The sequence below is a fragment of the Pelophylax lessonae genome (assembly GCF_965119305.1).
Source record: "Pelophylax lessonae genome assembly, contig: HAP1_SCAFFOLD_564, whole genome shotgun sequence".
Lineage (NCBI taxonomy): Eukaryota > Metazoa > Chordata > Amphibia > Anura > Ranidae > Pelophylax > Pelophylax lessonae.
Genome location: NW_028119781.1, coordinates 8052 through 80140, shown reverse-complemented (window position 1 = coordinate 80140; position 72089 = coordinate 8052). Strand labels below are relative to the sequence as shown.

The 72089-nt window shown below is 44.0% G+C and overlaps 3 protein-coding genes across 3 annotated transcripts; 2 read left to right on the top strand and 1 right to left on the bottom strand.

The window, feature by feature from the left end:
• Positions 1-14284: 14284 nt before the first annotated feature.
• Positions 14285-57955, top strand: LOC309543969 (uncharacterized protein; the record flags this gene model as incomplete). The annotated part of the gene is made up of 5 exons (XM_082276374.1): positions 14285-14389; positions 15280-15551; positions 57130-57357; positions 57437-57643; positions 57751-57955. Coding segments are annotated over 5 exons (1016 nt in total), but the record flags the coding sequence as incomplete, so codon positions are not given.
• LOC309543968 (uncharacterized protein) lies at positions 16888-19867 on the top strand (the record flags this gene model as incomplete). Its single annotated transcript, XM_082276373.1, has 3 exons — positions 16888-16912; positions 18798-19547; positions 19794-19867. The coding sequence occupies 3 exons, from the start codon at positions 16888-16890 to the stop codon at positions 19865-19867; spliced, it is 849 nt and encodes a 282-aa protein (XP_082132499.1).
• Positions 39529-54048, bottom strand: LOC309543967 (uncharacterized protein; the record flags this gene model as incomplete). The annotated part of the gene is made up of 6 exons (XM_082276372.1): positions 53947-54048; positions 52240-52349; positions 51480-51614; positions 51270-51393; positions 51056-51153; positions 39529-40470 (listed from the first exon to the last, which is right to left on the bottom strand). Exons 2-6 carry the CDS (start codon positions 52333-52335, stop codon positions 39529-39531), a joined length of 1395 nt encoding a protein of 464 aa, XP_082132498.1. The 5' UTR covers positions 52336-52349; positions 53947-54048.
• Positions 57956-72089: the final 14134 nt, after the last annotated feature.

Sequence of the window (72089 nt, the reverse complement as noted above, 5' to 3'; positions counted from 1 at the left end):
GCTCACTGACTGGCTGTCCTCACCATACACTGCTCACTAACTGGCTGTCCTCACTGCAGACTGCCCACGGACTGACCGTCCTCACCGCATGCTGCTTATCGACTGGCTGACTGTTCTCACCGTTCACTGAGGTTTCGCCTAGGGCATCAAAAATCCTTGCACCAGCCCTGTCGGTAGCTTCTACAGGAGGTGAGATCTCTTCCCTCTTTAGGGATGACTGAAATGTGAGCTTGTAAAGTCTCCTTGGGGATATATGTCCCAGAGCCCCATGTATTAAACATGTCACCCATCAACTGTCCAAGTGACAGCAAGACTGTTTTGTAATATTGGATGGTAAACCCATCCGGTCTTGGGGCCTTCCCCACTTTGGAACCACCTATGGCCTGTTTTAGTTCAGCCAAGGTGATGGGATCCTCTAGGGATTTACTGTCAGTGTTGGATAACCAGGGCACTCAGAAAGAGAGCAGGTATTACTCTGTATGGGTCTGTTGGGGGTTGGGGTTTGTAAGTTATAGAGCGAGGCATAGAAGGATTTAAATTCTTGTGTGATATGTCTAGGTAACGTGGCTCATATGACATTTTACGACAAATTTGCATGGCTGCCTTAGCTTTGTAAAGTAAAGGTTATTAACTTGCCTACGTAGAGTCATAAGTTCTACCTCTGAGGAAGGAGAGAAGAGTGGCAGAGCGTGTTTGTGATGGGACTCCAACGCATGTAAAGCTTGGAGTAAGGAGTCTAGTTTTGCTGTACGCTGTTTTTTGATCCAGGAGCCATGCTTTATGAGCACCCCACGAATCACAGCCTTGTGTGCCTCCCAAATGATTCCAGGGTCAGTATCTGCAATGGTGTTAGTCTGAAAGAAATGGTATAATTCTTTAGTAACATTTAGTCTCATCTTGAAGTAGGCTTTCATTTAGTCTCCACATCCGGGTTCTGGACCTTCAAAAGTCTGTTAGTGCATAAGAAAGTATAACAGGGGCATGGTCGGACCATGTAATGTAAAGTGCCACAACAAAAGAAACCCAGAAAAATGGGGCAAGCCAGCACTATAGGGTCAGGAATAGTGTCCCTTTATCTAGAAATATTAGGGATGCACCGAAATGAAAATTCTGGGCCAAAATCAAAACCGAAAATTCAGGATGCCCTTGGCCAAACACCGAAAATGACTTTTTTCCCCCCCAAATGATTTTAAAATAGTTTTTTCTATCATTTTATTAATATTAGAACACAGCTAGGTATTAACACACGTTAATGCACATACCTTTACTTATTTTGCAGACTATGCTAGTCCCCGGGTATGCTGGTTCAAAACTGCCGCAAATTACCATTTTACATTTCAGACATCTCAAGTCTCCCGGCAGGGCTGCAGTGTGTGTTAGAGCTCAGCTGTCACTGTGAGAATGGAGCCCCTACTTCTTCCGTAGGTCCGCCTCACAGGCGGAGTGATATCAAATGCACTGCGCCTGTGGGAGGGGGTGGGGGGGAGCCATACAGAGGAAGCATATGACTCTGCTCTCTACTGCAGGCGTGTGCTTCCTCTGTGTGGCTCCTCCTCTCACTGTGAGCCGGGTCTAGCATGCAGATCGGTAGCCCAAGAAAGATGGCATCCCCTTCCGCAAATGCGCATGCGCCAGTTTTAGGCATAAGAAGCTGAGCGCAGAAATGCTACAGCCGGGATGCTTCAGTCGGAACACCTTAGTGGAAATAATCCCTTACAGGGACCAGCATAGTCTGCAAAATAAGTAAAGGTATGTGCATTAGCGTGTGTTAATACCTCGCTGTGTTCTAATATTAATAAAATGATAGGAAAATCTGTTTTAAAATCATTTAGGGAAAAAAGTTTTGGTTTTCGGACAAAGGGCATCCTGAATTTTCAGTTTCTGCCCAGAATTTTAATTTCGGTGCATCTCTAATAAATATTGTGCATCAAACGCATAAACATGAAATATTCCTGACAATGGCCGTCAAATGCATAAACATGAAATATTCCTGACAATGGCCGTCAAATGCATAAACATGAAATATTCCTGACAATGGCCGTAGAATGCATAAACATGAAATATTCCTGACAATGGCCGTCAAATGCATAAACATGAAATATTCCTGACAATGGATATTAAAAGCATAAACCTTAAATGACTATGTGGACTGACACGCTGACAGAATTTTACAGCTGGACATAGCAAACTTACGGACATGTATTATACATGTTTGCCATGTTCAACTGTAAAGTTCTGTCAGCGGGTCAGTCCACATTGTCATTTTCAGGGGCGTGAGGATGGTACAAGAAAGGAAATGTGCAGTGGACTCACTGCTCCACTTACCTGCCACCTCTAAAACCGATGTCCCCAGGCCTGCTCCTTGTGTGCTGGCCGTGTCTAGCTCCTCTGCTGCCTCGCCTTACCGGTGACTCCACTGATGTTGTCCACACACTCTGGGCCTTCAATAGCATAAAGCATGAAACATTTGTGAAAAATTGGCCAAATAAAGACATAAACATGAAATATTCCTGACAATGGGCATCAGTCACAAATATTTCATGTTTATATATTTGAAGGCCCAGAGCATGCGGACAGGATTAGTGGAGTCACCTGTAAGGCGTGGCAGCAGTACGCAGCAATGGAACCAGACACAGCGAGCCAGCACACAAGGAGCAGGCCCGGGGACATCGGTTTTAGAGGTGGCACTAGTGGAGCAGTTCAGCTCAGCTGTAAAATAAATTCGGTCAGCATGTTAGCCCACATTGTCATTTTCAGGGGTGTGAGGGTGGTATGAGATGCAAATGTGCAGTGGACTCAATGTGAGTCCATTGCACATTTGCATCTCATACCACCTTCATACCCCTGAAAATGACAATGTGGGCTGACATGCTGAGTATGCTGACAGAATTTTACAGCATTGTTCAGCTGTAAAATTCTGTCAGCTCAGCATGTCAAGCACTGTCCACATTGGCAATTGTTGGGTCAGGGTGTGAGGGTGGTATAATGCATTACAAATGGGCAGTGAGTGGACTCACTGCTCCAGTGACACCTCCCACTGGCTGAGGCTGCCACCTCTATGATGCCGCCCGGCCTGCGGCTGCTGCTCCTCGTGTCCTGGGCTGGTTGCTGGCTCGGCTCCTCAGAGTCCTCCACTTGGACTCGGACCACTCCTCTGTATACTGGCGGTCTGGCGCTTGCTTGCTGCTTGGCTTGTTGCTGGCTCACTGGCTGGGCTGGCATATGCTTGCTGCTGCCAGACGCCAGTGTCCCGGTCCCGACCCCGACAGACTGCGCTTTCGGCCAGGCTGGGGCGGGCTGGTGCTTGGTGCGCACTGCGCAGATGTGCGCACGCACTCTCCCTATGCTGATGTCATGCTGGCGCCGCTCCACTGTGCACGCCCCCCTCCGCCTGCCCGCCCGCCGGCCTGTGTGAGTCTGTGTGTTGTGTTGTTGTAGAGGCGCGGCGCGGCGCGAGACGAAAAGAGAATCCATGACTGTGTTGTTGTGCACATAATTAATTGGGGGGGCACATGGGGGGGCACAGACTAATTTTGGGGGGGCATGGCCCCCCCTAGTGACACCACTGAATGGCACCTCTTGGAGCACAAAGAATTTTATTGTCGGTTTTTATTGTTCTATGCGCACAAGGCTACTCTTCTGCATTGGGGGAATACCGAAGCGCCATCGGTGGAGTATTGGAAGTCACCAGTGAACACGATGCTGCCGTTTTACAAAGCCACATACCTGAATAGAGGATGCGTTATATGGCAGGGTTGGACTGAGAGGCCATCTGCTCTTCTCGGAGGTGATTGTGGTCCACCACCGGTGAAGGTGATGGCCACCTTAGAGGGGTGAGTTGAGGTCCCCTGATACTTAGGGAGGTAACAAATTAAGTCTATGCCTAGCAGACAACAAGCAGTGGGGGAGGTTGGGGTATGGACCTGGGTGAGAGTCTGTGTGGGGGAGACACTGCGCGTTGACGTTCTCCTGGGAGGTTCTCCTTTTGCATTTTCCTATAAGTATTGTAGTACATGAGCATTGCACTGAGGTTGGGGGGATGGGGAGTTGTTTTGGTTGCCTTGTTTGTTTTTTTGTGATTAAAAATCAATAAAAATTAATTTACAAAAAAAAAGAAGCTGAGTCCTAGGAATGAATAAACAGGAGGGGACGGGATAAGGCGCAGGCCAAGGAGATGTTGGGGGAGTGGGTGGAGTCAGTGAGATGTTGGGGAGTGGGTGGAGTCAGTGAGATGTTGGGGGAGTGGGTGGAGTCAGTGGAGGTGGTGAATGGAAACATGCAGGAGTGACTATATATGAAGGTTACGATCACTGTGTCTATGACTGTACAAAGCGGAAATATTGTGTACCGAATGGAATGGACTTTTCTTTCTTTATAATAAAATTTTTTCTGATTTAAATAGAAAAAAAAAAAACACTCAGAAAAGATGAGTAGGAAAAATGTCAGTGGCCTCCACCTGTAAAACCATTCCTGTTTTGGAGGTTGTCTCATTGTTGCCCATCTAGTGCACCTGTTGGTAACAACCCCCTCTGCTACTTGACTGACCATATGAATATCCCAGGAGTTTCCCTAACTTGATGCTATACTCTGATTATAAAGTGTTGAGCAGTGTATATGAGTGTGGAAAACTCTTGGTAATTTTTCTTGTCTTCTGACAGACGGACTCTGTGGTGGGAATAGAAGGACATCGGAGGAAGATGTGACTACAGAAGATAATGACATGGCATCTTCTCCAGAAGTAAATCCCGTTCCTCATAATATACATGACAGACCTCACCATTGGAGGAGATCATTGGAATCTCCTGATACTTCACATAGTCCTCTAATATCTGACAGTGCCGACGGGTGCGGGAAACCATCTCATCTCAGGGAATCTTCTTTATACCATACAGGAGAGAATTCATTGTCATGTTCAGAGTGCGGGAAATGTTTTAGTCACAAAGGAAACCTTCTTAGGCACAAGATAATTCACACAGGGGTGCAACCTTTTTCATGTTCAGAGTGCGGGAAATGTTTCACTCACAAAGGAAACCTTCTTAGCCATCAGAGAATACACACGGGTGAGCGTCCCTATTCATGTTCAGAGTGCAGGAAATGTTTTAGTCGTAAAGGAACCTTTCTTAGGCACCAGAGAATACACACAGGTGAGCGTCCCTATTCATGTTCAGAGTGCGGGAAATGTTTCAATCATAAAGGAAGCCTTCTTAGCCATCAGAGAAAACACACAGGTGAGCGTCCCTATTCATGTTCAGAGTGCAGGAAATGTTTTATTCGTAAAGGACACCTTCTTAGGCATCAGAGAATACACACAGGTGAGCGTCCCTATTCATGTTCAGAGTGCGGGAAATGTTTTAATAATAAAGCAAACCTGCTTAGCCATCAGAGAATACACACAGGTGAGCGTCCCTATTCATGTTCACAGTGCGGGAAATGTTTTAATGAGAAAGGAAGCCTTCTTAGACATCAGAGAATACACACAGGTGAGCGTCCTTATTCATGTTCACAGTGCGGGAAATGTTTTAATAATAAAGGAAACCTTCTTAAGCATCAGAAAATACACACAGGTGATCCTCCCTATTCATGTTCAGAGTGTGGGAAATGTTTTGCACTTAAATGTTTACTTTTTAGACACCAGAAAGTTCATATAGGAGAACGTCTCTAATCTTGTGCAGAGTGAGGGAAATGTTTTACTAAGAAAGAACGCCTACTTACACACAGGTGAGCGCCCTTTTTACAAAGGTTTATTTCTTAGAAACCAGAAAGTTCATACAGGCGAGCGTCCTATTTCATGTTCAGAGTGCGGGAAATGTTTTACTCCTTATGTACGTTTGAAACGGCAAAGAATTCACACTTATATTAGAGGATCCGTTTTCATGTTCAGAGTGTGGGAAGTGTTTAAAAATAAAGGAAATATAATGAAACATCAGAGTACGCCCCCTGCTGCTACTACCGGAAATGGACGCTGGATTGTAACGGGTGGAACTGTTTAGTCCATAAACAAATGTGAAACCACCACAGTCCACTCGGGGTTGGTTTACACCCGCATAGCCCTCTGACCCGCTGTATGGTTGGCAGGCAGCTAGGAGCCCTTATGAACCTTTTTTATTGGTTGCTTCATGTTGTTGCTCATTTTTGATTTATTGAAGTAGCTGGCTTTTTATTGGTCCAACCAATGTATGATTATTAATACATTTGACACATTTGTTAATTCTATTATAAAAGATTTAAGCTTTATTTTATTCATATCATTACTGTGTGGTAATCGCTTATTCTGATCTTGTACAATATAAACCCCCTTCGTACAATATTCTGTGCCGAGTCTTCTTTTTTACCAATGATTAGATGATCGGTGATTGGAATGTGATCAGTTCATAGAGAGTCATCCATTGGGGTTTTATTAGTGAGATGGAGAGTGGAGAAGGCACCACATTGACAGCCATTGGAGGCCCTTTCTAAAGCCCTAAACTTTTTGGCAACCTGTCTATGACATTAGTCTTCCAAACTCTATCTCACTGAGCTAAGGCCAGAAGAGTTCCAGGAGTTCTTCTCTGTCCACAGTTCCCAAACCAAAAGGAGACATCCACCACATCTTCAATCTTAAGGCCCTAAATGTCCTCAGCTGGGCCCAGGAGTTCCCCATGCAATCCTCCAGGTCATAGCCTCTTTATCAGGGAGACTTTATGTTTTGACTGCCCCACATACATGTACTGCTGTGGGGCGGCCGTTCTGTGCAGAATCCCGTACCTGTACGTCATCTGCATTTCCAGGTCTGGGGCCAGAACAGTTCCAGGAGTTCTACTCTGATCACAGTTCCCAAACCAAAAGGGCGCATCCACCACATCTGGACACTGGACAAAGCAGGAGCCAATCAGCGAGTTCAGTGGACATGATGTCCACCGGCACCCTGCAATCATTCCTGAGAGAGGCAGAACAGTGGTCTGCCAGTGTAAACAAGGCAGAGCACGGTTCTGTTATTAGGGAAGATGGAGATCATGTCTTTCTGCTAATGAAGGAAGGAGATACTGGCGCACAGAGATTATATATAGTCCATCCAGCAATAAATATCTAAAAATACCAATGATCAGGGTAGAGGGTACAGAAAACGTCACTGGTCTTTGGTTATGGGGGTACAATAAAGGAATACACGGGGCTCTTTATAGACCAAGAGGAAAGCCCTGTAGAAGGAGCCAAATACTCTGAGCATGTAGCTTTGCTCCTCTTCTCGTCTGGTACCTCCCATCCTTCCGGTGATGTCACTTCCGCTGTGCCTTCCATGCTGGTTAGTGTGGCTTCTTGGGGCTCCTCCAGGCTCCCGAGCCAGCCATCTCTCTGCCCAGCAGCCGGAACAGATGACAGAAGTCCTGCCAGATGGTTCTAGGAGGATCCACATCCACAGACTGCCACCAGATGAGCACTTGTATATTTTACCTCTTTGGAGTGTTTTTAATCTTTTGATTTTAAAACCCTTTAACAGGATACTACACTTAGCTGGTGCTTCCTGTAGGGTTGCCACCCATCCAGGATTCACCTGGACAGCTCGGGTTTTGAATCATGTGTTTGGGTTTCAGGCCACCTGAAACCCGGACACAATATTTAGAATGGACTGTGGCTCCCTAAGTACCACGACCCCTGGGTGCATAGATGTGCACACCAGCCTCACCCCTATACACAGACAGGAGAGGAGAAAGGGCTTGATCTATTCCTCCGCCTCCCACCCCTACCTCTCTGTCTGCCCACCCACACTCCAATCCCTGGCATTCTGTGCCTCAGGAAAGGGATGTGTTGGCTGGAAGTTTGAAGCTCAGCAACTGGCAGATATATCGTGGATGAAAGGCTTTGATGCCTGAGTCTCCATCCTCGGGTGGTGAGCTCACTGTCCAATGTCTATGACTGAAGTCTCCACCCTCTCTCCCTTCTCTCTCTCGTGCCTCCAAGTGAGTGAGTACCCTAAGGTAAGGTTCAAGTGGTGCCATTTAGATTCTGATGTAAGGGGGGCTTTGGGAACCCTAATTAAAGGGGGAATTCTGGGAACTCTGAGGTAAGTGGGAGGTCCACAGCATTCCGCCTTAACCACTTGACGCCCGCCCACCCACCCACCATCAAATGACGGTGGAGCGGTGCGGCTCTCGTTCACATGATGGCTTACCAGAACAGCCTCTCTCGTGCGCATGTGGGGGCACGCAGTGCGGCAATTGTGGCCGCACCGTGCTGCTTGGACAGGGCACGACCCCGATCTTGGAAAAGAGCCAATGACTTGGCTCTTTACCCATGGGATCGACTGTGTCCAATCACAGCCGGTCACATGTAAATGAGGAAGTGTTGTTTATCGGCTCTCTTCGCCTTACACTGTCAGAGTGTGTGGCGAGGAGAGCCAATCAGTGGCTTCTCCTTGAAGGGGAGCCTAGGAGAGGTAATCCGGGCACTGATCATCAGTGCCCTGATTACAGTAAGGAAAAAAACAGTACCCATATCTCCCTCCAACCAATGCCCATCAGTGCCCACCATCAGTGGTACAGTGTAGCATGACTGCGCAATTGTCATTCAAAATGTGACAGCTCCGAAAGCTGAAAATTGGCCTGGGCAGGAAGGAGGTGAAAGTGCCCGGTATTGAAGTGGTTAAAAATAAAATTTTGCAGTGCGTGGCTAAAGTGTTCGGGTTTGGCTTGAAGAAAAGGTGACAACCCGAGCTTCCTGTGTGATTCTGCTAAGCAGGAACACAGATCTCTGCCTTCCCACAGTTAAAGCACCTCCCCACAGTAAGTAAGCACTCCCTAGGAACACATTTACCTATTTGATCACCCACTGATGATAACTCCTTCCCTGCCAGTCCCATTAGTACAGTGACAGTGCATATTTTTTATATCTTTTTCACTGTATTGGCATCACTGGTCCCCAAAAGAGTATCAGTTAGCTGTGCGATTTGTCCACCGCAATATCGCAGTACCACTATAAGTCACTGATCGCCGCCATTTCTAGAAAAAAAGATTTAAAAAACTAAAAATTCTATAAAAATATCCCATCGTTTGTAGAAGCGATAACTTTTGCACAAACCAATCAATAAACACTTATTGCGATTTTTCTTTTTAACCAAAAATTTTAGCAGAATACATATTGGTCTAAACTGATGAATAAATTGATTTTTTTTACATTTTTTATTGGATTTTTTATAGCAGAAAGTAAAAAATATTGTTTTTTTTATTTATCAAAATCATCCGTCTTTTTTTTGTTTATAGCACCAAAAATGAAAACCGCAGAGGTGATCAAATAACACCAAAATAAACCTCTATTTGTGGGGAAAAAAGGACATCAATTTTATTTGGGTACAGCGTTGCATGACCGTGCAATTCTCAGTTAATGTAACGTAGTGCCCCATCGTTGGTGTCAATGGGAGGGATTGTGCCCCATTGTTAGTCAGTTGGTTTCATTTTTGGTGCCAATGGGAGGAATTGTGCCCCATCACTGGTGTCATTGGGAGAAATTCTGCCCCATCATTGATGTCAGTGGGAGAAATCGTCCCCCAAGGGCCAGATAAAAGCAAGCAAAGGGAATCTGGCCCCTGGGCCGCAGTTTGGAGACCACTGTTCTAGACAGCTCCTTTTGCCCAGTTCCATTCCAGTCCCCAACAACACAACATCGTGTCATTGTGGGACAATTCGGTCCATTCTGTGGAAAGTCCAGGTCACCTGGCACTGAACATTAGGCTGTCCCTGACCTGCCCTTTTCCACCAAAAGGAGAGAACATACCCAACCTTTATTATAAATTAGAGTTAGGATTAAAATTAAAATTTGGAACGTGATGCATCCTTCCGTTTCTTCAACTCTTTTTCAAAATTCCGGAAGGCATTACGTTGAGCATGAGTATATGCCTCAAACATTAGTTTATCCATTTCCCAGATCCAGTCTCCGAGGGTAGGAGGACTGGGTGAAACCTAACGTGAGGCTATCAGCTTACTGGCTACAATGAGGGAAAAAAGTATTTGAACCCCTGCTGATTTTGTACGTTTGCCCACTAACAAAGAAATAATCAGTCTATAATTTTAAAGGTCGGTGTATTTTAACAGCGAGAGACTAAATAACAACAAAAATATCCAGAAAAATACATTTCAAAAAATTTCTGAATTGATTTGCATTTTAATGTGTTAAATAAATATTTGAGCCCCTATCAATCAACATTTCTGTCTTCCAGCTGTCTTCTATACAAGTAACAAGCTGAGATTAGGAGCACTCTCTTAGAGTGCTCCTAATCTCAGCTTGTTACCTGTATAAAAGACACCTGTCCACAGAAGCTATCAGATTCCAATCTCTCCACCATGGCCAAGATGAAAGAGCTGTCCAAGGATGTCAGGGACAAGACTGTAGCCTATACAAGGCTTAAATGGGCTAGAAGACCATTGCCAAGCAGCTTGGTTAGAGGATGATAACAGTTGGTGCGATTATTCGCAAAAAGAAGAAACACAAAATAACTGTAAATCTCCCTCGGGCTGGGGCTCCTTGCAGGTTCTCACCTTGTGGAGTTTAAATGATCATGAGAATGGTGAGGAATCTGCCCAGGACTACACAGGAGAATCTTGTCAATGTTCTCAAGGCAGCTGGGACCATAATCACCAAGAAAACAGTTGGTAACACACTACGCCGTGAAGGACTGGAATCCTGCAGAGCCCGCAAGGCCCCCCTGCTCAAGAAAGCACATGTACAGGCCCATTTGAAGTTTGCTAATGAACATCTAAATAAATCAGAAGAGAACTGGGTGAAAGTTTTGTGGTCAGAGAAGACCAAAATGGAACTCTTTGGCATCGACTCAACTCACCGTGTTGGAGGAGGAGGAATGCTGCCTATGCCCCCAATAACACCATCCACACTGTCAAACATAGAGGTGGAAACATTATGCTTTGGGAATGTTTTTCTGCAAAGAGGAGAGGACAGGACATCGCATCAAAGGGACGATGGACAGGGCCATATACCGTCAAATCTTGGGTGAGAACTTCCTTCTCTCAGCCAGGACATTATAAATGGGTCGTGGATGGGTATTCCAGCATGAGAATGACCCAAAACACAAGACCAAGGCAACAAAGGAGTGGCTCAAGAAGCACATTAAGGCCCTGTAGTGGCCTAGCCAGTCTCCAGACCTTAATCCCATAGAAAATTTCTGGAGCGAGCTGAAGGTTTGAGTTATCAAACGTCAGCCTCAAAACCTTAATGACTTGGAGAGGATCTGCAGAGGAGTGGGACAAAATCCCTCCTAAGATGTCTGCAAACCTGGTGGCCAACTACAAGAAACGTACCAAGTCATGCTTTGCGAAGGGGTCAAATACTTATTTCACTCATTAAAATGCAAATCAATTCATAACTTTTTTTATATGCGTTTTTTTCTTGATTTTTTTTGTTATTCTGTTTCTCACTGGTAAAATAAACCAACCATTAAAATTATAGACTGATCATTTCTTTGTCAGTGGGCAAACAAACAAAATCAGCAGGGGATCAAATAATTTTTTTCCTCGCTGCATAAAAAGTGATCTTGTAATAGCCGCCACCTGATCATGATCCATTGTGGAGAATCCCCAGAAGAAATAGAACGGGATCCAGAGTAGGGATGATCGAACTTTTCAAAAGTTCGGTTCGGCCAGAACATCCGAACTTCCCGAAAGTTCGGCCCGGATTTCAGAACCCCATTGAAATCAATGGGACCCGAACTTCGGTAATCAAAAAACACCATTTTGAAGCCCTAAAACCCAATAAATGCCCCTAAAAAGTGCCTAGGGTTCTGGGTCATACCCCAGGGACTATTAATCACACAAAAAAAGTTCTTAAAAATTGTAATTTTTGATAGAGAGTCAATTATTGAAAAAATTAAAAAAAAAAAGTATCTGGGGGGTCTAAAAAGTGTACCTGTGAAGTTTCAGCTCTGTAGCATGTCCAGAACCATAAAAAAAAGATAGTTTGTATTTTGTCACTTATAGAACAGGTTAGTGGCTTCTCTCTTTTCACACCTTGCCGGTTTAGAAGCAGACGTTTTTTTGGGCATTTTTTGGGGTCTTTTCAGGTAGGCAAAACATCTGAACTTGTGTATACGGGTATATATACACACATACTTATATGTATATATACACCTAGACATATATAGGTGTGATAGTAGCAGAAATATATGCTTGCGCTAATGAAATCATTTACACTAATATGGCTCCGCTCCTATAACACCTATATATGTCTAAGTGTAAAATACATATAAGTATGTGTGTATATATACCACTATACACAAGTTCAGATGTTTTGCCTGCCTCCAAAAACACCAAAAAAATGCCTGCAACAACATACCTGGGCGTTTTTTTTTTTTTTTTGACGACGTTAGCGTTTTTTTGGGCTCTTTGGAGGCAGGCAAAACATCTGAACTTGTGTATAGTGGTATATATACACACATCCTTATATGTATTTTACACTTAGGGCTCTTTCACACGGTCCGCCTCCGTAGGAGCGGAGAGGGAAGTGTCTCAGCCCCCGCTGCCCACTATGGGGGATCGGATGAGAGCGGACCGCCTGTCCGCTCTCATCAGATCCGATCCGATTACTGAACGGATGGAAAAATAGGGTTTCCATCCGTCCAGATTTCACGGACAGGATCGGATGCGGATGGCAGCGGGTGTCAGCGCAAGTGTAAAGGAGCACTCTAACTACACTAGATATCCCTTTCCTCACACTAATAAATGCTAAATGTAACTTTTGAAGCCAATTTAACAGAACTGCTTCCATTCTCTTCCATGTCCCTGTATTACAATGCTAGGAATTTGCCGTGGCTATCTTATATACTGGGGGGCATATTCACTAATGATTGGTCTAGGGACCCCCTAGTCACTCCAATCACATTCCTAGCATTCTCCTGCCCCCTCAATTGGCTTTTACTAATGGTTCTGGTCCAATCACGAACTTTTAAAGCCCATTTCCTGTCCCATTGCATTTTGGTCGGTTCTGGTTGCCGAATTCCAAACTTTTTGCGCAAAAAGTTCTAAATTCGGCCGAACCTCGAACAGCCAATGTTCGGGTCGAACCGATGGTCGACCTGAACAGTTCGATCATCCCTAATCCAGAGTCAGCACAATATCATATACAGAATTTTGCTTATCTAACACTTCCTGCCAATTCTTATATAATCAATGAGACTTTTTAAACCCTATGGACAATAAGGATGGATACTTGAATGTTCCTGTTTTTCTGTTCGGATTAAGATGGAAGGAGAACACCCTGAAGGCCAGTCCTTAAAAGTTACCTGTTAGAGCAAATAACCAAGACATCACTGAGAGTACGCAACTGTTTTGCTGCGAGGAACAAATAAGCCTACAATCACCAAAAGTACGCTAAGTACAAAAATCCCAATACAGTAATCCCCCGCTACATCGCGGTTCAGTTTTTGCGGTCCCGGTAATTCGCGTTTTTTTTTGTAATGTTATTTTACTATATAAATCATTAAAAATGAAAGATTTTTGTGTTTTTCATAGCTCTTGCTCTGTCTCTAAGTATCTTTTATGTGTTTAAATGAGTTTCTATTGTTTTAAAAGTGTGTTTAAAGACCTTAAAATGCTTCTACACGTACAGTGACAGTAAAAAAATCATGCCTACAATGCATTTTAATAGGGTTTTTCTATTTAGCGGAATTTCACTTTTCGCGGCTGGGTCCGGAACGTAACCCCCGCAATGGAGGGGGGTTTACTGTATGGTCAACAAGGTGGTGACCTGACTTCTCTCAGATGGAACGCACAGACAGGAAGTGATGAGGTATAGAAAGGAAGTGATGCAAGAAACAGACAGGAAGTGATGAGGTAAAGACAGGAAGTAATGTAGGATACTGACAGGAAGTGATGTAGGTCCACAGGGAAGTGATGTCAGATATAAATAGGAATTTCAGGGGCGAGTCGGGAGGAAGTAGAGAGGAGACGTACCTGGAAGTGGCAGCAGAGGAGGTAATAAGATCTTATTTTCTATATATAATCTTTAATTACATAAAGAAACTGTTCTCCTTCTGTTTTTATGCCGGGGGAACAGAAACAGAGGACACATAATACTGAGTATCAGATTGCAGCCCCCTGTGAAATTACATAAGTAGGATGAGCAGGTAAACTCCCTCCCTTATCTCTATTATTAAAACACATGTCTGACCGGAGAGGTGAGGAGGATTCTGGGAGGTCACATGACATCACTTCCTATCCCTAATAATAAAACACAGACCTGAGCAGAGAGGTGAGCAAGATTCTGTGAGGTCACATGACATCACTCTTATCTCTATTAATAAAAACAGACCTAACCGGAGAGGTGAGGAGGATTCTCAGAAGATTCTTAGAAGGATACAAGAATCTCTACAAGAACATCATGATGGAGAATCAGCCGCCCCTCACATCACCGGGTAAGAGGAGACTTTATTGTAAAGGAGAGAGCAGTACGGAGGCTCCACCTAGATCCCCCATCATCTGATAAACCCATAGAAACAATGTATTCAGTCAGTGTGTGTGTTTCCTACAGATGGATCCAGTAATGAGAACCCACCAGACAGATGTCCCCATCCTCTGTATTCCCGGGATTCCACACAGGTCAACATTAAAGAAGAGATAAAAATGGAAGATGATGAGGATTTTGTAATGGAGGAGGTAGAGTTGGCAAAAGGACACAGGAAGCAGTACCAGGAAACCATGGTGGAGTCATCCAGCTACAGAAACCCACCAGAGAGATGTCCCTGTCCTCTGTATTCCTGGGAGTCCACACAGGAAGATCACACCATCCCTCACCATCATCAGGTAGGTGAAGATGGATGTTGAGATCGTAAAACTGATCTGACTGTATGAAAATATATTCCACTTTTAGGTATAAGGTTATTTGTGCTCACATTTTAAAGCAACCATTCCCTGCTATTTTGTTTGTTAGAATGAAAATCTGATAGATATAAAAGATGAGGTTAAAGCGGAAGAAGCGATGAATGTGAGGGGTGATCAGCATTTCGGCAAAGGGGTTGGTATGATGGACAAAGTTAAAGAGGAGGAATCTTCTCCAGACATCAGCACAGGTGAGTGATGGCCACTAAATACAAAAACTGTTTGGGTATATGGATTGATGTTTGAGGATTTGTAGACCCATTTCTACAAAGACGTCATGATGGAGAATCAGCCACCCCTCACATCACCGGGTAAGAGGAGACTTTATTGTAAAGAAGAGAGCAGTATGGAGGGTCCACCTAGATCCCCCATCATCTGATAAACACATAGAAACAATGTATTTAGTCAGTGTGTGTGTTTCCTACAGATGGATCCAGTAATGGGAACCCACCAGAGAGATGTCCCCGTCCTCTGTATTCCCGAGATTCCACACAGGTCATTATTAAAGAAGAGATAAAAGAGGAAGATGATGAGGATTTTGTAGTGGAGGAGGCAGAGTTTCCAAAGGGACACAGGAAGCAGTACCAGGACACCATGGTGGAGTCATCCAGTTACAGAAATCCACCAGAGAGATGTCCCCGTCCTCTGTATTCCCGGGATTCCACACAGGAAGATCACACCATCCCTCACCATCATCAGGTAGATGAGAATGTAGGAAAGTGATCCCAAGTCCTAAGAGATATCATTCTTCTATTATTATTATTTTTTTGTATTTAATATTATTTCTGCCATTTTCTTGGTTTAGGATGAAGATCTGATAAATGTACAAATTGGGGTTATAAAGGAAAAGACGTATGTGAGGGGTGATCAGCATTTTACAGAGGAGGTTGGGATGATGGACGCAGTTAAAGAGGAAGAAACTTCTCCAGATATCAGCTCGGGTAATTATGCAAGAATGGTTTAAAGCTTACTTAGTGATGTTTGGTTGGGTGATATCATTGATCTGGTTAGTTGTCATAGTTTGGTGTTGTGATTGCACCCAGTTCCACCACAGATCTCTTTAAACTTGTAGCACAATTCCCAGCCGTTTTGCTGGATGTGGGTCCCCCTGGGTTACCGCTAGCAACAACAGCACATTTAAGCATGTTATCCAAGTGTGAGCACTGAGACAATGACCAGTCCAGTATCTTTGGGTTTTGTATTTATTTTGTAACTTGGATAGGAGAAGGGATGAGTGGGATACTCCGTTGGCTCAACTATGCAGAAATTGCTAGGGACAACTGAAAAATGCAGATTGGCACTGACTTAATGCTGGCTAAATGCTGGTCAACGCCGGTTGACGCTGTTTAACACTGGCCTGCTGCTTGTTAACGCTGAACTGACTTTTGACCGCTTTCCTCAATAATGAAGTCCTCTTTAAGCTCCCTTAAGCACTCCTTGCTGAGGTAGCTACTTGTATGAACTGCTGCAGTGCTGAACACTTCAGGGCCCGCACCGGTGCCCCCTTTCTCTCACTTATCTTCAGGGCTTAGACACTGGCACCCCCTTTCTAAGCCTTCTCTACTGGTTAGCTGGCTCCCGGATCCCTCTGACCTTCTGGAGTGGTTCCCCTCTCCTAGGCAGACCATTGGGCAGTTTTGAGCACTCACAACACTGTTTTTCCTGGAAACCTCTGCCCAGCAGCTCCACTCGGTCCACAGCACTCGGGATCCTTTCCTACAGCCCAGCTCAACCTCCGGTCCTCTAGGCCGACAGCCCAGGACACACTTGCTTCCTCTGACAGGAGGAGTGACAAGCCGTCAGCCTCCTCCTGGGACTCTGCTTCCCGCCAAAGATGCTCTGTCATGTGCTCCCCTCAGACTTATACCCCATCCCAGGGTGCATTGCGGCAGGTCCTGCCCACTGAGACAGATATAAGCCCTGGTGCGCTATTGGTCAGGTTTCCTCCACTGTCCAATAAGACCCCTCATTGAACACAGTGGGAGACTCCCCAAGCTCAATAGGCACACCTGGAAATGCATTATAGACTAGCTGAATGATCATATACTGGTATGGACTGGGTAATGTGTTAGGATCTATACTGGTATGGACTGGGTAATGTGTTAGGATCTATACTGGTATTGACTGGGTAATGTGTTAGGTAGGAAAGGATGCCACATCTTTTGATGGAAATGAAAATTATCACCCTACAGAGGGCTGAACTCAAAGACACCCCGAAAATCAAAGTAAAAAAAATGATGCAGCAGGCGAGTCCATTTTGGTGAAATGTCATTGCAGGACCTCAGAATGGTCCTCAGTAGTGTGTATGGCCCCCCCACGTGCTTGTATGCATGCCTGACAATGTCGGGGCATTCTCCTAATGAGACGACGGATGGTGTCCTGGGGTATTTCCTCCCAGATCTGGACCAGGACATCACTGAGCTCCTGAACAGACTGAGGTGCAACCTGGCGGCATCGGATGGACTGAAACATAATGTCTCAGAGGTGTTCTATTGGATTCAGGTCAGGCGAGCGTGGGGGCCATTCAGTGGTATAAATTCCTCCATCCTCCAGGAACTGGCTGCAAACTCTCACCACATGAGGCCGGGCATTGTCGTACACCAGGAGGAACCCAGGACACACTGCACCAGCATAGGGTCTGACAATGGGTCCAAGGATTTCATCCCAATACCTAATGCCAGTCAGGGTGCCATTGTCTATCCTGTAGAGGTCTGTGCGTCCCTCCATGAATATTCCTCCCCAGACCATCACTGACCCACCACCCAACCAGTCATGCAGAACGATGTTACAGGCAGCATAATGTTCTCCACGGCTTCTCCAGACCCTTTCACGTCTGTCACATGCTCAGGGTGAACCTGCTCTCATCTGTGAAAAGCACAGGGTGCCAGTGGTGGTCCTTCCAATTCTGGTGTTCAATGGCAAATGCCAATCGAGCTCCACAGTGCCGGGCAGTGAGCACAGGGACCACTAGAGGAGGTCGGGCCCTCAGGCCATCCTCATGAAGTCTGTTTCTGATTGTTTGGTCAGAGACATTCACACCAGTGGCCTGCTGGAGGTCATTTTGTAGGACTCTGGCAGTGCTCATCCTGTTCCTCCTTGCACAAAGGAGCAGATACCGGTCCTGCTGATGGGTTAAGGACCTTCTACGGCCCTGTCCAGCTCTCCTAGAGTAACTGCCTGTCTCCTGGAATCTCCTCCATGCTCCTGAGACTGTGCTGGGAGACACAGCAAACCTTCTGGCAATGGGAGGAATTGATGTGCCATCCTGGAGGAGTTGGACTGCCTGTCCAACCTCTATAGGGTCCAGGCATGGCCTCATGCTACCATTAGTGACACTGACCCCAGCCAAATGCAAAACTAGTGACAAACACTCAGAAAAGATGAGTAGGGAAAATGTCAGTGGCCTCCACCTGTAAAACCATTCCTGTTTTGGAGGTCGTCTCATTGTTGCCCATCTAGTGCACCTGTTGGTAACAACCCCCTCTGCTACTTGACTGACCAGATGAATATCCCAGGAGTTTCCCTGACTTGATGCTATACTCTGATTATAAAGTGTTGAGCAGTGTATATGAGTGTGGAAAACTCTTGGTAATTTTTCTTGTCTTCTGACAGACGGACTCTGTGGTGGGAATAGAAGGACATCGGAGGAAGATGTGACTACAGAAGATAATGACATGGCATCTTCTCCAGAAGTAAATCCCGTTCCTCATAATATACATGACAGACCTCACCATTGGAGGAGATCATTGGATACTTCACATAGTCCTCTAATATCTGACAGTGCCGACGGGTGCGGGAAACCATCTCAGCTCAGGGAATCTTCTTTATACCATACAGGAGAGAATTCATTCTCATGTTCAGAGTGCGGGAAATGTTTTAAACAAAAAAGAAGCCTTCTTAGCCATCAGAGAATACACACAGGTGACCTTCCCTATTCATGTTCAGAGTGCGGGAAATGTTTTAATCATAAAGGAAACTTTATTAGCCATCAGAAAATTCACACAGGTGAGCGTCCCTATTCATGTTCAGAGTGCGGGAAACGTTTCATACATAAAGGACACCTTCTTAGCCATCAGAGAATACACACAGGTGAACTTCCCTATTCATGTTCAGAGTGCGGGAAATGTTTCAATCGTAAAGAAAACCTTCTTAGTCATCAGAGAATACACACAGGTGAGCGTACATATTCATGTTCAGAGTGCGGGAAATGTTTCAATCATAAAGCAAACCTTCTTAGCCATCAGAGAATACACACAGCTGAGCTTTCCTATTCATGTTCAGAGTGTGGGAAATGTTTCAATCATAAAGTAAACCTTCTTAGCCATCAGAGAATACACACAGGGGAGCTTCCCTATTCATGTTCAGAGTGCGGGAAATGTTTTAATAATAAAGGAACTCTTCTCAGCCATCAGAGAATACACACAGGTGAGCGTCCCTTTTCATGTTCAGTGTGCGGGAAATGTTTTAATGATAAAGGAAACCTTCTTCGCCATCAGAGAATACACACAAGTGAGCGTCCGTATGCATGTTCAGAGTGCGGAAAATGTTTTAATAATAAAGGAACCCTTCTTAGCCATCAGAGAATACACACAGGTGAGCATCCGTATTCATGTTCAGAGTGCGGGAAATGTTTTAATAATAAAGGAACCTTTCTTAACCATCAGAGAATACACACAGATGAGCGTCCCTATTCATGTTCAGAGTGTGGAAAATGTTTTAAATGTAAAGGACACCTTCTTTGCCATCAGAGAATCCACACGGCTGAGCTTCCCTGTTAATGTTCAGAGTGTTGGAAATGTTTTGCGATCAAATGTTTATTTGTTAGACACCAGAAAGTTCATACAGGCGAGCGTCTCTAATCTTGTGCAGAGTGTGGGAAATGTTTAACTTAGAAAGAACACCTACTTACACACAGATGAGCGCTCTTTTTAATGTTACTAGTGTGGGAAATGTTTTCCAAACAAAGGTTTATTTCTGAGAAACAAGAAAGTTACTTAGTAGTTGAGGTTGAATAAAGACAATAGTCCATCCAGTTCAACCTGTGTAGGTGTGATCATTTCTCATACCCCTGAATTTTTTGATCCTTGAGATGTATGTCCAAAAGTCTTTTGAAAGTAGCCATACTTCCCGCAATTACTACCTCTTGTGGTAGAGAATTCCACAATCTTGTAGCCCTTACAGTAAAGAACCCCCTGCGTAGCCTGAGGTTAAAACGCTTCTCCTCTAATCTCATTGTATGTCCTCGAGTCCTCATGCAATCCTTGCGACTGAATAGTTTATTTTCTATGCTCTGATCACCGTTGAGGTATTTGTAAATTGCTATCATGTCCCCTCTCAGATGTCTCTTCTCCAGGGAGAATAAATCGAGCGATTGCAGACGCTCTTCATAATAAAGGTCCTCCAATCCCCTAATTAGTTTAGTTGCCCTTCTCTGGACTCTCTCAAGCTCCAACACATCCCTCCTGAGGACTGGCGACCAGAACTGGACAGAATACTCCAGATGCGGTCAGACCAGAGTTTTATAAAGTGGAAGGATTATAGACTTATCTCTGGAATACATCCCCTTTCTTATGCATGCTAATATTCTGCTGGCTTTGGCAGCCGTACCTTGACATTGCATGCTATTGCTTAGTCTATCTGCTACTAAGACTCCCAGATCTTTCGACATTTTAATACCCCCAGAGGTTCCCCCCTAGAGTGTATTTTGCCAATGCGTTATTAGTCCCCAAGTGAAATACCTTGCACTTATCCACATTAAACCTCATTTGCCATGTTGTTGCCCACTCTGTTATTTTGTTCAGGTCATTCTGCAAGATTTCTGCTTCATGCTGTGCAGTTATAGCCCTGCTCAATTTTGTGTCATCTGCAAAAACTGATATAGAACTACTGACCCCGCCCTCAATGCTGTTTATGAATAAATTGAACAAAACTGGACCCAGAACTGAGCCTTGGGGGACCCCACTTACCACCACAGACCAGTCTGAGTATGCGCTATTTATTACCACCCTTTAGACACGCCCCTTTAACCAGTTCCGTATCCAAGAGAAAACCTTGTGGTCGATGCCTGTGGACCTTAATTTATAAATCATCCGTTTGGGGGGAATTGTATCAAACTCCTTAGCAAAATCCAGGTACACCACATCCACTGGTCTGCCCCTATCTAGCTCACCTCCTCGTAGAATGTTAACAGATTGGTCTGACAGGAACGCCCATTTGTAAACCCATGCTGATTACTGCTGATGATATTATTGATTTTAGAAAACTCCTGGATATAGTCCCTTATCATCCCCTCCAGAAGTTTACATACTATCAGAGATGTATAGTAACTAAGTAGAACTACTTTACTACTGTACTTAAGTACCAAAAGGCGATATCTGTACTTTCCTGGAGTATAATTTTTTTCTCCTACTTCCACTTTTACTTCACTAAATTTTTTCAATGATTTCAATACTTCTACTCCAATATTTTTTTTTTTTGTGCTGCATAGTTACCACTGCCAGAACAGTAGATGGCAGGTTTCATGAAGCTCAAAACATGTGTATTATCGGCGCATACAAAAATAAAAGCTACTGTATGTATAAATAAAAGCTGCATTTGAATTAATAAAAAACAATATGATGTTCAAACTTTTGACTTCTTTCTTTAATAACTACATAACACAGTACTTGTACTTTTACTTTCAGTACTTGAGTAGCAATTTTTTTCCCAAAACTACTGGTACTTTTACTTTCAGTACTTGAGTAGCAAAATGTTTAAAAAAACTACTTGCAATACTTAAGTACAAAAAAGGTTGAATACTTTAGTACTTCTACCCAAGTCACTTTTTGATCGAGCACTTGTACTTTTACTCAAGTATGGGTTTCGAGTACTTTATACAACTCTACATACTATCAATGTCAGACTGACGTTAGTTTTTCTCCAGTCACCTGGTACAGTTCCTGTCATAATACTGTCAGCAAAGATCAGGAACAGCACTCTAGATATAACCTTACTGAGTTCTTTGAGTACTCTCAGATGTACACCATCCGGGCCTGGTGATTTACTTGTGTTAATTTTATCCAGCCTTTCCCTGATTTCACCCTCTGTTAGCCATAGCGGCAAGTCTTTTGAATTACTGTTAACCATACAGTCATGGTCAGTGTACCCCTCCTTTTCCTGTGTAAAGACTGAAAAGAAGAAAGCATCAAGCAATGTTCATACGGTGAGCGTCCTATTTCATGTTCAGTGTGTGAAATGTTTCACTCCTTATGCACGTTTCAAACGGTAAAGAATTCACACTTATATTAGAGGCTCCGTTTTCATGTTCAGAGTGTGGGAAAGTTTAAAAATAAAGGAAATATAATGAAACATCAGAGTACACCCCCTGCTGGTACTACGGGAAATGGATTGTAAAGGGTGGAACTGTTTAGCCCATAAACAAATGTGAAACCACCACAGTCCACTCGGGGTTGGTTTACACCCGCATCGCCCTCTGACCTGCTGTGGAGCTGGCAGGCAGCTAGGAGCCCTTATGTTAACCCTGTAAAGAACACACCAGTACGCCGCAACCGTATGCATCAGGGCTGTTGCGGCACAACCCCATTCAGTTGAATACCATGGCCCAATGTGACATAGGGGTGTGAGGTTTGCAGCAGCCGCAAATTTCAGTGGCATGTGTACAGCCGCATCTGGCTGCCATTTAAGCTTAAGGGGTGGTAAAATCATGAGTCAACTGTCTACCTTTACTGATCCCTCCGCACATGAGGCAACAGGCAGGAAATCATGACAATACATGGGGCAACAAGTGGGCAATCATCCCAATACAGGGGGCACCAAATGGGTGTTCATGGCAATACATGAGGCAACAGATTGACATTCATGGCAACAGGTGGGCATTGATGATAATGCATGAGCTTGATATATTGAAGTAGCTGGCTTTTTATTGGTCCAACCAATGTTAATTCTATTATAAAAGATTGAAAGCGGAGTTCCACCCTAAAAATTATTTTTGGTTTGTCCACTTGCTTTAAAGTACCTGAAAAAGAATTGGATAATGTCATTTTATTTTATTTTCACTTACCTTGTTTTTAATGCAAATTTACTTACCTTCCTTCCTCTTCCTCCCTCTGCGGACACGGCCGTCGACGTCACTTCCTCCTTCGCATTGCGTCCTGGGAGATGAGCGTCATCAATCCCAGGATGCAATGGGAACGGCCGGCCACTATTCAATATGCCGATCGCAATCTACAGCACATGCACGAGATTGTGCTCGGCATTCTGGGTAGCCAGTTCCAGGAAGAAGGACACAGCAGGGACACAGCGGCTTTAGACACCCACAGTGGAGATGGCTACGCTCTGCAATCAATTTTAAAGGTAAGTATTTATCTTTATTTCTTTACTGTAATGACCTGTAATGTGGGGTTAGTGTTAGGGTAATAAGGGGTAGATTAGGGGGGTATTTTTATCTAAAAAAGTTGTATGTGGCCGGACCTCCGCTTTAAGCTTTATTTTTTTCATATCATTTACTGTGTGGTTATTCTGATCTTGTACAATAAAAACGTACAATATTCTGTGCCGAGTCTTCTTTTTTTACCAATGATTAGATGATTGGAATGTGATCAGTTCATAGAAAGTCATCCATTGGGGTTTTATTAGTGAGATGGAGAGTGGAGAAGGCACCACATTGACAGCCATTGGAGGCCCTTTCTAAAGCCCTAAACTTTTTGGCAACCTGTCTATGACATTAGTCTTCCAAACTCTATCTCACTGAGCTAAGGCCAGAGGAGTTCCAGGAGTTCTTCTCTGTCCACAGTTCCCAAACCAAAAGGAGACAACCACCACATCTTCAATCTTAAGGCCCTAAATGTCCTCAGCTGGGCGCAGGAGTTCCGCATGTAATATACCAGGTCATAGCCTCTTTATCATGTACTGCGGTAGGGTGGCCGTTCTGCGCAAAATCACGTACCTGTACGTCATCTGCTTTTCCGGGTCTGGGGCGTGCATACGCTCCGCCGCCTCCCAGCTCCCACTGGACACAGAGGGAGCCAAGCAGCGGGTCCGGCAGACACGGTATCCGTCTCCGTCGGCACCCGACAATCGTTCTCGAGAGAGGCGGAACAGTTGTCTGCCAATGTAGACAAGGGAGATCGCCATTCTGTTAGTAGGGAAGATGGAGATCCTGTGTTTCTACTAATAGAGAAAGGAGATACTGGCACAGAGTTTATATATAGTCCAGCCAGCAATAAATATCTAAAAATACTAATGATCAGGGTAGAGGGTAATCCATAAAACGTCACTGGTCTTTGGTTATGGGGGTACAATAAAGGAAATGCATGGGACCACCAATGGCTGCTGTCCTTGTGGCTGGCTTTGTATAGACCAAGAGGAAAGCCCTGTAGAAGGAGCCAAATACTCTGAGTGCGTAGCTTTGCTTCTCTTCTTGTCTGGTACCTTCTATCCTTCCTGTGAGGGCACTTCCGCTGTGCCTTCCATGCTGTTTAGCGTGGCTTCTTGGGGCTCCTCCAGGCTCCCGAGCCAGCCATCTCTCTGCCCAGCACCTGGAACAGATGACAGCGGTCCTGCAGGACGGTTCTAGGAGGATCCACAGACTCTGACACCAGATGAGCACTTGTATATTTTAGAAATAGTGGACTCCGCGCTTATGGGTATGTGGTGTAAGTAAATGGAAATTAAATATGTAGGCTGCTGCCTCCCTTAAATATAGTCAAAGACTATATGAAAGTGTGTGAAATAAGTGAGGGAATTGGAGCTGTCTACTAAAATAAAATATAATGTATAATGAGGATGATAGTATATAAAAAATATATAATGTGAATAGTGAAAAATTAATGTGTAAACTAATACGTGATAAAAAACATCCAATAATGTAAAAATATATAGTATAAAAATAGTAGTGGTATGTACCAAGAGATATATAAAACTATATAAATAAATAAATATTATATCCAATAATCAATAAAATATTCAATAAAGTGACATTGTGCATAAGGTTGCCCCTGTAAAGTGACCTGTGCACATAAATGATGGATATATTGAAGTGACTGGGTGCTAGTAAATAAACAAAATAACTTATATTCAGTGAACCAAAATTAAAGTGACTAAGGGCCTAATTCATAGTACCACTATTTGGCTAACGCCTGGATTTTTGCGAACTGGCGAATTTGAACGTATGAAATTTGTATTCAAAGCACCGCCGGCGGCCAATAACGTATAGTGTTAGATTCATTAAGATGCTACAATGTCAGGGCGCGACTTAAAAACAGGTCAGGTAAAAGCTGGAGTAATGTTTTTTTACCAAATATATTTGAGTACCCCCAAAAATCCCAAATCACTGTGGAAGGTGTGGGAAATCATTTGGAGATGAATAGCTTTTAAACTGTGTCAAAAACTGACCTAGAAAGAGAGATTTCTGCAAAAGTGTAGAAAGTAAAAATAGCTCCTCAAGTCCCGAGCTGCAAGAGAGCTCATGTGCGCATGCGCAACGCCAACTAGGCTCAAAAAGTTGCGCTTTCACAAACTCAAGCATGCGGTTTGTTGAATGTGAACGAAAAATCCGCTGTATCGCTACATGATAAAACACCTCAAAAATAAAACATCTTCGAAAGCACCAACAATAGAGATTGTGCCCTTTCTTGCTTGTCTAGCTTTTGGGAAGTAATAAATAGGTGAAAAGTTGTGCTCAGGGAATGTCAGAGCTCCCCTCTAAACTAACATCTCTAGGCGCCCTGTCACCAATAACATAAATGAGCGTGTCCATATCTTGGACATGGGCATTCTTCCAGGGAAGTCCCCTAAAGGCTTTACTCATCTCTGTGTCTATGAAACTTTGAGATGTTGTAATTTTTCAGGAAAAAAGTGTGTTCACCTATCATAGGCCCTCACCATTTCAAATGTCTCTCCCTCCTGTCAATGAGTATGTATTGTGTTAAGTAACACATAACTAAAGTACTTAGTAGACTTTTGTTTGTGGGGGGTGGGGACAGGATCTGCTTGTCAGATTAGCAATGTGGCTTCTGCCTATGTGCTAAAAAAAACAGCCCCCCCCCTCCCCAAACACTAGCCATGGTGATGTGTATAAGCCTACACATGTTGTTATGATACTTTGAGGTGTGTATTGAATGGACAATTGAGACAATGCCAACATCATGTTGAGGTAATCACCAGTGTGGGTCATCCTATGTCATGGAGGGAGATTAGGACATCGATGTATATGTATCACCCGAAATGGGATTCTTTGTTCTACAATATCTAAAAGACGATCTAGCATGTTTTTGGAATAGTTGACATTTTTGGACATAGTTTGACTCAAACATACATTGCTCTTTCCACAGCTACTCCTCCTCTGGGGTTATGATAACCTAAACACATACCTTCACACCAAACACAGCATCCTGTGTCGTGTCCGGAAGAGGCTGCGGCAGAGATTTAAGTTCCGTGCCCTTTTTGTGGACCTGCAGCAGGCTTGGAGTGACGCGAAGAGACGCTCACCCAGACTGCTGCGAAAAGCAGTGGAACAAATCTCCGGTAAGTAAAGATATACATTACATGTGACCAGATAGGTGATTCATTTTTGGGTAGGCGGGCCTGTGTTTAGGAATGCAACAATCCACCCCCCCCCCCCTCCCTTTGGTCCCTACCTTTCCCACCTCCATCAAGTGTCTCTTCACAACCTTTTTTACTACTATGTATATTGGTCTTTTATTTGGTTCTTCTTTATCTTCTGCTTCTATCCAAATTGGACGGACGACAACCGGTGGTGTGTTTGGTGAAGAAGGGGTGGAGGAGGACGGCCACACTGCAGTACGTCGTCCCTGGGAGCGGGCCGCTAGACCAGCTCAGAATTGTTGATGGTAAGCAGAAACATTTTAATTGTAGAAATGTCAAATATAAAATTTTTGTGGGTTAGTGATCAGGACTAATAATGTTGTTGCATTTGTTTGAACCTATGTATTTGTATGTAGTTATGTAACATTTCATGCTGAACTGTGTTAGAGCAACATGGTAACAGCAATCTACTCAGGAGTGGAGGTGTCTAAGCAATATTGACAAATTAAAGTCATTGTATAAAACTTGAAAAGTGTGTAGATGTGTCCATGGTTAATTTGCTATATTTTCCTAAATGAAACTTTACATGGTCAATGTGTACAATCAAGGGCAGATTAACAAACTTTATCATCCGCTTTCTGGAACTCAGACTAATGTGACTGCAGAGTGAACACATGATATTGGGGGGGGGGGGGGGGATCCATTGTGAATGGATGTCGGCCTCCTGTTTCTAAACATGGTCAATGCATCTCATTGGTGTAAGTGCACTTCTATGTTCTGAATTGTAGGGGCATTAAGTATGGTGCTATCATGATGAGAGGTTGATGCCTATTTGTGTCCATAAATAGTGTGTAAATTGTGATGTTGATTTTTTTAGAAACCAGTGACGAGGAGCTGGAGGCTCATCCTTCTCAGGCCCACTGTAAGTAATGTGGATGTGCTGGTGTGATGTGTATTTGGTCTAACTTAGAGGAATGATTGTTTGTTTTGTTTTCTTTTGTGGTTGATGTAGCTTCAGCGAGAGAGGAGCCTGAGCAGGCAGGGCCAAGTAATGTGGCCCCGGGGCAGGACCAGGAGGAAGTGGGTGGGCAGGACCAGCCTGAATTGTCCCTCAGCAATGAGGACATCAGCTCTCCTCAAATGGGAAGTAAGTACTCTACATGTGTTTGTGTGTTGAATGTGTCCTGGTAAATATAAGGGCTGTAATATATATATTTTGCCATTGGGGTTATGTAGCAGCTGACATTGAGGATGTTTGTTGTGGAGGACTGGGGAAGAGGGGCCGCTGCTTACCCAGTCCACTGTAACTACTACCTTCAATGTTTAGGGACTACTTTCTGTGTGCCTTTATAAAATAGCTGTTGTCCAATGATTGTATTCTTGTCTTTTCACCTATGTGGGTAAAAGATAAATGGAATAAAATGATTTAATTGGTTGCCCTTAATTGCCATATAGAGAGCAATGGGTCCACGAAGAGCAAACAAGTAATAGATCGACCCTCATGAACTCATGATCTCCTAAATGAACAAAAAGTCACCTAAAATTCTTCACCCATAGGGGAAAAGATGAATGAGATAAAATGTATGTGTTTCCCTTAATTGCCATAATGGCCAAAAAAAAAAACTAAGAAAAGCACACCAGAAGTGACTCACCCTTCATACACTATTGGTCACTTATAAAGCAGTTAAGGTCTAGTTCAATATTCAAACCTTTGGGATCAAGGGCCTGGGTCAGAAAAAATCCATTTGGTTTCACATTTGGATAACTCTCTGACCCAATTAGCACCCCTCCATCACCCTCTCTATCCCCCAAAAATGAAGACCTCTTGGATCACGTTGATGACACCTCCTGAAGTGATCAGAGACACTGTGATCCCTATATCCCTTCAGGATGTTCGAGATGTGCTCCCCCACACGTTTTTTGATCGTTCGCTTGGTTCGACCAATATAGATTAGGTTTCAGGGGCACATCAGGACATAGACAACATGTGTGGTCTCGCAAGTCATAAAGTGTTTAATTTTAAACGTTTTGCGAATTTATGGCACGCTAAATTCAACTCTCTTCTTTAAATTAGTTCCCTCCTATTGTCCACTTCCCTCACCTTATCCTCCAAACAGCGTGATCTGGGTAATTCCAATAGATGATTGATCTCTCTATCCAAGGATTCCTCCCTGTATCCCTTCTGTAGGAATTTCTCCTTAATCACTTTGAAATGGATCGAAAAATCTTGATCCAGGGAACAGTTGCGTCTGACCCTCATAAACTGTTCCCTTGGTATATTTCTCAGCCAACCCGGATGATGACCACTCATTATTAACAGGTAACTGTTCCTATCTGTCAGCTTGAAATATACCTTGGTGGAAAACTTAGTCTGTTGCCTAAAGGGTGACATCTAGGAACTGAATACTCTCCCTATCCCAGTTGAACTCCAACTTAATATTGTTAAGGTTGGAATTCAAATGGGACATAAAGAGCCTCCTCAGTGCCTACCCAGATAAACAGAATGTCATCAATGAACCTTCTGTAAAATCTCAATTGAAGTCTAGTATGGTTGAACACAAACTTGTCCTCCCACTCAGCCATGAAGATGTTGGCAAGGCTAGGGGTGAACTTGGCGCCCATAGCCACACCCATCTTCTGGCTATAAAATTTGTTCTGAAACCAAAAATAATTATGAGACAAACAGAAGTCCAATGACCTCTGTATGAAACGTTTCTGGGCAAAAGGGATCTCATCTCTTTTACTAAGGGCCCAATTTAAGGATAGAAGGGCATCATCCTGTTGGATGATGGTAAAAAGTGACGACACGTCTGCCATCACTAAGAAGGCCGACGAGTCCTCACTCAGACACACATCGTCCAATGAAATCAACAAATCCTTTGTATCTATAAGAAATGCCTTAGTGTTCACTACACTTGGCTGAAGGAATTTGTCAAGATACTGTCCCAACCTGGCTGTTACTGAACCAATCCCGTTGACAATGGGTCGCGCAGGGGGCATTTATCATTTTTGTGTATTTTCAGGAGTGTGTAAATGGGAATTCTACACACACTGGGAGTAAGGAACTTTTTTTCCTTCTTAGTAAGGACATGTGTCCTAAAGACAAAGTCAATCAGTGATTTCAATTCTGCTTCAAAGCCTGCTGTTGGGTCCCCGGTCAACCTTACATAAGTAGTCCGGTCATCCAACATATGCATCAATTGCTCATAATAGAATGATTTATCTAAAATCGCTACTCCCCCTCCCTTATCCGCAGGCCTTATGATGATGTCCTTCCTATTTTTGAGAGATTTTATTCCTTCTGTAATATGTCTAATGCTGTTATAAATGGTCCTGCAGGGTTCTAATTTCTGCAGATCGTCCAGCACAAGATTTTTGAAGACCTCTATACAATGATTGTTCTTCACCGGAGGATTGAAGATAGATTTATTCCTCAATCCACTATTAATCATGCCTCCTAGATTGACGTTACTTATAGAGGTGATCGGATTATTCAGGAAATATTTTTTCAGGCTGAGTTTCTGCATATACTTGTGGGCATCAATATATACATTAAATTTATTAATGGCACGTTTTGGTGCACACTTGAGGCCCTGATTTAAGATGTGTAACTCACTTTTAGTTAACTCAACCTTACTCAAATTAAAAATCCCCTGGTTTATTGTTCCCTCCTTCTTTTTCTTGTGCTGGATTCTCCGTCCTGCCCTGACTCCTCGTCTTGTCTTATAACTTCTTCTGGTCATCTTGCTTCTCCCTGGTGGCCGCGTTGGTAAGGGCGATGATGTTCCCCCCCCTTCCTCTCCATAAAAAAGGACGACCCTGGGGTTGTTGGTTATAGCTCCTCCCCTCTTTATAATTTGACAATGGTTGATAATAATTGTCATGACAAATATTTGGGGGCACGTTCCTATTTAAGAGACCATGGGTTCATGAAGGGCGATCTGCCATTTGTTTGCTCTTCTTTGACCTAGTGCTCCCTATTTATCAAATGATTAAGTCGTTGTTTCTATATTTTGATTTATATTATTTGAGACTATTTTTGTGCAGTATATAATGCAGATATTGATTGTATTGTAATTTGGATGTTTTGAAGCATCGGATCCAATTGATTACACGTTTATTTGTTGGTGCTGTGATTATTTAATTTTGATTTGTATCTTTGATAATCACATTCTGGTGCAGTTCTGCTCTGTGGGATGGGTCAATGTTGGAGTGGTGACTGACTGTCCCAGTGTAGTTCAGACTGCATGTTGTTTTACCTCCGTATTGTAATATATATGCCGGTGTTAGCTGCATTTGTGACTGCATGTTTGCATGCAGTCACCGGGGGGTTAACTAGGTATGCTATATGGAATTGTGTTATTTTTTTTTTAGTCATGATTTCTTTTGTTGGGAATAAATGCAAGTTATCCTTGTTGTGTGTTATTTAATTTGCCGTGCTATCTGATTATATCCGATGCTTCATTGCTGGGATGTAGTCCAATTAGTCAGCAGCTTCTACTGTCTGCTGCTATATAGTCCGGGGAAGCCGTGCCGTATGGTCACTCCCCTTTGACAAAGTCGGAAATTACGAAAAGCTTCAGGGCATGACCATACGGCAACCGGAATTGATCAGCAGTGACGGACAGACTGCTCCGAGAGGACGCCACACCACCGTGGAGAGGGTGAGGAGACCCCCGGGGTGTCTGTCAGTTCATCTGCAATCTTGAAAATCATGCTGTTTAGGTTTCACTATACTTGTGAGTGTAAAGATATCGGAAACTTTTAATAAAAGTCTGTTTTTATGAAAACAATATCACACGATTGCGGCAATTCTTTCTTTTATCCTGAGTGTACTGTGTGCAAGGGGCGGAGAAAAGGATTTTTTCTATATCCAGAATTATATTCTAAAATAAGTCCAGAGGCTGTCGGATCAGGACCAGGAGTGAGCAGTGGGATCCGGTGCCCCTGTTGGTGATTGGTAGCTACGCTTGTGAGCCTTTCCATGAGAGTGGATGGGCGTCACAGTCTGGTGAGTTGCCATCTTCTCTGGATTGAGACACTAATTGGTGGAGGAGTGTGAGGTGTATTCCTTCAAGCTGCACACCTGGGATCTTGATTCTTCTATCCTGGATTACTTTTACATCTATTTAGAGACTCTATGAAGGATTATGTGTGTTTTTGATGGATTGCAATATTATTTTGCTGGCGGAAGTCTGTTGTGGATGAGCATCTGTCTTTTCTAACCTTTTTGTGTTTGCACTACTAATGCCTTTTTTCAGATGTTAAATTGGTATTTATTTGATTGTTGTTATAACTTTAAGTAGCAGCAACATGTCCATTAGTGGACATTAAACATCTGGGTTATCCCATACAGCTCATTTATGGGCGCAGGGGACCATTTTATATTTTTTATATTGTTTTAAATTTATGAAAAATGTTTTTGCCGTTTTATAACATTAAAATTATAGACTGATCATTTCTTTGTCAGTGGGCAAATGTACAAAATCAGCAGGGGATCAAATACTTTTGTCCCTCATTGTAGCCAGTAAGCTGATAGCCTCACAGCCCTCGGAGAATGGATCCGGGAAATGGATAAACCTCTAATGTTTGAGACTTAAAGCGGAGTTCCGGGCACAAAAAAGATTTTTTTTTTTTGTGCCCCTCCGCTAGGTATGCCGCACCTGAAAAGGAATTGGATAGTTTTTTTTTTTGTTTACTCACCTTTTTATTGACGATCGTAAATACTCACCTATGACAGCTTCCTCCTCCAGCGCCGAGGCTCACCCCGTCACTTCCTGCCTCGCGATGATTCCTGGGAGCTAAACGTCATAGCTCCCAGGAATCAATGCGCCGCACCGGCCCCACTCGTCATTTCTGCCCAGAAGCTGTTTAGGAATGCGGCGCCGCGCCGGAAGTGACGAGAGGGGCCGGTGCAGTGCATTCTGGGACACGAAGACGCGGAAGAAGACAGAGAAGAGGACCGCGCCGGCTTCAGCTGCCCACAACCGAGATGGAAACGCTGTGGAAGAAAATTTCTAAGTAAGTATTTCTTCTAAAAGGTAAGTGCGAACCGGGACAGATCAGAGGCTAGCCATTGTGGAATGTGCTAGCCCTGACTGTCCCGGGGGTATGTTCAACAAAAAAACGTTTCTCTGCCCGGAACTCCGCTTTAAGCTCAACGTAATGCCTCCCGGAATTTTGAAAAAGAGATGAAATAATGGAAGGATGCATCACGTTCCAATTTTTCATTTTAATTCTAACTCTAACGTAAAATAAAGGTTGGGTATGTTCTCTCTTATTGGTGGAGAAGGACAGGTCAGGGACAGCCTGGTTTTCAGTGCCAGGTGACCTGGCCTATCCACAGAACAGACCAAATTTTCCCATAATGACAGAGCAGTGGTCTCCAAACTGCGGCCCAGGGGCCAGATTCCCTTTGCTTGCTTTTATCTGGCCCTTGGGGCACGATTTCTCCCACTGACATTAGTGATGGGGCAGAATTTCTCCCAATGACACCAGTGATGGGGCACAATTCCTCACATTGGCACCAACAATGAGACCCACTGACACCAACAATGGGGCACTGCATTACATTAACTGAGAATTGTGCAGTCGTGCGACGCTGTACCCAAATAAAATTAATGTTCTTATTTTTCCCACAAATAGAGGTTTATTTTGGTGGTATTTGATCACCTGCGCTGATCATTGTGCTATAAATAAACAAAAAAGACGAATGGTTTTGATAAAAAAAAACAATACTTTTTACTTTCTGCTATAAAACATCCAATTAAAAAATTCTAATTTCTTCATCAGTTTAGGACAATAAGTATTCTGCTACATATTTTTGATTTAAAAAATCCCAATAAGTGTTTATTGATTGGTTTGCGCAAAAGTTATTGCGTCTACAAACAATGTAATATTTTTATAGAATTTTTATTTGTTTATTTTTTCTAGTAATGGCGGCGATCAGCGACTTATAGCGGGACTGCGACATTGCGGTGGACAAATTGCATATCCAACTGATACTTTTTTGGGGACCAGTGACATCAATACAGTAAAAAAGATATAAAAGAAATATGCACTGTCACTGTACTAATGACATTGGCAGGGAAGGGGTTAACACCAGGGGGCGATCAAAGGGGTAAATGTTTTTCCTAGGGAGTGCTTACTCACTGTGGGGGAGGTGCTTTAACTGTGGGAAGGCAGAGATCCGTGTTCCTGCTTAGCAGAAACACACGAAGCTCGGGTTGCCACCTTTTCTTCAAGCCAAACTCGAAAACTTTAGCCACGCACTGCAAATGTTATTTTTAAGGGGGAACGCTGTGGACTCTGATGTAAAGGGGAACTCTAATGTAAGGGGTTTTCTGCTCATCAAACCTCCCACTTACATCAGAGTTCCCAGAATTCCCCCTTTAATTAGGCTTCCCAAAGCCCCCCTTACATTAGAATCTACAGGGCACCCCTTAAACCTTACCTTAGTGTACTCACTCACTTGGAGGCAGGAGAGAGGGCGGAGACTTCAGTCATAGACTTTGGATGATGAGCTCACTCACCCGAGGATGGAGGCTCAGGAATCAAAGCCTTTCATTCACTTTGTATCTGCCGGTTGCTGAGCTTCAAACGTTCAGCTCACACATCCCTTTCCTGAGGCACAGAACGCCAGGGATTAGAGTGTGAGTGGGCAGACAGAGGGGTAGGGGTGGAAGGAGGAGGAATAGATCAAGCCCTTTCTCCTCTCCTGTTCGTGTATAGGGATGAGGCCGGTGTGCACATCTATGCACTCAGGGGTTGTGGTTCTTGGTTACTTGGGGAGCCACAGTCCATTCTGAATATTGTGCTCGGGTTTCAGGTGGCCTGAAACCCAAACACATGATTCAATACCTGAACTGTCCGGGTGAATCCTGGATGGGTGGCAACCCTACAGGAAGCGCCAGCTAAGTGTAGTATCCTGGTTAAAGGGTTGAGCTCCATAATACATGAGGATCAGGCAGGATTTAAGCCCAATAGGTCTACATCAGTGAACTTGAGGAGGTTATATGTTGATATGCAGACTCCAACTGACAATGGGGGACTGAGGGTATTACTGTCATTAGATGCCAAAAAGGCATTTGACAGTGTGGAGTGGGAATATCTGTGGGCCGTCCTGCGGGGTTTTGGGTTTGGCCCTGGGTTTGTTTCCTGGGTACGTTTACTGTATAATGCCCCTTGTGCATCTATTATGGAAGAGGGAAGGCAATCTGCTGGGTTTCAATTGGAAAGGGGAACTAGACAGGGGTGTCCCCTCTCCCCATTGTTATTTGCCCTGGCAATTGAGCCACTGGGGGTGTGTATTCGAAATAATGAGCATATTGTGGGGTTCAAGTACGGCTTTTTACAGGAAAAGATCCTACTATATGCGGATGATATGCTTCTGCTTCTGGGGGACTCTGATTCCTCGCTCAGGGAAACAATGGCGACTATTACTGAATTTGGGAGGTACTCTGGGTTTACTATCAACTGGACAAAATCTACTTTGATGCCCCTAGATGGGGTGGTGGAGCCGTTGGTGAGCAGTTTCTGTCTGGTTCCAGTAGTGGACTCATTTAAGTACCTGGGGGTGATGATTTCACCAGCCCTGTTGGATTTTTGTAGACTTAATGAATTACCATTACTGGTAAAACTCAAAGATCGGGCTAAGATCTGGAGGAAATTATGGTTATCTGTTGCTGGACGTGTTAGTCTGGTTAAAATCATTCTCATGCCTCAATTACTTTATTGTCTGAATAATTCCCCGGTAGTGATTCCACTGCAGATCTTTCGGATGATAAATTCTATTTTTAGGGACCTAGTCTGGAAGGGAGGCACTGCTAGGGTAAAGCTGGAACAACTTCTGAAACCTAAGTAGGGGGGAGGGCTCGCCCTCCCAAATCCTTGGTTGTATTATATAGCTTCGCAGTTACAGCATCTGGTGGGGGGAGTGGCGGCTGGACCGGTCGTCTCATCACTACGTGTTATGCTTCAATGTAGTGGGGCGAAGTCTTTGGCGAAGGGCCTGGAAGCACAATTACTTTGCAAGCCTAATAAATCATTTCCCACGTATAGATTTGTCAAAAAAATATGGGCTAAAACCAAGCAGTTACAAGGCGTGTCTGGGTTTACGAAATATAGTCCAATATGGAATAACTATTCCTACCCTGAGCTTTTAAAATTACAATGTGCGGCCCAGTGGAGGGCTGTGGGGGTGACACACCTCTATCACATCTTTGACGGCGGCAATTTTTTGTAATTTGCTCAAATGCTGGCTAAAATTATTATCTCACTAAATATGAAATTCCCTTATCTCCAATTACAGCATGCTATAAGAGCCCAGACAGCACTGGAGGGTATTGAGCTCTCCCCAACTCCTGTGTTTTCCCTTATGCAACACACGGTTATAACTAAGGGATTCATTTCGGGCTGCTATGTGCTTCCTTTTGGGGATGTATTTAGAGAAATTTCCTAGTAATGCCCGTGAAAAATGGGTGAGAGATGTGGGAGAAATATCCAGGAAACAATGGGAGGAGGCATTGGAGGCTGTCATGACTTGCTAATTGAATACCTCTCAGCGAGTCTCCCAACTATATATCCTTGTCAGAGTTCACTATACTCCGCTTAAATGACATCTGATGGGGGTGTGGATTATGTGGTAAATGCAGGGGGGAGACGGGTCCCCTTATTCATTTGTTGTGGAGATGCCACAAACCAAAGTTGTGATCACAGTAAACACTGTTCTAGGTGTAGTGGTCCCTCTGGATCCTAGACAATGCTTGTTGGGCATGCTTGATACGGTCACCCAGGACAGATGTCTTGGGGAGGCGGTAGCAAGTGCCCTGTTTCAGGCACGTAGACTTTTGTTAGTACATTGGACTGCATCTGAACCTCCCACACACGAGATGTGGCTTGAACAGTTGGGTAACACATTGCGCATTGAAAAACTCATATATCAACATAGGGGCTCCCCTTACAAATTTGAGAAGGTGTGGGGTAGATGGTTGGCTACTCCGGGCCTGGTCCCTGAGGACTTGGTACTGGATAGATTGCTGAGCCAATAATGGCATTTATAATGTTACCTGGGAGGAACTGTAGAGGCTATAGGAGCTATATGTTTGTAATTCTGTATAATGAAAGTATTTTTGTAACATTAGGTATGTATGCACCTGATATTAATGTATTGTCTTTGGCATCTCAATAAAATTCTTGATTAAAAAAAAAAAAAAAAAAAAGGTTTTAGTAGCAGAGGAATAAAAACACTCCAAAGAGGTAAGATATACAAGTGCTTATCTGGTGTCAGAGTCTGAGGATTATCCTAGAACCAACCTGCAGGACCGCTATCATCTGTTCCGGCTGCTGGGCAGAGAGATGTCTGGCTCGGGAGCCTGGAGGAGCCCCAAGAAGCCACGCTAACCAGCATGGAAGGCACAGCGGAAGTGATGTCACTGGAAGGATAGGAGGTACCAGACGAGAAGAGAAGCAAGGCTATGCTCTCAGAGTCAATAAATTGTAACAGATTCCCACATATGCCGCAAGTAAGAAGTTCCTGAGTAGGAAAAGAGAGAGGCCTCAGCCCCTTCAAATCCACCAGTAGGTGGCCATTGACCAAACAAAAGTCAAACTACGAAAATAGTGAGACTAGAGGTCCCCCCCAAAAAAGAGTCAACTAAGGACACCAAGGCGGGTGAAAATAAGAAAAAAATGTTTAAATTGTAAATATTGGTTAACTTGCCGTTATGTTTCAATTTCCCATGGAGGTTGAAAGCCCTGCTCTACTGGCACATACTCGCTGGGAAATAGGAATGACGTTTGTGGGGTTACAGCATTTGTTTATCCATCTGTTCTAGCGAGGACATCTTGTGGCCAAAAGAGCATATTACATGTTGTTTACTTCAGATTCTAGCTACACCTGTATCCAATCAATGGCCTCTATAAAATATTCTACTGAACACCCCCATCTCCAGCTCTGAGGAAACTGGTGATATGCCAGTGAAACGCGTCAGCATTAACGTCATCTGACATTCACCAATGGGATTGTGACCATCTCGACCGCCGGGCGCCCAACGGCCACAGCAAGTACGTTCCCCGCCTCCTACGTCCGGCGTGACATCGGGCCACAACTGGATTGCCCGCCCCCTGCTTCAGGGGAGCTCCCCGATGGAAGGCAAGCTACTGGGAACGCCGGGCTGGGCTGCACCGCTGCTGTGTCTAAAGTGTCCATCTTCCCTGAAAATCCTTTCCACGGGTTGGATCAATACTCTATGGACGGTAATTAGAGGTATATGGTTCGCTACCTGGTGCTCACTGAATGTCATTACCTACTGCAACTATTTATGTGGGATCTTTTCATAAAAGCAAACCTCACCTTGCTACTTGTCACCAATCTGGCACCATTAGATTCAGCCCCCCCTACTGGATTTCTACATCCCAACTATCAATTCACCTCCCGCAGTGGTTTTTTCCACTCTTTAGATTTGGGACTGTATCTACCAAGGAACTCTCAAACTACCCCCTGTTGTTTGATCGCTGCTACTGGGATTGTGCAATTAATTTTATAGCCTTCACGGGCCTCTATCTACAATTTACTGCATTCTCCGTGCAATCAGCCATATTATCCAACCCGGGTTGATGTTTATCTCATTGTGTGTTGCCTTGTTTTTAACGATGTTTTACTTTGTGTTGTGCCACACCTATTCACGCTGCTTTTGTAAGCTTTGGCTGATGTGCCTCAAAGTTTAATTTTTCTTATTTTCACCCACCTTGGTGTCTCCTTAGTTGACTATTTTTTGGGGGGACCTCTAGTCTCCCTATTTTTGTATGCTCTCAGAGTATTTGGTTCCTTCTACAGGCCTTTCCTCTTAGTCTATACAGAGCCGGTCACAACTCTGAGGACAGCAGCCGCAGGTGGTCCCGTGCATTCCTTTATTGTACCCCCATAACCAATGACCAGTGACGTTTTCTGGATTACACTCTACTCTGATCATTGTTATTTTTGGATATTTATTGCTGGCTGGACTATATATAATCTCTGTGCGCCAGTATCTCCTTTCTCCATTATCAGAAACACAGGATCTCCATCTTCCCTACTAACAGAATCTGCCTTATTTACATCGGCAAACCACTGTTCTGCCTCTCTCGGGAACGATTGCCGGGTGCCGGTGGACATCATGTCCGCTGGACCCGCTGATTGTCTACCGCTGAGTCCAGCAGGAGGTGAGCGCCAGCAGCACGCATGGACGCCCCAGACCCCGAAATGCAGATGATGTTGAGGTACGCGATTCTGCGCCGAATGGCCACTCTGCCCAGTACATGTATGTGGGTGAACCAAATAAAAGTCTTCCTGATAAAGAGAGAGGTTATGACCTGGTGGATTACATGCGGAACTCCTGGGCCAGCTGAGGACATTTAGGGCCTTAAGATTGAAGATGTGGTGGATGTCTCCTTTTGGTTTGGGAACTGTGGACAGAGAAGAACTCCTGGAACTCTTCTGGCCTTAGCTCAGTGAGATAGAGTTTGGAAGACTAATGTCATAGACAGGTTGCCAAAAAGTTTAGGGCTTTAGAAAGGGTCTCCAATGGCTGTCAATGTGGTGCCTTCTCCACTCTCCATCTCACTAATAAAACCCCAATGGATGACTCTCTATGAACTGATCACATTCCAATCACCGATCATCTAATCACTGGTAAAAAAGAAGACTCGGCACAGAATATTGTACGAAGAGTTTTTATTGGACAAGATCAGAATAAGCGATTACCACACAGTAATGATATGAATAAAATAAAGCTTAAATCTTTTATAATAGAATTAACAAATGTGTAAAATGTATTAATAATCATACATTGGTTGGACCAATAAAAAGCCAGATACTTCAATAAATCAAGCTCATGTATTGCCCACTTGTTGCCCCCATGTATTGTGATGATTTCCTGCCTGTTGCCTCATGTGGGGAGGGATCGGTAAAGGTAGACAGTTGAGTCATGATTTTACCACCCCCTTAAGCTTAAATGGCAGCCAGATGGGGCGGTACACATGGCACTGCAATTTGCGGCTGCTGCAAACCTCACACCCCCCCTGTCACAGTGTGTATTCTCTAATGGCTAAGAAGGCTTCTTTCTTGAACAAAACATTTTCCGCACTCAGACCATCAATAGGAAAGCTCACCTGTGTGTATTCTCTGATGTCTAAGAAGATTTCCTTTTTCATTAAAACATTTCCCGCACTCTGAACATGAATAGGGAAGCTCACCTGTGTGTATTCTCTGATGGCAAAGAAGGTGTTCTTTACGATTAAAACGTTTCCCGCACTCTGAACATGAATAGGGAAGCTCACCCGTGTGGATTCTCTGATGGCAAAGAAGGTGTTCTTTACGATTAAAACATTTCCCGCACTCAGAACATAAATAGGGAAGCTCACCCGTGTGTATTCTCTGATGGGTAAGGAGGCTTACTTTATGATTAAAACATTTCCCGCACTCTGAACATGAATAAGGACGCTCCCCTGTGTGAGTTCTCTGGTGCTGAAGAAGGGTTCCTTTTTGACTAAAACTTTTCCTGCACTCTGAACATGAATAGGGACACTCACCTGTGTGTAATCTCTGATGGGTAAGAAGGTTTTCTTTCTTAGTGAAACATTTCCCGCACTCTGAACATGAAAAGGGATGCTTACCAGTGTGTATGCTCTGATGGCTAAGAAGGCTTACTTTATGATTAAAACATTTCCCACACTCTGAACATGAATAGGGAAGCTCACCCGTGTGTATTCTCTGATGGCTAAGAAGGTGTGCTTTGTGACTAAAACATTTTCCACACTCTGAACATGAATAGGGACGCTCACCTGTGTGAGTTCTCTGGTGCTGAAGAAGGGTTCCTTTTTGACTAAAACTTTTCCCGCACTCTGAACATGAATAGGGACGCTCCCCTGTGTGAGTTCTCTGGTGCTGAAGAAAGTGTCCCTTTTTACTAAAACATTTCCCGCACTCTGAACATGAATAGGCAAGGTCACCTGTATGTATTCTCTGATGGCTAAGAAGGCTTCTTTTCTGTTTAAAACATTTCCCGCACTCTGAACATGAGAATGAATTCTCTCCTGTATGGTATAAAGAAGATTCCCTGAGATTAGATGGTTTCCCGCACCCGTCGGCACTGTCAGATATTAGAGGACTATGTGAAGTATCAGGAGATTCCAATGATCTCCTCCAATGGTGAGGTCTGTCATGTATATTATGAGGAACGGGATTTACTTCTGGAGAAGATGCCATGTCATTATCTTCTGTAGTCACATCTTCCTCCGATGTCCTTCTATTCCCACCACAGAGTCCGTCTGTCAGAAGACAAGAAAAATTACCAATAGTTTTCCACACTCATATACACTGCTCAACACTTTATAATCAGAGTATAGCATCAAGTCAGGGAAACTCCTGGGATATTCATCTGGTCAGTCAAGTAGCAGAGGCGGTTGTTACCAACAGGTGCACTAGATGGGCAACAATGAGACGACCTCCAAAACAGGAATGGTTTTACAGGTGGAGGCCACTGACATTTTTCCTACTCATCTTTTCTGAGTGTTTGTCACTAGTTTTGCATTTGGCTGGGGTCAGTGTCACTACTGGTAGCATGAGGCCATACCTGGACCCTATAGAGGTTGCACAGGCAGTCCAACTCCTCCAGGATAGCACATCAATACGTCCCATTGCCAGAAGGTTTGCTGTGTCTCCCAGCACAGTCTCAGGAGCATGGAGGAGATTCCAGGAGACAGGCAGTTACTCTAGGAGAGCTGGACAGGGCCGTAGAAGGTCCTTAACCCATCAGCAGGACCGGTATCTGCTCCTTTGTGCAAGGAGGACCAGGATGAGCACTGCCAGAGCCCTACAAAATGACCTCCAGCAGGACACTGGTGTGAATGTCTCTGACCAAACAATCAGAAACAGACTTCATGAGGGTGGCCTGAGGGCCCGACGTCCTCTAGTGGTCCCTGTGCTCACTGCCCGGCACTGTGGAGCTTGATTGGCATTTGCCATTGAACACCAGAATTGGCAGCTCCACCACTGGCACCCTGTGCTTTTCACAGATGAGAGCAGGTTCACCCTGAGCACATGTGACCTCTACAGGGTAGGCAATGGCACCCTGACTGCCATTAGGTATTGGGATGAAATCCTTGGACCCATTGTCAGATCCTATGCTGGTGCAGTGGGTCCTGGGTTCCTCCTGGTGCACAACAATTCCCAGCCTCATGTGGTGAGAGTATGCAGCCAGTTCCTGGAGGATGAAGGAATTGATACCATTGAATGGCCCCCACGCTCACCTGACCTGAATCCAATAGAACACCTCTGGGACATTCTGTTTCAGTCCATCCGATGCCGCCAGGTTGTACCTCAGTCTGTTCAGGAGCTCAGTGATTCCCTGGTCCAGATCTGGGAGGAAATACCCCAGGACACCATCCATCGTCTCATTAGGAGCATGCCCTGATGTTGTCAGGCATGCATACAAGCACATGGGGGGCCATACACACTACTGAGGACCATTCTGAGGTCCTGCAATGACATTTCACCAAAATGGATTGGCCTGCTGCATCATTTTTTCACTTTGATTTTCGGGGTGTCTTTGAGTTCAGCCCTCTGTAGGGTGATCATTTTCATTTCCATCAAACTATCTGGCATCCTTTCCTTCCTAACACATTACCCAGTCCATACCAGTATAGATCCTAACACATTACCCAGTCCATACCAGTATAGTTCCTAACACATTACCCAGTCCATACCAGTATAGATCCTAACACATTACCCAGTTCATACCAGTATAGATCCTAACGGATTACCCAGTCCATACCAGTAAAGATCCTAACACATTACCCAGTCCATACCAGTATAGATCCTAACACATTACCCAGTCCATACCAGTATAGATTCTAACGCATTACCCTGTCCATACCAGTATCTAGGTCCTGAATCTAGGGAAGCAACTGGCAACACTGAAAAGAATCTCCATACTAAAGGAGAGCTGGGAACATATCCAGGTGCAGGCAGGGGCCTACACCGAGGAGGGCAGAGATACAAGGGTGCAGGCATCAAGCAGAGTAGTTGGGTGACAGGAAGGGTTGAAGGGAAAAAGGCCAGGAGGCCGATCCTGGCCTGGAGCACCCCAGTAAATACGCCCTGTTGCGTGATGTTGGGGAAACCAGTCAGGGACAGCATTGCTGGAGCAGAGCGACGCCCCTAGCTGCCAGGGGAAGAACTCCTCAAGTAGGGGCGGGAGCAAGGGAAAGGAAAGACAGGTTCTGGTGGTAAGGGACTCTGAAGGACAGAGAGTGCATTCTGTCAAAAAGACCGTAGGTGCCGAGCTGTCTATTTTTTTACCGGGCGCTCAGCTTCGGCACATCACGGATCTGTTGGACAGATTATTGGGTGGGGTTGGGGAAGACCCAGATGTCATGGTACACATGGGTACCAATGACAAAGTCAGAGGAAGATAGAGAGTCCGAAACAATTTCAGGGACTTAGGCACTAAGTTGAGGACTAGGACCTCCAAGGTGATTTTTTTCAGAAATACTACCTGTGCCTCGAGCCACACCAGAGAGGCAGGGGGAGATGAGGGAAGTAAACATGTGGCTGAGGAGCTGGTGTAGTAAGGAGGGTTTCGGGTTCCTAGAGAACTGGGCTGACTTCTCAGTTGGCCAGCGACTCTTTAGTAGGGACGGACTGCACCCAAATGGGGAGGGTGCAACCGTACTGGATGAGAAGGTGGCCAACAAGTTAGAGGGGCTTTTAAACTAGGTGATGGGGGAGGGTACAGATATAGAATTAGCCAGCAGGGAGCAAGGTTCAGCGGGCACAAATGGAGACATTAGCGGTAGGGTGCTCAGAGTTCCTAAACCCAAGGTAGGTATGGGGAAAAATCACAAGAGCAGCCTAAAAACAACATCAAATGAGGATATATGCAACCGGACAAAATTACAAGGTTTGTATACCAATGCTAGAAGCCTGACCAACAAGAAGGGAGAGTTGGAGCTGCTGATGTTTGAGGAGGACTAAGATTTTGTGGGGATTTCAGAGACTTGGTTTGACAGCTCTCGTGATTGGCTGGTGACCATTCAGGGGTATTCCCTTTATCGCAGAGATAGAGAAGGTAAAAAAGGGGGAGGGGTATGTCTGTATATTAAGAACAGTGTACAGGTAAATATGAGGGACCATAATAATGGAGCTATGGATGAGGTAGAATTCTTATGGGTAGAACTTCAAAGGGAAGGCACTGTGGGGAAAGTAATATTGGGCGTATGCTATAGGCCCCCCAACCAGAGGGAGGAGGGGGAGGCGGACCTCCTTTCACAGATTGGAATGGCAGCAAGGATGGGAAATGTCATTATAATGGGGGACTTTAATTATCCAGATATTGACTGGGCAGAAGGATCCGCACATTCAGCCAAGGCTCGGCAGTTCCTAAATGTTTTGCAGGACAATTTCATGGGTCAGATGGTGAACGCACCGACAAGAAACAATGCGGTACTTGACCTACTGATTACCAACAATACAGACCTGCTCACGGATATAGAAATACGGGGCAACTTAGGAAACAGTGACCATAGGTCAATTGGTTTCAGTATTATTCATAGTAATAGGAAACACAAGGGCAATATAAGGACACTGAATTTCAAAAGAGCCAATTTCCCTAAACTGCGCTCTTTGCTAGACAATATCAAATGGGATAGAACCCTGGGAACAAAGAACACGGAGGAAAAATGGGAGTGCTTCAAGAGCATACTAAACAAAGGGATTGGCCAGTGCATTCCAAAAGGGAATACATTTAAAAGAGCTAAAATAAACCCTGGGTGGCTAAACTCCAACATAAAAATGCATATTAGTGCTAAAGGAAATGAAATTGGCTCTTTACCACGTGACCAGCTGTGTCCAATTACAGCCGGTCACAAATGTCAACAGAGAACACGGTAACTAGCTGTCACCGTGTTCTCCTCCTCACACACTGATCCTGTGTGAGGAAGAGATTGTGGTAACAGCTAGTTACCAATTACAGTGCACCCCTAACACACTGATTGCCCCCCCCCCCCAATAAAGAGCACCTGTCACTAGCCCATCAAAGTACCCGAGTACCTGTCACCAGCCCATCAGGTACTCTGATGACAGGTATTCGGGTACTCTGATGGGCTGGTGACAGGTATTCAGGTACTCCGATGACGGGTACTCGGGTACTCTGATGACAGGTACTCGGGTACTCTGATGACAGGTACTTGGGTACTCTGATGACGGGTACTCGGATACTCTGATGACGGGTACTCTGATGACGGATACTCGGGTACTCTGATGACGGATACTCGGGTACTCTGATGACGGGTACTCGGATACTCTGATGACGGGTACTCGGATACTCTGATGACGGGTACTCGGATACTCTGATGACGGGTACTCGGATACTCTGATGACGGGTACTCGGATGACGGATACTCGGGTACTCTGATGACGGATACTCGGGTACTCTGATGACGGGTACTCGGGTACTTTGAGTACCTGTCAACGGAGTACCCGTCATCAGAGTACCTGAGTACCTGTCACCTACCCATCAGAGTACCCGAGTACCTGTCACCTACCCATCAGAGTACCCGAGTACCTTCCACCTGCTCATCAGAGTACCTGACGCCTGAAGTACCCGAGTACTTGCCGCCTGCTCATCAGTACCCATCACTACTCATCAGTACTCATCAGTACCTATCACGTATCAGTACTGATCATCAGTACCCATCAGGACAGTATCACCTATCAGTATCAGTACTACTCATCGGTACCTATCACCTGCCTGTCACCTGCCCATCAGAGTACCCGAGTACCTGTCACCTGCCTATCGGAGTACCCGAGTTCCTGCCACCTGCTCATCAGTACCAGAGTACCTGTCACCTGCCTGTCACCTGCCCAACAAAGTACCCGAGTACCTGTCACCCTTCATACAGCCACCATGTCCAAGTCCAAAAAGGTTTATATACGTCCTCCGTTTAAACCTAAATACCGGTGTTATGGCAGCAGATAGATGCCATAACCCTGGTATTTTTTTAAACAGTGGACGGTTGGCTTTCCGATAAGGGTGGTCCCGGCGGCGGATTCGCCGTGGGATCACCCTTCCGGGATGGCGGAAGAGGTGCCCCCCCCTCCCGCCATGTCCGGTCCTTTTCCCCGCTTACCAGACCCGCCGGCAGCGGGGAAAACGATCCGGTCCCAGATCCTCACAGACAGGATGTCGAGTGAGGGCAAGCTTGCCCTCACTTGACTCTATGGTCTTGGAGGACCGGAGCTACAGAAAATGTTGTTGCCTAGCAACCGGTTTAAAAAGGTCCTTTTTTTTTTTTTTCATTTTATATAATAATTTTTTTTTTCCTATCTTTTAGTGTACTTGTGAGATCTGAGGACTTTTTGACCCCAGATCTCACAAAAAAGAGGTCCTGTCGTGCCTTTTTCTATTACAAGTAATGTTTACATTTCTTGTAATAGAAATAAAAATGATCCATTTTTTTTTTTTTTTGTTAAAGGGTGTAAAAATAAAAAATAATAAATAAAATAAATAGTAAAAAAAAAAAAAATTAAAGCGCCCTGTCCCCGTTAGCTCGCGCGCAGAAGCGACGCATACGGAAACCCCGCCCACATATGTAAACGGTGTTCAAACCACATATGTGAGGTATCGCCGCGATCGTTAGAGCAAGGGGAATAATTTGAGCCCTAGACCTCCTCTGTAACTCAAAGATGGCAACCTGTAGAAATTTTAAAATTGTCGCCTATGGGGATTTTTAAGTACCAAAGTTTGTCGTCATTCCGTGAGCGTGCGCAATTTTGAAACATAACATGTTGGGTATCTATTTACTCGGCGTAACATTATCTTTCCCATTATGGAAAAAAATTGGGCTAACTTTACTGTTTTCTTATTTTTTAATTAAAAAAAGTGAATTTTTTCCAAAAAAATTGCGTTTGGAAGACCGCTGCGCAAATACGGTGTGATAAAAAATATTGCAATAAACTCCATTTTAATCTCTAGGGTCTCTGCTAAAAAAAAAATATATATAATGTTTGGGGGTTCTAAGCAGTTTTCTAGCAAAACAACTGATTTTTGCTTGTAAACACCAAATGTCAAAAATAGGCCTAGGCAAGTGGCTAGGATGCATGATGGTGCTCCTTGGATGTTAGGCCCCTCTATATGGCTAGGCTGTGAAAAGGTCTCACACATGTGGTATTGCCATACTCAGGAGGAGTGGCAGAATGTATTTTGGGGTGTCATTTTTGCTGTGTACATGCTATGTGTTAGGAATATCCTATAAATTGACAAATTTGTGTAAAAAAAAAAAAAGTTTTTATTTTTTTCCTACATTTTTCAAAAACTTGTGGAAAAAAATGACATGTTCAAAGGACCCATAATGCCTCATAGAATATACGTTGGAGTGTTTGCTTTCCAAAATGGGGTCATTAAATGGACTTTTCCATTGTATTGGTGCTCTAGGGCCTTGAAAAGTGTGATAGGTAGTAAGAAAGTTTTATGTGTATTTATGCTCCTAAAATGCCTTATGGTGCTACTTGGACGTGGAGTCTCTTTTTGTGGCCAGGCTGTGTAAAAGTCTCACACATGTGGTATCACCATACTCAGAAGGAGTAGCAGAATTAAATTTTGGGGTGTCATTTTTGCTGTGTACATGCTATGTGTTAGAAATAGCTTATAAATTGACAACGTTTTGGGAAAAAAAAGAAAAAAAAATGTTTTTCTTCATTTTCCCAAGAATTGTGGGAAAAAATTATAACTTCAAAAAACTCACCATGCCTCTTACTAAATACCTTGGACTGTCTACTTTACAAAAAGGGGTCATTTGGGCGGTATTTGTACTGTCCTGACATTTCAGGGCCTCAAGAAAGGATATAGGCCATCAGTACATCTGGTGTGATCAATTTTCAGTAATTGGTACCATAGCTTCTAGACTCAATAACTTTCACACAGACTAAACAATATACACTAATTTGGGTTAATTTTACCAGAGATATGTAGCAGTATAAATTTTGGCCCAAATGTATGAAGAAAAATTAATTTTTTGCAAAATTGTATAATAGAAACTAAAAAAAAGTGTTTTTTTTTTTCAAAATTTTTGCTCTTTTTTTGCTTATATCACGAAGAAAAAAAAACCCAGTTGTGATCAAATACCACCAAAAGAAAGCTCTATTTGTGTGAAAAAAATGATAAAAATTGTGTTTGGTTGCAGTGTAGCATGACTGTGCAATTGTCATTCAAAGTGTGAGAGTGCTGAAAGCTGAAAATTGGTCTGGGAAGGAAGTGGGTCTAACTGCTCTGTATGGAAGTGGTTAAAGAACTCAGCCAGGTGATAACCAGACCGTTATTCTTGATCTTTAACCACTTAAGCCCCGGAGGATTTTCCTGCTAAACGACCAGGGGGTATTTTGCGATTCGGCACTGCGTGACTTTAACGGACAATTGCGCGGTCGTGCGACGCTGTACCTAAACGAATTTGACGTCCTTTTTTTCCCACAAACAGAGCTTTCTTTTGGTGGTATTTGATCACCTGTGCGCTTTTTACTTTTTGCGCTATAAACAAAAAAAAAAAGAGCGTAAATTTTGCAAAAATAACAATATTTTTCACATTTTTTTATATGAAATTCCCCCCAAAAAAAATGTAAAAATCAAAATTTTTTAACATTTTCGGCCAATTTGTTTTATGCTACATATGTTTGGTAAAAAAAAAAAAAAAAAAAATCGCAAAAAGCGTATTTTTATTGGTTTGCGCAAAAGTTATCGCGTTTACGAACAAAGGGAAAGATTTTTGTCATTTTTGTTGTTTTTTTTTTAACGCGTAATGGCGGCGATTTGCGATTTTTTTTGCGGTACTTGCGACATTGGGGCGGACAGATCGGACCCTTGACTGACATTTTTGACACTTTTGGGGTTACCAGTGACATTTCTACAGTAATCAGTGCTATACATATGCACTGTTACTGTAAAAATACACTGGTAGTGAAGGGGTTAACTTTATTTGGGAGGGAGGGGCTGTGTGTGTCCCTAGGGGCGTGCTTTCTACTGGGATTGGCTGTGGCTTGAGCTGTAAGGACACTGATCAACGGTTCTACATAGTAGATCCGTGTGATCAGTGTCTTTACACCGAGGAGAATGACAGGTGGCTTGTTTACACAAGCCGTCTGACTTTCTCCCTCTCCCCCGACGATCGCCGAGTGACCGGCGGACATCGGGTCCGCCAGTCGCACGCGCGGGGGGGGGGGGGTCCGTGACCGCGCGGGGGGGGGGGGGGGGGGGTCCGTGACCGCGCGGGAGCGCGCTCGCTCCCCAGAGCCTCACAGGCTAGCGACGTAGACCTACGTCGCTCTGCCTGTGAGGGGCTGACTGCCGCAGTAAATATACTGTGACCAGTCGGCAAGCGGTTAAGGATAGTCTGCAGACGGGTATGGTGCCAGCTGATTGGAAAAAAGCCAACGTGGTACCAATATTTATAAAAGGGCCGAGATATATCCCGGGTAACTATAGACCAGTCAGCCTAACATCAGTGGTCTGCAAGATTTTGGAGGGGATGTTAAGGGACCACATACAAGACTTTAGTAATGAAAACGGTATTAGTAGTCAGCATTGATTCATGAAAAATCGCTCTTGCCAGACCAATCTATTAACCTTCTACGATGAAGTGAGTTGCAATCTAGATAAAGGAAGGCCTGTGGATGTGGTGTATCTAGATAAAGGAAGGCCTGTGGATGTGGTGTATCTGGACTTTGCAAAGGCCTTTGACACCGTTCCCCACAAACGCTTAATGTACAAACTAAGGTACATAGGTATGGACCATAGGGTGAGTACCTGGTTGAAAACTGGCTCCAGGGGAGAGTCCAGAGGGTGGTGATTAATGGGAAGTACTTGGGTTGGGCGGGTGTGGAAAGTGGGGTCCCCCAAGATTCTGTCCTGGGGCCAATCCTGTTTAATTTATTCATAAACAACCTAGAGGATGGGATAAACAGCACAATCTCGGTATTTGCGGATGATACTAAACTAAGCATGCCAATATCTTCTATGCAGGATGTGGTAACTTTACAAGCGGACCTGAACAAAATAATGGGGTGGGCAACTACATGGCAGATGGCAGTGGCCACTCACTAAAACTAGAGGAAAAGTGGTTTAACCTTATAATACCTAAGGGGTTCTTTACTGTCAGAGTGGTAAGGATGTGGAATTCTGTTCCACAAGCAGTGGTATCAGCAGGGAGCATCGATAGTTTCAAAATACTATTAGATGGGCACCTTAAAGACCACAACATACGGGGGTATACAATGTACGGTTAACAGCAAACACACACACACATCATAGGTTGAACTGGATGGACTGATGTCTTTTTTCAATCTCACAAATTATGTAACAGTATAGATCCTAACACATCACCCAGTCCATACCAGTATAGATCCTAACACATTACCCAGTCCATACCAGTATAGATCCTAACGCATTACCCAGTCCATACCAGTATAGATCCTAACGCATTACCCAGTCTATCCCAGTATAGATCCTAAAACATTACCCAGTCCATACCAGTATAGATCCTAACACATTACCCAGTCCATACCAGTATAGATATCCAGCATGATATTTTTCCCCATTGAGATCTGATGTGTTTTCAAAGTGTTCCTTTCATTCTTTGGAGCAGTGTATGTTGGTTGAGCATTTCAAAGTTTAAAAGAGATCTGTGGTTGAACTGGGTGCAATCACAACACCAAACTATGACAACTAACCAGACCAATGATACCACCCAACCAAACATCACTAAGTAACCTTTAACCCATTCTTGTATAATTACCCGAGCTGATATCTGGAGAAGTTTCTTCCTCTTTAACTGCGTCCATCATCCCAACCTCCTCTGTAAAATGCTGATCACCCCTCACATACGTCTTTTCCTTTATAACCCCAATTTGTACATTTATCAGATCTTCATCCTAAACCAACAAAATGGTAGAAATAATATTAAATACAAAAAAAAAATAATAATAATAGAAGAATGTTATCTCTTGGGATCACTTTCCTACATTCTCACCTACCTGATGAGGGTGGGGGATGGTGTGATCTTCCTGTGTGGAATCCCGGGAATACAGAGGACGGGGACATCTCTCTGGTGGGTTCCCATTACTGGATCCATCTGTAGGAAACACACACACTGACTGAATACATTGTTTCTATGTGTTTATCAGATGATGGGGGATCTAGGTGGAGCCTCCGTACTGCTCTCTCCTTTACAATAAAGTCTCCTCTTACCCGGTGATGTGAGGGGTGGCTGATTCTCCATCATGACGTCTTTGTAGAAGTGGATCTACAGATCCTCAAACATCAATCCATATACCCAAACAGTTTTTGTATTTAGTGGCCATCACTCACCTGTGCTGATGTCTGGAGAAGATTCCTCCTCTTTAACTTTGTCCATCATCCCAATCTCTTCCCTGAACTGCTGATCACCCCTCACATACGTCTCTTCTTCCTCTTTAACCTCATCTTTTATATCTATCAGATTTTCATTCTAAACAAACAAAATAGCAGGGAATGGTTTCTTTAAAATGGGAGCACAAATAACCTTATACCTAAAAGTGGAATATATTTTCATACAGTCAGATCACTTTTACGATCTCGACTTCAATCTTCATCTACCTGATGATGGTGAGGGATGGTGTGACCTTCCTGTGTGGAATCCTGGGAATACAGAGGACGGGGACATCTCTCTGGTGGGTTCCCATTACTGGATCCATCTGTAGAAAACACACACACTGACTGAATACATTGTTTCTATGTGTTTATCAGATGATGGGGGATCTAGGTGGAGCCTCCGTACTGCTCTCTCCTTTACAATAAAGTCTCCTCTTACCCGGTGATGTGAGGGGCGGCTGATTCTCCATCATGACGTCCTTGTAGAGATCCTTGTGTCCTTCTAAATACTCCCACTCCTCCATGGAGAAATAGACAGTGACATCCTGACACCTTATAGGAACCTGACACACACAATGATACAGTCACCATCCAGACACATCCCTTGTCTGTTACTGGATAATGTCCCAGAATTCCCAGCACCGCTCACCTCTCCTGTCAGCAGCTCCATCATCTTCTTGGTGACTTCTAGAATCTTCTGCATGTTGTGTCTCTCAGGTTTTAGTGAGTCACATGGAGGCACTGTGATGGTCATATGATCACCTGACTTCAGAAGAGGAAAACTCTGTATTGAGGAACATAGTTACATAGTTAGTGAGGTTGAAAAAAGACATCAGTCCATCCAGTTCAACCTATGATGTGTGTGTTTGATGTTAACCGTACATTGTATACCCCTGTATGTTGCGGTCTTTAAGGTGCCCATCTAATAGTTACTATCGATGCTCCCTGCTGATACCACTTTTTGCGGAAGAGAATTCCACATCCTTACTGCTCTTACAGTGAAGAACCCCCTGCGTATTTTAAGGTTAAAACGCCTTTCCTCTAGTTTTAGTGAGTGGCCACGTGTCTTATTGTATTTCCTATCTCTGAATAGGTTTTTCCATATGCTAGGATTGCCAGTACAATATTTGTACATTGATATCATATCCCCCCTCAATCGTCTCTTCTCCAGAGAGAAAAGGTTCAATGCTTGTAGTCTTTCCTCATAGCTGATGTCCTCCATTCCCCTAATTATTTTTGTTGCCCTTCTCTGGACTCTTTCCAATTCCAGCACATCCTTCCTGATGACGGGTGCTCAGATAGGAATATCATGTTAAAATCCCAGAATCCTCATCACCTCTCCGGTCAGGTCAGTGTTTTATTAATAGAGATAAGAGTGATGTCATGTGACCTCCCAGAATCCTTCTCACCTCTCCGGTCAGCAGGTAGATGATCTCCAGGGTGAGGTTTAGTATCTTCTCAGTCATGTGACTCCGGTCCTCCTCCGTCCTCATTGGTGCCGTCATCTATGAAGGTTTCCCTGTAGACAGATAATATTGATAACAGAGAATTATCTGGATTGGTATTGGTTGTACAATAATAGGATGAGGAAATCAGGAAGTAATATGAAGGTCGGTGTGGATTTTAGCTCTATGGTCTCAGTGAGAAAATATTTAATCTGGACAGTTGTCAGAGTTACCTGATCCGAGGCCGAAGTGCTGAGAGGGCTCCCCTTGCGGCTCAGTGCGGCGCACCCCTGGAGATGGTACAGAGGGTGTGGCGCCCCAAGTGGCACGGGTTACCAGCTGCAGGCAGGTAGGTAGGTAGAATCAGGAGCAATCTGAGAGCGAACTGGAACAGGCTGGAATCACAGCAGAGTATGTCTTTCAAGGGCTCTGAAGCAGCCGGACTACCTTGTGCCGAGGAATAGTCTCTAGTAGCGGAGACAGGTACTGGCCGAGGTCTGGGACTGGAGCAGGCAGCGGGAACCGAGGTACAAGCCAGGGTCATGCACGGGAGACAACCAGAATATCCGAGGTCTTGAAGCAAGCCGGGGTCATACACGGTAGGTAACGGAAGCAGGGTCAGTGGTAGAAGTCAAGGGTCAAACCAGGAGCAGGAGATCAAACGGAATCAGGAACAAGCCAAGGTCACAACAGGAAATCCAAACAGGAAACAGGAAGCACAGAACACAGGAAGCTGAGAGATAATCCAGCAATGAGTCTGATCCTATGGCATCCTTTTATAGGCCATTTCCCTGACAGGCAAGCAGAGGGCTATGTCAGTTGAGTCAGGAATGTCCATTGCTATTACTGGCAATGTTGCCAGTTCTCCTACGGCCATTTCCCTGACAACAGTTTAGTGTTTTCTATTATTAATGGGGTCCGGGATTCTCGTAAAATTTGGCCACCTGGATCACAAATTGCATTCTTTATGTTGGTTATGAGATGAGAATCAGGATAAAGGTCAGGACAAGCAACAGACGAGTGCATCCAAGAGATGAAGCCGGGGTCACTACACAGAAAATCAATCCAAGGAAACAACAGGCAAGACGAGGAATAGCAAGAAGGAGCTCAGAGACAAATCAGGATATTGCTTAGCCAATGGGAGATTATCTCAGCATGACTTACATAATGAAGGTGATGTGGGGGAGGGGAGGAAGTCACTTAAGGTGACCATAGATACATAGAAATTCAGCTGGTTCAGCAGGGATCGGTCACATTTCCATCCATGTGTGGTCACTGCCGGATAAAAGTCACTCCATCAGCAGCTGCAGCCAATAGCTTCATCACTGATCTGTGTATTCTGAGAGCGGAGGAGCGCCGCCATTGTCAGAATTCAATAGTGCAGCGGGGAGAACTCTCCCATCCCCCTCCAATGTGTGGATGGGGAATAAGTGTAGCTTTTTTTACTCATCCTGCTGGCTGAACGATAAAACAAAACCATGTATGGCCGGATTTGGAAGAAAGATATATTATTCATCAACTGTTCCCCTGAAGGGGTTAATCTAGGTTTCCACACTATATATGTGTTTATCATCATCTGCTGGAGATAAAAGAGGTCACAGTGACTATGGAGGAAGAGGACGGACATGACGGGGGGTTACTGGGTGTAAATAGAAAATAAGATCTTATTACCTCCTCTGCTGCCACTTCCAGTAATGTCTTCTCTCTACTTCCTCCCAACTTACCTCTCACCCGGAACTTCCTGTCTGTACCTGACATCACTTCCTGTCTGTATTCCATAGAGACTTCCTGTCTGGGTAGAGGAGAGATCACCACCTTGTGGAGCTCCGAGGAACTGCAGCCCTGAGAGACATCTTGTAGTGTGAACACGGCCTTGTGCTGTGTATGTACTGTATATCCTTATAGATGGGTCATCTCCACTCCCACCAAGGGGGATAGAAATATATTACTGCTCGGGGGGAGACATTTTGGCACCTTTGATTTTGCAGTAAAATTGATTGCAGATTTAGTCATGTAGAACATCTGTTATATGGATACAAAGAACCCCAGCCGAGAGTAAAGGGTGGAAATGGCTCCCGATCCCCAAATTTGGGCGATTATGTCACCAATATAAATGGAAAAAACCTGCACTATGTGTAACAACTCAAATACCTACAAAAATAACTTATACCGGACTGCTGCTGTAACAAAGGTAAGTATTCCCTTTATCAACTAGAAGAGCATTATGTGTCACAGCGCTGTCCTATTGTGTGTGCACATAAATTATCACAAATACACTAAAATATGTGGATACATTCATATATAAAGTACTAGGGGCTCAAAATAATATTATCTGCAGATCTACTGCTTCCACTTTACACCTACTTCACTCATGGTATAGGGTTTATCAATAAATTAAGTAAACTGATCCATGTGCAAATTCATATACAACATAAAGTGCTTTGTGCAAAAGATTTTGTTCCCTGCAGATCCACTGCTTCCACTTTGCATCTACTTCATTGATATTATAATATCTGCTGTTATATTAAATAAACTAAACATCTGTGCAAATTCATGTAATCATACAATATTGTGTACTCAATATAGTGTTCTCTGCAAGTCCACTGCTTCCACTTTACATCTACCTTAATAAACGTATTTTGTTTAAAAAAAAGTTCACAAATGAATGAAAAGTTGATAAGGTGTGAAAGTTCTCCATGCTCCAAACTGTGCCAGCTGTAGTGTAGCCACGCCTTCTTCCACCTCTTACACACGTGATGGTGAGGGCGCCCCCTTAGTAGTGTTTCCCCACTCACCAGAGCAATATGACTCCCAGCTTTTCAGCTACCAGAGTCACAAACATCCTTCACACTCCCTTCACCTCCGATGGCAAAGGAACTGGATTCTCACTCCTGCAAGTCTGCTGCGCTTTCTGTCAGTCTCCCTCCTAGACTCGGCTTCCTCCTCCGACCGCTGTTCCAGCAGGAGCTCCGCCTCTTCATACACACTCAGGGAGGAGAGAAAGGGGAAGGATATACAGTACATACACACACAGCACAAGGCCGTGTTCACACTACCAGACGGTTCACAGGGCTGCAGTTCCTCTGAGCTCCACAAGGTGGTGATCTCACTTCTACCCAGACAGGAAGTCTCTATGGAATACAGACAGGAAGTGATGTCAGATTCAGATAGGACATTCAATTTGGTAGGACGGAGAGAGAAGACAATGCAGGAACTGGCGGCAGAGGAGGTAATACATAGATTAACCCCTTTAGGGGGGATCAGTTGATGAATAATATATCTTGCTTCCTAAGCTGACCATACATGGTTCAGTTTTATCGTTCAGCCAGTGGGCTGGATGAAAAAAAAACTGAAGCGATTCCCCCATCCACACATTGGAGGGGGATGGGGAAATCCTCCCCACTGCATTTTTGTATTCTAACAATGGGGGGCGCTCCTCCACTCTCAGAATACACAGATCAGTGATGAAGCTATTGGCTGTAGTCGCCGATCGAGTGACTTTTATCCAGCAGTGACCACACATGGATGGAAATGTGACCGATCCCTGTTAAACCAGCTGAATTTCCATGTATCTATGGTCACCTTAAGTGACTTCCTCCCCTCCCCCTCATCTCTTGGATGCGCTCGTCTGTTGCTTGTCCTGACCTTTATCCTGATTCCTGGATCTCCTCCTCATCTCTCCTCCATATCCTCTTACACAGCTTTTCTCCACCCCTGCAGTGACCCTGTGGGGTGGAAACTTGGCACCAGCATGCAGCAAAATCCATCCCCACCATTAGGAGCTCTGGAGAAAATTGTCTGCTATTTACACTCCGTTCCTCCGCACGTCACCTGATCACATGAGAGCCTCATATAGAGGGCCCCTAAAATCTCCTCATCCAAATGTCCCTCCATCCAGAGTCTAGATGTCCTATGACATCACACTGACCTCACAGCTCCTCCTCCCAATGTCCCTCCATCTGGCTTTTTCTTCTCCTCTCTTAGGATGTGGGCGGATCCTTGGCATCCTCATTAGTAAAGTGGGTCTGTTGGTCCTGCGTTGTATGTAATGATGTCAGAATGCGTGCAACAAGCTTTTACTCTGCGTAGTGTGGGGGTCCTGTGTGGGTAAATTATACCTCAGTCTGAGGTGGGGCTTTAATCAAATGGGAACCTGAATGGAGAAGTGAGGAGGATTCTGGGAATTTCATTTGATTTTACTATTTGTGTTCAGATCTAGAGTTTTCCTCCTGTGAAGTCTGGAGATCATATGACCATCACATTGCCTCCACCTCCCTCCCTGATAGAATAGAGAAATACAAAGAAGATTCTAGAAGTCACCAGAGAGATCATCGAGGAGAGGTGAGCGGTGCTGGGAATTCTGGGACATTATCCAGTAACAGACAAGGGATGTGTCTGGATGGTGACTGTATCATTGTGTGTGTCAGGTTCCTATAAGGTGTCAGGATGTCACTGTCTATTTCTCCATGGAGGAGTGGGAGCATTTAGAAGGACACAAGGATCTTTACAAGGACGTCATGATGGAGAATCAGCCGCCCCTCACATCACCGGGTAAGAGGAGACTTTATTGTAAAGGAGAGAGCAGTACGGAGGATCCACCTAGATCCCCCATCATCTGATAAACACATAGAAACAATGTATTCAGTCAGTGTGTGTGTTTCCTACAGATGGATCCAGTAATGGGAACCCACCAGAGAGATGTCCCCGTCCTCTGTATTCCCGGGATTCCACACAGGAAGGTCACACCATCCCTCACCATCATCAGGTAGAGGAGGAACAATCACTGATAGTATCATTAGGATCTGTACATTATCTGCATTGTTACCATTGATGTCATTTTTATTTTATATTCAGAGTGGAAACCTGAGAGATTCTAAAGTTGAGGTTAAAGAAGAGATAAAAGAGGAGGATGATGAGGATGGGGTGATGGAGGAGTCAGAGTTTCTAAAAGAACACAAAGATCTGTATCAGGACACCATGGAGGAGTCATCCAGCTACAGAAACCCACCAGAGAGATGTCCCCGTCCTCTGTATTCCCGGGATTCCACACAGGAGGGTCACACCATCCCTCACCATCATCAGGTAGATGAGTGACAATTATTGGTAATTCTGATTTATACACAGCATGTTTGTTACAAGAAATGTTTTATTATTTTTTCAGAGTGGAAACCTCGGGGATGATAATATTGATGTTAAAGAAGAGTATAAAGAGGAGGATGAGGAGTTTGGAGTGATGGAGGAGTTTTCAGAAGGACACAAGGATATGATGGAGCCACCTAATACCAGGAACCCACCAGAGAGATGTCCCCGTCCTCTGTATTCCCGGGATTCCACACAGGAAGATCACACCATCCCTCACTGTTACAAGGTTGGTGAGACAGAGATTATAAAACACAGACTCGGATTTTTATGTGATGACACAATAATAAATCTTATATTTTACAGATGATATTCTCTCTCATTTTCCTGATTTAGAGTGGAGATCCAATCGATATAGAATTTGAGGTTAAAGCAGAAGAAGAAGAGATGTATGTGAGGGATGATCAGCAGTCTATGGAGGAGGATGGAATAACGGGGACATTTATAGAGGAGGACACTCCTACAGAGATCAGCACAGGTGGGTCATTAACACTAAATACATTCCTCCACCCATACTGCTCACTGATTGGTCCAGAGTAGGGCGGGGACTGGGTGATATCAGCCTGTAATACCCTGGTCACTTTCCTGAGCTGTGTTCCCCGTCCTGTATTCCTGTATTTCTCTCGGATAATCTTCCTTCTCTGTGCTGCAGACACAATTTATGTCTCTAGACTGGATTTATGGAGATTCTGGGGTTCAGTTGGCAGAAAAAATGTTCACTTTCACCATAGACTTTACTAGACCTAGGCACCTGTGGTATGTTCTTTGGGTCTTCTGCCCCATGTCCGGGTCTAGTAAGATCTCTGACAGAACAATTCTCCTGGGGTTACTTGCTCTGTTATTTGCTGGCTGTGCCGGGTGGAGGGATATGTCTGTATAGTCTCACACCCAAGTCACTGAGTGCAGTCTCAGGAGATGGGAGGCAGCGGTGTGGGACCTCTGCAACTTGTCTCATGTGAACATTTAGAGTGGGTGTAAACCCTCTATATACCCAGTGAAGTGACTGGCCTCAGGTGATATACAGAGATTAAACAAATCCTCCTACATAAGTTGTACCCCTTTATCTGCATTCCTCTCTTCTTTACATCTGTTAGAAGTCCAGAATTTAGACAGTTTGTCTGAGCAGTCAGAAAAAAAGGGGACAGGGATCTGAAGTTACAGCTTGTCTTAAATAGGGGCTACTATGTCATGTTAGTTTTTTGCTGGGCTGTTCTTAGCTCAGACTGATTGTTCAGTTTTTCACCTGGTTTTTCCCTACGCTTAAGCTGAGTTGTGATTTCTCAGTGTGGCCAGTAGATGTCACCGCTATCACTGGACATAGTATGACATTTCACCAACCAAACTAAAATGATAATAAACCCAAAACCAAAAATGTCATACATTGCAGCTTACCAATCATTAGATGTGGTGGCTGCATTACTTTTCTTTTTAAGGCATTTTCCCCCTCTGTTTTCACGTGGTCACACCTTCTGTATTAGAGCGCCCCCACTCTGGAGACAGCAGCATTATCAATCTGGGGGGGGGGGGGTGTTAGATATATTATCAGATTTAACAACAGTAACAAATTGAAGCCAAACTCCATCTCACACTTTATAATCAGTTACAGCAAACTGTTTTTTTCCTTTGGGATAAAGGTTTTACAAGAATAAATAAAAGCTGATCATTGTTAGCACCCATGTCAGTGGTAAATGGTCTGCCCCATCCCAGTAACTGATACATTCTGCTTTAGAGTTGGAGCTTTTATAGAACAGATTTACTGGCCAGATCACCAGATGAACATATGAGAAATCCTAAAAAGGAAAACTAACATCAAATCTAAGAATCGATAAGCTGCAATATAATAAATATTTTCTTTGGGTTTAATGTCTTACATTAAGAATATTTAAATTTATGTCCGCCAATCCAGTAGGAGGTTTGTCACTGGTGCATGCTGGTGGAGGAAATAAATATTTGGGACAGGCCATGTGCTCGCTCTCTTCCCCTGGGATGAGGTGTAGGGAGGGGCTGCTGGATGGAGCTCTGCTGTTTGGTCCATTAGCCTGTTTTGGGGCCTAACATGTGCTGAAGTGGTTGTGAAGCTGTCCTGCCTGGTCTGGAGGAAGCTGTGCCAAGGAGGAGACCCAGGGGAGGCCCCATGCTGGAGAGAGTCATGAAGAATGCCGGTCTCTAAGGAGGGCCTGGTGACTCACTTGGAGGACGCACTGAAATTTGGGAATGTGCTTACAGTGTTACTCAGTCGGCTTATAGGTTCTGACACTGTGAGAGTAGACATTGATCTGCAGAGTCTGTAAGTGATCTGCCATGGTACCTGAGACCCCCATTCCCCCCCCCCTCACCTCCAACCCCTCACCTCCCGAACCATTCTGCAATAACACTTTAAAAAGACAAAAGTGACTGGTGCCCAATAACCTTTCTTGGTCCCTGTATTTATGCCATAGAATAGATTAAGCCCTGGGGTGAAATGCTGGCCCGTCCCTTGGCCTCTAGGGGAGTTATCCTGCCTTTTGGATGTCAGAGGGATTCTACATTCATATTACATACTCCTGACCCATGCACTATATACTCTGTTGTACATTACATACTCCTGACCCTTGCACTATATACTCTATGTTGTACATTACATACTCCTGACCCCTGCACTATATACTCTATGTTGTACATTATGTACTCTTGACCCCTACACTGTATAATTTATATTGTACATTACATGCTCCTGATCCCTGCACTATAAACTCTGTTGTACATTACATACTCCTGACCCCTGCACTATATACTCTATGTTGTACATTACATACTCCTGACCCCTGCACTATATACTCTATGTTGTACATTACATACTCCTTACTTCTGCTCTCTCCCCTCCACCCACTGCTATATATATATACACATGTAGCACCCTACAGGTAGGTGCTAGGTAAATGCATAGTAGGTCTTGTCTGAGTAACAACAGGGCCATGATTTCTTTTGGTCAGAGTGTCATGGCTTCCAGGTGCATCTGCTGAGAGGGAAGTCTCCCCACTGGCTCTGTGAGAGGCTTCTCATAGGGCAGTGGAGGAAACCCAATCAGGGACTCATTCAGACTTGTATCTACCCCAGAAGGCAGATTCTGCCGCAGAGGATTCTGGGAATGGGTATAAGTTTGAGTCCCAGGAGGGAGAGATCGGCTGTCTCTCCTCCTGTCTGAGGAAGTGGATGTCTCGGGTGCTGCCTGAGAATCCAGAGTGCTGAGTTGAGCTGAAGAGGATCTGGTGTGCCGAGAACCAGCGGAGAGAGAGAGAGAGAGGGGTCCAGTCCCAGGAAAGCCTACAAAGTTTGTGAGTGCTGTGGATTGCCCCTGGGGGTCTACTTAGTGTCAGAGGGGACCACTCCGGAGAAGTTTCTGGGATCCGAGAGTCAGCTAGCTGGAAAGGGGGTGCCTGGTCGGAGGACCCTGAAGTGTTAGAGGGGGTACCTAGGTTGAGGACCCTGAAGTGTTAAAGGGGTCGCCTGCAGTTTTGGCCCTGAAGAGTCAGTGTACAGTGTGGAGTGTACAGGTTGAGAGTTGCAGCAGCACAGGAATTTACAAAGAGCTACCTCAAGCTAGCGTAAGGTTGGAGGGAGCTGTTCAGTGACTTTTGAGCAAAGCAGTGTCAGGAGTCAAGTATTCTACAGTCCTGGATCTTCTGAATTAATGTTGAGGTTCCAGCACAGTTCTCAGTGTTACAGTGTCAGGAAGCGTTGGCTGGCAATCAGCTGGTGCCAAGACAGCGCTAACAGGCATTTTTCTACAAAGTCCCAAAATTGTACCTAGTTAAGCCAGAGGAGTATCCCACTCATTCCCTTCTCCCATCCCCTAATCTCAATAAAACAAAACAAACCAAGATGCCGGAATGGTAATTGTCTCAGTTCTCACACCTGGGGTTACAGCTCAAATGTGCTGGGAGTGTTACCGGTAACAATTGCAGGCCCAATGCCTGGAAAACCTACTACATTTGGGGGCTCATCCGGGATTTTGCCATTAGTTACTGGGCCAGTTGCCCCTGGCAATGGCAAAATGAAAAGTCAAAAAAATCCTTTTCTGTGCCCGGAACTGTTGTTCAAGCGCCAGGCCAGGTGTGAGACTGCAACTGCGGGAGCCATGGGGAGTGGGCTGAAGCTAGAAGCCCATATGGAAGGTTGCTTGTGGCAATGCAAATGTTCTGAGAAAACCTGTAATTTGATGAGGACTTTTCATAAGGACTATGAGATGTACTCTGCTGTCAGAAGATGGAGAGCAGTGCTGCAACTGCTTAACAGAAAGAGTGGACAGTGAAGGTGGCATCAGGGGTCCCAGGTAGGATAGAGAAGAGGACGCCGAAGGTCCTAGTGTGGAGGGAGAAGATGGAGGCCGGGGGTACGGGAAGAGAGGTGCCAGGGGCCTGGTGTATGTGCATGCTATATGGATGGATGTTGACCCTGCATTTGACAGTGCGACATTTATTCTCTATAGTTAAAAAAATGGGGGGGGGGGGTGATTGGGACTTTAAATGGGGAGATAACAGGGTAAGGTCATATTCCTCCATCCCTACTGAATAACTAAAAACAAGGGGAAATTGGGACTTTATATGAAACACATGGCTGCAATCAAAGAGACCATATCAATAAATAAATGATCTGATAACATATATGTACATAAAATTCATAGTCCAGTATAGACATATAATATCACTTTTAATTCATAAATTTACATGTTACATCACAACATAATGACATTGGTATATCGTTACTAGTGAATGCATAACATCGGTAAATATAATGAATACAATAATATTTGGTGAATACATATGGGTCAGGCCATTGCATCATAACATAATACGATTGCACATAATGATGTCAATGATGTCCTAATAGACTCTCAGATCTAGCAACATAAACGATATATAATAAGTTTGGGGTTAAAATCGATTAACAGTACATAAGAAAATAACAGACACATAATGGTTGGAGCGTTGCATCCAAAACAGCTCTACGCGTTTCATGGTTGTGACCAATCATCAGGAGCAGATGCGGAATGAGTAAATATATACGTGTCTACAATTAGGTACATGATAGTTAGTGTAATATAACAAAGGACCATAAAAAGGAAAGAAGGGAAGAAAAAAAAGAGAAAAGGAAAGGAGGAGGTAGGGAAATGGGAGAGTGGAAAGAATAATAAAAAAGGAAAAGGGGGGGGAGGGAAAAGGAGGGGGGGGAAGGAAATGTACCTGTTGCCACTTGCAGAGTATCTAAGGTTACAAAAATTGCATAAAGTAAATTGATGCACCTTCAAAATGGGTACATAAAAGAAAGGAAAGGAGGCACAAACACCTAGTGCATTACCCAAGGTACTGTATAACATTTCTAATAAAAAATGTCAAATGCATACTCACAAACATGAAGAAATAAAATCGTGTTACAAATTCCCGTCACACGTGTGCTGGAACATGTCCTCTAAGATTCGACCACTAACGCATTTTGGGAGTCGAGCCCCCTTCATTAGAGCTGGTCATGACCATAGCAGATACAAGTATATATAGAGAGTAGCTTCATGTTCCTCCACCTTCTCCCCCCCCTCCCCTTCCCCTCCCCCCAGAGAGAGGGGGCGGGACCATCCAGTGTCAACAAACACTCCTACTATGCCTATGTGCCTTAACCCTCATAACTTTAGTGGCCACTGGTAGTATGTCCTATGGGACAGTTCAAATGGAAACTGCCCTCAGAACTTGCATCAACAACCAGCAAAGGGGTCCACAGAGTAGGGAATGTACGCCAGGAACGGCACTCAGTGTATGTGCAGAAAAAAAGAAGATCTCATAAAATCCTATGTACATTCTGGGCATGCTTTCCCTGATTCTTCTAATTTACAGGTGGAGCCATGACTGTTGTAGGTGACTTACCCCTCTTGGATCTCCTATATGGCAGCTCTTGTCCACTTGTACTGAACATCCCGTCCGTGCCTCAGTGACTGGCCGCCCATCCTCCCACCCACCCCCACATGCCGGAATGTGCTCCATGTAGTCTGTTCCTGCTGTACGATGTACATTCACCCCAGAGAAGACCGCGACTTCCTTTTCCTGGAACGCACGCTGTCAGCCTTGCGCTCCAGGACCTGTACAGCATCACTTCCTGTAAGATGGGGCGGAAGCTCTGTATAGAGCCCGCCTCCGTCTGTAACTATGGTGACATGTACGCAATATCCGCTGGGTCCCTAGTTAGATTTGCTGCCCCCTGGCTGTTGGAGGAAGGCACTGCACTCCCCATATAATCACAATGGGACTTATAATACAAAACGTTAAAGCGGAGTTCCACCCTGGATTTGTTTTTTGTTTTTTTAATACCCCCGGGACAGTCAGGGCTAGTGCATTCCACAATGGCTAGCCTCTGATCTGTCCCGGGTTGCACTTACCTGCAAGACGAAATACTTACCTTGCAAACGTCTTGTCCAGCGCTGCCATCTCAGATGTGGGCAGCTTGAAGCCAGCGCGTCCTCTTCGGCGTCTTCTTCCGCCTTCTGTGGTCCCACGATGCTCTGCGCCGGCCCCGACGTCACTTCCGGGTCGCGCGCGTCACCCCTCCACAGCTTCTGGGCATGCCCAGAAGCTGTTTAGAAGGGGATGACGCGCGCGACCCGGAACTGACGTCGGGGCCGGTGCAGGCGCAATGATTCCTGGGAGCTATGACGTCCAGCTCCCAGGAATCATTGCAGAGCCAGGAAGTGACGACGGGCCGCAGCCGAGGAAGGAGGAAGAAGGAAGTAAGGTAAGTATATTTTCTTCGCTACGAGGAGAACCCGGACCCGGAGCGAGAAGATGGAGGTAAGTATAAAAATAGGGTGGAACTCCACTTTAATCACCATGATCTACTGCGTCCCCCAAGGCATCGCCATCCGGAATACCATAATGGCAACAGAAATTTGAAAAGAGGACCCTGTGTAGGCGAATGCCCTGGATTTCTTCTCTGTATATTATATATATATAATTCTATTTTATATATATAATTCCATATATACAATTTTACTCATTATGTGAGTGTGAAGAAGGAAAGTGGACATATGAATGTTCTCCTAGATGGATGTTGTTGCGTACTGGACAATCACACCCCGACTCCCTAGTGGACCAACTGGAGTCCTAAAACTCCAGTGTAATATAAGATGTAGGAACCTGATGCTATTCAATGCTGTAAATATCACTTAAAACATGTACAGTGATACAATCAATAATGTAAGTAAAGTGCCTATATATACAAAATATATGATAAAAAAACATCTTTTAAAAAGCATCTTTTTTTAAAAAACATAAAATATGTAAAATATGAATCTGCTATGCACTTTTTTCACTAGAACTGCTAACAATAGCGTGTTCAGCAGCTAAAATAGTGCAATGGTAAAATGGAAAAATGGTACACCATGTACACCCAATGTCCTCATAGCCTAAGCCTCATATCCAATGCCCTATCTTGTTGGGTGGATCTTCCTACCTATAGTGATGACCCCAAACCCTCACCTTATTTGTCTCTCCTACCCATCCTACACTTAGCTCCCCCCTATTATATATCTATTTAGCACATGACTCTATAAACTCCCTAACAAAGACCATGGGCCAACTACCCTGCACTCAACGTATGACAGCTGTGATGTCCAAACTCTCATTCAACCCCCTAGGAGCCAATGAGCCAAGTTGATGAATCCAATACGTTTCCCTACTGCACAATCTTTGAAATCTGAGGCCAGCGTCTGTATAACCTGTAATGGCCTCAAGTCCATAGGCTTTCAAACCTACCGATTTTTTTTTGTCATGCACATCCCGAAAATGGCAGGAGAGAGAATGTTTATCAAAACCTTTGTGGATGTTTCTTTTATGCTCTCCAAATCGTGTTCTGAAAGTGCGTGAAGTGCAGTCTACATAAAGGAGTCCGCAGGGACAGACGAGACCATAGACCACAAACTCTGTGGAACAGTTAATAAACTGTCTGGTAGGATGTACTCGACCGTCTGTCTCCGCGACCTCCCTTTTTCTGTGCCACATGTATTGGCAAAGTCCGCAGTTGGAGACCCAACATCTAAAGGAGCCCTTTTTATTGAATACAATCTTCCACATCGGTGCCAATTCTGTCCTAGTGGGTTTGACTCAGCTCGGTGCTAAGACACTCTTTAGATCTTTCGGTCTACGATAGATGACCTTTGGTTTACTTGAAATGGTCCCTGATAGTAATGGATCTTTTTCTAGAATGCCCCAAATGTTTTTCTAGGATGTTTTTAATGGCAAACGCTTTTTGGTTGTATTTAGTGCAGAATGACACTTGATAGTCCTCCCTTCTTTTATATACCCGACTGGTTCTACAATTCTCAGACTTCCTCTCATCGGTGTATTCCTGCCTATATTTGGTGTAGGCTGTATGTATGCATTGGTTGTCCTACCCCTTTTGTTGGAATTTTTTGATCAGGATAGAGCTCTGTTCTTCAAAATCTTCGAGCTTGGTACATGTATGTCTGAGCCTGCAAAATTGACCCAAATTGGGTCAATTTTGCAGGCTCAGATGTACATGTACCAAGCTCGAAGATTTTAAAGAACAGAGCTCTATCCTGATCAAAAAATTCCAACAAAAGGGGTATGACAACCAATGCATACAGGGCCGGGACAAGGGGTAGGCAGGAGGGGAGGTTGCCCTGGGCGCAATGGTTTTTTGCAAGGATGGGGGGCACCTTGCCCCTAAACCTAAGGGAAGGGGGGGGCGCAGTTTGGCATCCTTGCCCTGGGCGCTGGATGACCTTGTCCCGGCACTGAATGCATACATACAGCCTACACCAAATATAGGCAGGAATACACCGATGAGAGGAAGTCTGAGAATTGTAGAACCAGTCGGGTATATAAAAGAAGGGAGGACTATCAAGTGTCATTCTGCACCAAATACAACCAAAAAGCGTTTGCCATTAAAAACATCCTAGAAAAACATTTGGGGCATTCTAGAAAAAGATCCATTACTATCAGGGGCCATTTCAAGTAAACCAAAGGTCATCTATCGTAGACCGAAAGATCTAAAGAGTGTCTTAGCACCGAGCCGAGTCAAACCCACTAGGACAGAACTGGCACCGATTTGGAAGACTTTATTCGATCAAAAGGGCTCCTTTAGATGTGGAGTCTCCAACTGCGGACTTTGCCAATACATGTGGCACAGAAAAAGGGAGGTCGCGCAGACAGACGGTCGAGTACATCCTACCAGACAGTTTATTAACTGTTCCACAGAGTTTGTGGTCTATGGTCTCGTCTGTCCCTGCGGACTCCTTTATGTAGACTGCACTTCACGCACTTTCAGAACACGATTTGGAGAGCATAAAAGAAACATCCACAAAGGTTTTGATAAACATTCTCTCTCCTGCCATTTTCGGGATGTGCATGACAAAAAATCGGTAGGTCTGAAAGCCTTTGGACTTGAGGCCATTACAGGTTATACAGACGCTGGCCTCAGATTTCAAAGATTGTGCAGTAGGGAAACGTATTTTTGGTCTATGGTCAACTTGGCTCATTGGCTCCTAGGGGGTTGAATGAGAGTTTGGACATCACAGCTGTCATAAGTTGAGTGCAGGGTAGTTGGCCCTATGGTCTTTGTTAGGGAGTTTTATAGAGTCATGTGCTAAATAGATATATAATAGGGGGGAGCTAAGTGTAGGATGGGTAGGAGAGACAAATAGGGTGAGGGTTTGGGGTCATCACTATAGGTAGGAAGATCCACCCAACAAGATAGGGCATTGGATATGAGGCTTAGGCTATGAGGACATTGGGTGTACATGGTGTACCATTTTTCCATTTTACCATTGCACTATTTTAGCTGCTGAACACGCTATTGTAAGCAGTTCTAGTGAAAAAAGTGCATAGCAGATTCATATTTTACATATTTTATGTTTTTTAAAAAAAGATGCTTTTTAAAAGATGTTTTTTTATCATATATTTTGTATATATAGGCACTTTACTTACATTATTGATTGTATCACTGTACATGTTTTAAGTGATGTTTACAGCATTGAATAGCATCAGGTTCCTACTAGGGATGATCGAACTTTTGAAAAGTTCGGTTCGACCAGAAGACCCGAACTTCACGAAAGTTCGGCCCGGATTTCAGAACCCCATTGAAATCAATGGGACCCGAACTTCTGTAATCAAAAAACACCATTTTTAAGCCCTAAAACCCAATAAATGCCCCTAAAAAGTGCCTAGGGTTCTGGGTCATGCCCCATTAACTATTAATCACACAAAAAAAAGTTCTTAAAAATTGTCATTTTTGATAAAAAAGCCAATTATTGAAAAATTTAAAAAAAAAAAAAAAAAGAGATTTTTTTTGATTTTTACTTTGGATTTAGTATCTGGGGGGTCTAAAAGGTGTGCATGTGAAGTTTCAGCTCTGTAGCATGTCCAGAACCATGAAAAAAAAAAAAGATAATTTTTCAGTAGAACAGGGATGTGGGTCGGGACCCTCCTTTAACTTTAACACCTATATGATCTTTTTTTCTGGTTCTGGACATGCTACAGAGCTGAAACTTCACAGGTACACCTTTTAGACCCCCCAGACACAAAATCACACAAAAAAAAGTTCTTAAAAATTGTCATTTTTGATAAAAAAGCCAATTATTGAAAAATTAAAAAAAAAAAAAAAAAAAAAGAGATTTTTTGATTTTTACTTTGGATTTAGTATCTGGGGGGTCTAAAAAGTGTACATGTGAAGTTTCAGCTCTGTAGCATGTCCAGAACCAGAAAAAAAAAGATTGTTTGTATTAGAAAACTTTAAGCACAGGAATATGGCTTCTCGGTTTTCACACCTTGCCGGTTTAATAGCAGGCATTTTTTTGGGTTCTTTGCAGTCAGGAAAAACATCTGAACTTGTGTATAGTGGTACTGTGCACAAGTTCTGATGTTTTGCCTGCCTCCAAAATTCCCCAAAAAATGCCAGCAAAAACACACCTGGGCATTTTTTTTTTTTGACGCTAGCGTTTTTTTTGGCATTTTTTGGGGTTCTTTTGAGGCAGGCAAAACATCTGAACATGTGTATAGGGGGGATATATAGACATATATGTCTGTATATATACCCCTAGACATATATAGGTGTGATAGTAGCAGAAATATATGCTTGCGCTAATGAAATCATTTACAGTAATATATTTCTGCTACTATCACACCTATATATGTCTAGGTGTCTATATACATATAATTATGTGTGTATATATACACCCTATACACATGTTCAGATGTTTTGCCTGCCTCAAAAGAACCCCAAAAAATGCCAAAAAAAACGCTAGCGTCAAAAAAAAAAAATGCCCAGGTGTGTTTTTGCTGGCATTTTTTGGGGAATTTTGGAGGCAGGCAAAACATCAGAACTTGTGCACAGTACCACTATACACAAGTTCAGATGTTTTTCCTGACTGCAAAGAACCCAAAAAAATGCCTGCTATTAAACCGGCAAGGTGTTACAGCAGAGAAGCCATATTCCTGTGCTTAAAGTTTTCTAATACAAACGATCTTTTTTTTTATGGTTCTGGACATGCTACAGAGCTGAAACTTCACATGTACACTTTTTAGACCCCCCAGATACTAAATCCAAAGTAAAAATCAAAAAAATCTCTCTTTTTTTTTTTTTTTAATTTTTCAATAATTGGCTTTTTTATCAAAAATGACAATTTTTAAGAACTTTTTTTGTGTGATTTTGTGTCTGGGGGGTCTAAAAGGTGTACCTGTGAAGTTTCAGCTCTGTAGCATGTCCAGAACCCCAAAAAAAAGATCATATAAGTGTAAAAGAGGGGTCCCACCATCCCTGCTCTACTGAAAAATTATCTTTTTTCTGGTTCTGGACATGCTACAGAGCTGAAACTTCACAGGTACACTTTTTAGACCCCCCAGACACTAAATCCAAAAAAAGTCATGCCTGCCTCCAAAAATGCCCGATAAATGCAAGAAAAAGCGCCGTAGAGAAGCCGTATTCCTGTTCTAATAAAAATTATAAGAAAATGCTAATTTTTGGGGGGTTCTGGACATGCTACAGAGCTGAAACTTCACATGTACACTTTTTAGACCCCCCAGATACTAAATCCAAAGTAAAAATCAAAAAATCTCTTTTTTTTTTTTTTTTTTTTTTTTTTTTTAATTTTTCAATAATTGGCTTTTTTTATCAAAAATGACAATTTTTAAGAACTTTTTTTTTGTGTGATTTTGTGTCTGGGGGGTCTAAAAGGTGTACATGTGAAGTTTCAGCTCTGTAGCATGTCCAGAACCATAAAAAAAAAGATTGTTTGTATTAGAAAACTTTAAGCACAGGAATATGGCTTCTCTGCTGTAACACCTTGCCGGTTTAATAGCAGGCATTTTTTTGGGTTCTTTGCAGTCAGGAAAAACATCTGAACTTGTGTATAGTGGTACTGTGCACAAGTTCTGATGTTTTGCCTGCCTCCAAAACCCCCCAAAAAATGCCAGCAAAAACACACCTGGGCATTTTTTTTTTTTGACACTAGCGTTTTTTTGGCATTTTTTGGGGTTCTTTTGAGGCAGGCAAAACATCTGAACATGTGTATAGGGGGTATATATAGGCATATATGTCTGAATATATACCCCGAGACATATATAGGTGTGATAGTAGCAGAAATATATTACTGTAAATGATTTCATTAGCGCAAGCATTTATTTCTGCTACTATCAAACCTATATATGTCTAGGGGTATATATTCAGACATATATGTCTATATATACCCCCTATACACATATTCAGATGTCATGTCTGACATCAAACATGTCCTCAAAAAAGCACTGGCAGTGGCAGCCCCTGCAGCATTAAAAAATGCTTGCTGGTGAGAAGCCACATACCTGTCCCGAAGCAGAGAAATGATCATTTCTCTATAGCGGTCACCCTGCTATGGAAGGGTTTTGTCACCCTGCCATAGCAGTCACTGTCAGTTAACCCTACACTACACTACGGTCCCCTGACACTTAACACTTTCCCTACAGAAACTAAATTTTTGAAGCTAACTTAAGTGTAAAGGAGCACTCTAACTACACTAGATATCCCTTTCCTCACACTAAAAATAGCTAAATGACACTTTTAAAGTAAAATTAACAGAACTGCTTCCACTCTCTTCCATGTCCAGTATAACAATGCTGGGAATATGGCAGGGGCGATCTTATATACTGGGGGGCGTATTCACTAATGATTGGTCTAGGGACCCCCTAGTCACTCCAATCACATTCCTAGCATTCTCCTGCCCCCTCAATTGGCTTTTGCTAATGGTTCTGGTCCAATCACGGGCTTTTAAAGCCCATTTCCTGAAGCATTGCATTTTGGGCGGTTCTGGTTGCCGAATTCCGAACTTTTTGGGCAAAAAGTTCTAAATTCGGCCGAACCTCGAACACCCAATGTTCGGGCCGAACCGATGGTGGACCCGAACCGTTCGATCATCCCTAGTTCCTACATCTTATATTAGACTGGAGTTTTAGGACTCCAGTTGGTCCACTAGGGAGTCGGGGTGTGATTGTCCAGTACGCAACAACATCCATCTAGGAGAACATTCATATGTCCACTTTCCTTCTTCACACTCACATAATGAGTAAAATTGTATATATGGAATTATATATATAAAATAGAATTATATATATATAATATACAGAGAAGAAATCCAGGGCATTCGCCTACACAGGGTCCTGTTTTCAAATTTCTGTTGCCATTATGGTATTCCGGATGGCGATGCCTTGGGGGACGCAGTAGATCATGGTGATTAACGTTTTGTATTATAAGTCCCATTGTGATTATATGGGGAGTGCAGTGCCTTCCTCCAACAGCCAGGAGGCAGCAAATCTAACTAGGGACCCAGCGGATATTGCGTACATGTCCCCATAGTTACAGACGGAGGCGGGCTCTATACAGAGCTTCCGCCCCCGTCTTACAGGAAGTGATGCGGTACAGGTCCTGGAGCGCAAGGCTGACAGCGTGCGTTCCAGGAAAAGGAAGTCGCGGTCTTCTCTGGGGTGAATGTACATCGTACAGCAGGAACAGACTACATGGAGCACATTCCGGCATGTGGGGGTGGGTGGGAGGATGGGCGGCCAGTCACTGAGGCACGGACGGGATGTTCAGTACAAGTGGACAAGAGCTGCCATATAGGAGATCCAAGAGGGGTAAGTCACCTACAACAGTCATGGCTCCACCTGTAAATTAGAAGAATCAGGGAAAGCATGCCCAGAATGTACATAGGATTTTATGAGATCTTCTTTTTTTCTGCACATACACTGAGTGCCGTTCCTGGCGTACATTCCCTACTCTGTGGACCCCTTTGCTGGTTGTTGATGCAAGTTCTGAGGGCAGTTTCCATTTGAACTGTCCCATGGGACATACTACCAGTGCCACTAAAGTTATGAGGGTTAAGGCACATAGGCATAGTAGGAGTGTTTGTTGACACTGGATGGTCCCGCCCCCTCTCTCTCTGGGGGGAGGGAAGGGGAGGGGGGAGAAGGTGAAGGAACATGAAGCTACTCTCTATATATACTTGTATCTGCTATGGTCATGACCAGCTCTAATGAAGGGGGCTCGACTCCCAAAATGCGTTAGTGGTCGAATCTTATAGGACATGTTCCAGCACACGTGTGATGGGAATTTGTAACACGATTTTATTTCTTCATGTTTGTGAGTATGCATTTGACATTTTTTAT